The following is a 72,089-nucleotide window of genomic DNA, read 5'->3' on the forward strand; positions in this document are numbered from 1 at the left end:
TGCAATTTACTTACTGACGAGATATATAGCCAGTAGCCCTCAAGGTGTGTGTCGGCCTAAAATTCCGAGATGCACTTTAGAGGAGATAGTGATCGGCGGACGGACCCTTGAGAGAGGGTTTTGAGAAGTCGCCGTAATATACTAGCTTGATGCCGGATAGGTCCATATGGTACCTATTGTTGTCCGAAGACAAGTGTGCGCATAGTTCGGTCAAGCCGAACACTGAGCACTTTGAATTTTCTGCATTGAATAGGCAATGCAGTAGCCCCCGAGACACTGGTCGGGTGGCAACACCAGCTCAGGGGATCGATGTACCCCTTTAATATTTGTAAATAATAAGCACGAAGCCCAGTAGCCCCCGATCCTTAATGTGGGCACGGGTGGCCGAATTAAGGATCGATATCCGAAGTAAAATCACAAATTACGTGTAATGATTCTATGTATCCAAGTACTCTACATCATTAAAGCTCGGATCCGCATTGTACAAAACTTTGTTGACCGACCATCAGCTTCCACCTCCTTAGCCAGCAGCCGAGGAGTGTTTGTCCTACTTTATAAAGTCTTTATGAGGGCAAAGATTTACGACAAACAAGGCAATCCGGCCATACGGTTTTATAAACAAAGGTACGCAGAGAGATATGTTATATTGCGTTTTAACGTAAGAAACATCTTCCAAAGAAAATAGTCCAGCTATCGGTTACTTTCTTTGGGTCGTCATGCTTATCATGATCATGAAACCTCACCTCCGATCGATGTGGGAGGAAAGTATTGAGGATTTAGTTCGGGGAAAGTTCCCGAACTCTATGGTATTAATGAATCAAAATTTTCACTTCCGTCGTTGCCGACCAATGTGATCCTTTAAGATTGCTAGCTTTCGGCTTCACCCAGTCTGAGGTACTTACTCGGATGACCCGGTAGTAACAATCACAGAGGTGCTCCCTTTACCACCTAGCCGAACAATCGGGAACGTAGGGGTAAGCACAGGAGCCAGGCAACCCAGCTTGGCCAAAATCTTAAGTCAAATTGATGCATATTTATGGCTTTAAAACGATGATTGCGGAAGGCAGCCCTCGTATATGAAATACAAACGCCGATGATATGTTTATTTTGATTCTGTTGCGACCGTTTATCAGTTGAAAGTGGCCCATCGTCGGCTTCCACCCCCTTGTAGATGCTACGAAGGGTGTTGTCGCAATAAAAAAACAACCCTTAGCCGACGTCTCGGTGCCCGAAGGCAGTTGTGTTAGCGGAAACGAGGCAATCAGATATGCGGGCTTTATAACTTCCACTTAGTCATAGGAGCTTAAAGTTGGGAGGCCAGTTACTAGCCCACGGTTAGTGTTCGGCGACAGTCGAGGTCAAGCCGTAAACACTTCGGTCAATGTTATGAACGGACCGTCATTTAACACGGGGTGACCTCTATAAATCTTTATAGTTTAATACAGTCATCGGATCGCTGACCAGTTTACGCTTATTGTGACAGTCAGTTTTCGGCTTTCTCCACTGAGGCACTTAACCATGCTAGTTGGAAGCACAATCGCAGTGGTTCTCCTTTTGTGCACCTAGCCGAACAAAAGCGGAACGTAGGCGGCAAGCACAGGAGCCAGGCAACCCAGCTATTGACCGAAGACACAATTCGAAACCAATGCATATATAGCAATATCCGAGCATGTTTTTGCCAAATCTCTAAAGGTGTCTGATGTTGCACTGCGAGACTAATGCTTGAAACACAGAAATAGTTTAAAAGTGCCATGGGCTTGGAAAACCAAAAACTTCAGTAAAAAATGGTCGTCCAAACTAGATCAAGTGTTCGATGCCAAATCGAAAATTGGTCTTAGAGAGAAAAAAAATTGTGCTTCTATCGTGCTTTAACATGACACATCCTATCTCAAGACTTCAAGCGGGTCAGCCTACGGCTTGAACCTCCTATCCCGAAGGCGGAGTACTTCTCATTAGGCCAGTTTAGCGAACTAAACTCTAGCAGCTTTGAGAGAGAAATTAGGCTCTTCAGCTATTGACCACACACTCGCGTCGAAAAAGGGAGTGATAGAAAAAGACTTTGCAACGACTAAGAAGAAAACACTGATTATAAACTGGCTCATGTAAATTTAAGAGCCCCCAAGTGACTTGGGTAGAAGAATTTTATGTATAATGATCATATGTACTGAAGTACTTATATCATATCTATGTTTCCCCGAACTTTAAACGCGTCTTAACCGACCGTCGGCTTCTCCCTCTTCGCTCAAGGGCCGAAATGTGTTATGTACTCCACCTGTCGAGAATATCGACAGTGTTTCCGATAACCAGGCAATCAGGCCATAAGGTTGTAACAGACAAAGCGCACTCAGGGAACTTATGCTATATTATCGACGAAGTGTAAGAAGCATCTTCGAAGAAAATAGTACCCCCACCGATGCCTTTCTTCGGTTGCTCATTGTTACTATGAGACTTGTGCAATAGATTTTTTGTATTCATGAGTTCCGTTGTGTGTCGACCATGATTGAAAACAATAAGAGCGCTAGCTTTCGGCTTCACCCAGTCTGAGGTCCAAGCTCGGATGACCCGATCGTGACAATCATAGAGGTGCTCCCTTTACTCCCTAGCCGAACAATCAAGAACGTAGGGGTAAACACAGGAGCAAGGCAACCCATCTTGCGGAACACCTAAGTCAACATGGTGCATATTGTGGCGTAATACAAGAACAAGGAACGAAGTCATACAAGTATAATCATATGCAAGAGGAAAGGCTTCATAAAGGAAGCCCCCAAGTAAACGGGGTATTTGAATTTGTGTGTCACAAACAAAGTTTTGACAAGGAAGTTTTTCACAAACAACTTTTTGCCAAAAAAGTATAATGCTTGGTCGAACCGAACAAGATTTAAAACTGAAAGTTTTTGAGCATGAAAGCGACTTAGCTGGTTAATGTGCTCGGTGTTGATGACGCGGTCCGAGCTTGATGCGGGACAAGGTCCCAGCCCCTGAGCCGGTCCCGAGGTGGAGGAGGGAAGAGCTCGGCACTCTGAAGTAGCGACGTAGCACGACCAAAGTGGCGAGGTGGAACCCCCAGTCCGACCGAGGCGACGGAGCAGGCCGGCAGTATGACGCCGAAGTCCCCGGCGTGGGCTAATGAAGTGATGACGAAGCCCCGGTCTAGCCGAGGTGACGTGGTACGTCGGTACACCGAGGTGAGGGCGCTGCCGGACCCGGATCATTTATCTGGGCACGGAAAATAGTGCAAGCCGGAGATAATAGTAATAATAATAAATTAAAAAGAATTAGTTGCATAATTAATAATTTATGCAAAGTGAGTAATAAAAGAAATACGGCCCGTGTGCCGAACACTCGATGAGGTAGAGCTCTCTCAACGATGCCGAAGTCTCTGAAGCAACCAAACATGTCGGTATGGCAATTCGACCAACAAGATGATTACGCGAGCCGATTTATGCCGATTGGGACGACGATGTCGGTTTGCCGAAGTGACCGCGTGATGCAGTCGAAGTCGATTACCTACACATGTAAGATAATGTAGTCCAAAAATAAAAAATCTTCTACTTAATTGACATAAGTGAAGTAAAAAAAATTGAATATATATGGCCTGGGCGACAAGGCCAGCCCGGCGGAGTGGCAATGCGGAAAAGTTGACACAGGGACACGCATGATGTGTGTTCGGAGGTCCTCATCTCCATGTGGTCACTCCGGATGTGCTGTCGCCGCACGTATGCGTTGCTGCGCGTGTGCCCCTGAGAAGCCGATCAAGCCAGAGCTAACGCCCAGCACGTGGTGGCAATAATGACCAAAAAAGGTCTTGCTAGTATATTCATGAATAGTTAATGGGCTGCCCGAGGCTGCCACTATTGATTTTCATGCAAACATAAAGCAACGCAGGACGGAAATAAAAAATTCTTTTGTATAATTTATTTATGCAAAATAAATAATTTAAGAAATATAGCCTGGGTGCCGAGGTCTGCTTGTCAGGGTGGTGACGCAACGATGCCAGCGTAGCTCGGTCCGAATTCGCGGGACGACGATATCGAGCTGTCGATGTCGCGAACCAGTTGGCCGCGAAACTCAAAGCCCCTGGTAGACGATGTTTGACACAGGGCGGTAGCGGCGAGGCCAAGCTGTACGCCATATTGACCGATCTATGAAAAAGATAGATGACTGAAGTAATAAATTCTCAAAAAGTAACAGTAAAGAACATACACCATTAGTATTGGAAAAATATCACCTGAATGTTTTGGGGTGATCATAGCAGATTGAAGCAAACACACGAACTGATCTGTGTTTAGATTACTTTGATCTTTCACAGGGATCCACCAGTACGTGAAAGCCATAGTACTAGTACTAGTTGAGCTGCTATACTTTGGAAACCATGCTTGTGCAGAATTAAAAAAGGAAACAACATACAGAAGGAAAAGGACAAAAGGGAAGGGATCTCCCTGGATGGCTCTTGCCGTGCAGGAGCGTCCTCGGCTCTAGCACCTGGTACTGGCCTGTCTTTGGCTTATACTTCTCGGGATCCAGTACCGCATACGCCAAGCAAGGCTGGTTGCTGGTCGATTTTTATGTACACGTCCCATTTGCCTGGTCTCCTGATCTCTAGCGGGGTAGGGCCGGTGCTGCATGACGCATGCATGTCCAGTGGAGGCCTCGGTTTGCCTAGTATATCCGGATCGCCCGACGGCGCTTGAGATCAAATCTAGTCTGCAAACTAAATAGCGCAAGACTACAGACAATAATTGCAAACGAAATCTAATGTAGATGAAATAAATTGAATTGAAATCATAACACCTGATTTATGCCGTCGATCCGTGACGACACCTAGCAGGCTCTCAATGAAAGCACCAATGTCGGTTCAATATCCGGCGTATCTCGTAGTAGGGGTCCTGAGCTAGGCGTCTTGGAGCGATGGTAACATGGACACGGGGTTTTACCCATCTTCGGGCTCTCTTGATGAGATAATACTCTACATGCTGTTTTTGATTTTTTTCATATGGGTGTAGTACAGAGTACACGTATCTACCACGAGATTGTATTAATGAATATCAAAGATCTATTGACTAGCCTGGCCTCGGTTTATATAAGTCACCGGGGGCCTGGGGTTTAGGAGAGTCCTTGTCTTGGGCGCCAAGTCTTGTGGAGTCTTCCTTGTATGCGGCAGGGGCTGTCCGAACTGGTCAATGAGTAAACGTCCTTGGGTCCTCGGCCCAATCCAAGAGATCGGGAGACGACGTGGTGAGTACCCCCTAGTCCAGGACACCGTCAGTCGCCTCTGTCGTATATCCTTTCTCTGCCGGTATAATCTCCCTTCCTCCCTCCCCACACTGAACAACACGCCGGAAGTCCACCCCCAAATTGCCACCGCCCTAGAGGGAGTCTCCTCCTCCATGCCCTGGAGCTTCAACGGCGCCGCTCGTACCGTCTTCCTCACTTTCATGCATTGGCCAGCGAAGTACGAGCAGCTTCCAGTATTTCGGTGGTTGATTGCTTAGTTCCCGACCAACCTCCTCAGATTCCACTCGCCGTCTAGATCCGCCCCCGGCTGCTGCCCTGCCAAATTCTCAATTTTCCACAAACGAAAGCACTTCGTTGTTGCACGACTGAGTACCAGCAGCATCTTGTTTCAGCAATAGCCGGTGGTTCAGTTGAACTGATGCGCGGCTCGGCATGTGTTTTGCTGTCTATTACCCTCAACAAATTTTGCAGAACATCATTTTTGTCAGTTAGACTAAATTCCCCATGCTCTGCATCTGGAGCCCCGCCTTCTGTCGGCGGATACGTCCGTCGCGCGCTAGCTAGGGGAGTGTTTGGATTCGAATCATGCCCATGAATTATGCCTTTTCGCTGGTCGTTCCCGAGGGCTGTGAGTTTTTGTAGCTATGATTCTTGTCCATGCTCAGGGTGGTTGTGTATTTATGCGAGTTTTGTTTTTGTAGCTATGATTCTTGTCGATGCTCATGGTGGTTGTGTATTTATGTGAGTTTCTGCATCTCCAGTATTTCTTTCATTCAAATTTAAGTTGCACGGAAGGTCTACCTAGTATAAATGCAAAGATGAGAACTTGCTTCACATATAAATCCATCAATAATATTCTAGTTTGGAATCTTACATTCTTAAGAAGTTGATCCCCAGTTCCCCACTACTACCAATTTTCTCTACATGCAGACTGTCCACCTCATCATCATGCCACAACAGCTTTCAGTTTCCAAACAACCGATCGGTGTCTCTTTCTAGCCCATCTCGGTCTCTCTCTCCCAGCGCTATTAATTCCCCTTAAAGAAATTCCCATGTGCCTCTATTTACAACGTGCCTTTTCTCCTCCCTTCCATGCACAACGCCACAAACCCTGATGTCTCCGCTCCTTCTCCCATCACTCATCCCTCTCACTTCATCTCCCCGGTGGTCGTCTCTAGATCCAAATCCAAAGATGGTGTCTGCAACCTGCTAGGTGAGCCACATGCACTACCGGACTGCCACGGCCGTCGGCATAGGCACCAATGTCGTCGGCTTAGATCTATGCCGACGGCCCCCGTCGGCATATACCCGTCGGCGTAGATCACGTCAGCGTAGATGTGTCAGACCGTCGGCATAGGAAAGCCGTCGGCATAGGTATATATGCCGACGGCCTCCGTACGGGGACCGTCGGCATTATTGTTTCGGCCGTCGGTGTAGTGCTCTGTTCCGGTAGTGATGCCCATTAGTCCCGAGATCGAGCAGGTCCATGCTGAGATCCAATACATCTTTCGCGAGCGGGAGTCACATTAACTTCTTCACTTCATCTTCCGCAACCAATTCCCTTTCTCTTCATCTTCTCCACTACTATTTTGTAAAAGAAACTGAACAATTTTACTTCTCCTCCTTACCTTCTCTATTGAACAGAAAGGTGAGCAACCGATGGAGTTGGCACCACTACTAGGCGTTCGGGCTTCTGCTCAAGTGGATCCGTCATGCTGCCTCCAGGCCTGGAAGGGAGGATTAGGAGCCTTGCCGTCGGCCGCAACGATTTTTAATCCCCTCACCATACCCGGTTAGTTCTGACATGACAGCCCCCCTGCGTCCCCAATAATGCCGTAATTTAATTCTCTTTTCCTGTTAAGTACCCTGCACTTGCATATGATTTATTTTTGTCATGCCTTCCGTGTGCGAGTGTTCAGAGGTAAGTCAATGTTCGTATTATTTGCCATAGATCATCCTTGCAGGTCGATTTTTCTGCTCATAGATCATCGCTGCTGTGTTGATGAGCCGCCCTGTACGTCGCAGTAGAGGCCTGAGCGCGTGTAGTCGTCCGCCTCTTCTTTTACTCACCACCCTCCACTGCCGCCTCTACCGAAACATCTTCCGCGTGAACGCCAAGCAAGGGGGCACACCCTCCTTTCAACACATTATTTCCACTGTATTCCCGATTCTATTTGGCCCAGCTGCATTGGATAACATTAGATTAGTTTGATCTTTCGGACTTTAAAGTTTGATTGATTGGACTACACCTATGCCAGGATACGTGGATTCACAAGAGATGTGGCTGTACAATTGTTCAGCGGTAACAATGGTGGATTTTGGTATTAATCAAAAGGAAATTAAAAACCATGGCGTATATGATGTGATTAAGCCCCTAAGGTTATCTGGATTTTTTGGTAGTTTGCACGACTAATAAATTACAACAATGCAATGGGTCACTTTTCTGAATTATTCTTTTTTACAGGTGTATATTTAGATTTTGACATTATTCATTTTGTATGACATTTGACTATGTTCAGAAGAGATCATCAAGGTCAAGGCATTTAGGAAGACAGGAGCTACTCCAACTCTTGAGCGTTTTGATTGTTCAAATCATCACGACAACAAAATCCCGCAGCAACGCGCGGGGTGTCATCTAGTATATATAATATTAAGGTTTAGATAACACAAGGGTAAGCAAGTTGTTATGGAATCCACAGTATATATAATTATTAAGGTTTAGATAACACAAGGGTAAGCAAGGTGTCATCTAGTATATATAATCCTGCAGCAGTTCTTGATTGGAAACTTCCTTCATCCATCCAGAATCCCTGGTTCTGAATAATGTCAAGCACTATGAAAGATCTCCCTATCAGAACGTCCGAGTTCCTAAGAGCATCTCTAACAGACCCTACATAAGTGGTCAAACCTGCAAAATAACCGCGTTTTGCAGTTCCAGTCAAAAAAATAGGCCCGAACAGACCCCTTAAAATTGTCTGATCCTTAAAATTTTTTAAGGGGCCCTGCAAATGCGAAGCCGAAATCCTTATATTTGCTGTTTTGAAGGCAATTTTACCAGGGCCCTGCATACCGGTCAACGTTGGCGGTTGAGGAATCGCTGCTCCCGCCAATGCCATGAAGCACGCCCGGCAGCCGCCCGGCCACCGCGCCCGTCCGCCTCCCGTCCGCTCGGCCGCCTGTCCGCCCATCCGCCGCCCGCCCACCGCGCCTGTCCGCGCTAGCTAGCTGTAAATTGATGCGAGCAAGCTAGCTAGCTAGCCCAGGCCGCGTCTCTCGCTGGCGACGGAGGAGCTAGCTAGCTGGCCCCTGATGGATTCGAGCTGAGCTAGTTAGCTAGCTCTCGATCGATTTGAGCCCCGATGGAGGCGATTGGCCGCTTCGTATTTGGTCGTCTGCGGCTTCGTTTTTGACCACTTCGCGTGCTATCTATCGGTTTCGCGGGAGCAAAGCTAACTGGCCATAGACATGGACGAGAGGAAGAAGAAGACATGAGGAAAGAATATACGCGAATATTTTGTTTTACAGTTTAAGTTTGAGGGGTCTGTTCTGCTGCAACTAAAACCAAACCGTAAAAGAGCATATTCCGCGAATATCCTTTTATACGGATCCGTTTTGTGGGGTCTGCCTCTGCGGCCGTCCGTGCCGACCTGCAAAACCGTTTTTCCGCGAACTGCAAACGCGTTTTATGGGTCGGAGAGATGCGGGGTCTGCTAGAGATGCTCTAACAAAGTACTAGATAGGAAGATACTCCGTTGCTAGCCTAAAACATCTTGAGTGCTTTTCATACCACGGTAAGCAGACGCAATAAACTTCAACGGAGTGCGGACTTTTACCAGCTACATGTGGCTGACCAAGATTTTCTATGGGACTTTTCACAAGTAGTTCTGACAAGGTTTCAAATTTCTCGTAATGTTGTGTGCAACAAGTAGATTTTGACCAGGTTACTTATTCTTGCACAGCTCATTAATGTGCTTTGCACACAGTGAGAAGTTACTAATTGGTTCCATCAAGCGTCCTGGAGCAAAAAAACTATAATCGCACAAAACATCAAGGGCTCTAATCTAAGCTTATCGTGTGATGCTGCTTGTCGATGATGTGTTTATCCCATCATAGCACTGCGTCTCCATGTACTCCTCCCCGTCCGCATCCCCTCCTTTCCAGTGCACGAGAACGCAACATGCTTACATCGGTCGGTTCAACAGTCAATCAAACATCAGAAATTCGAACTCCGGGGTAAAGGAGAAGAAGGCGTCAACCTGGGGCTTAGCCTGTAGGTCGCAAAGCCTGCGGAGCTCCGGCGAGTCGCCTCCAGCGGCCACCTCGACACAGCCCACGCCACCGTCGGACGGATTGCTGCACGGCGGCTTGACCAGGCATCTCGGGGCGACGCTATCGAAGTACCCGCATGCCTGGGCCTCCACCAACGCCACCTCCTCCGGTGGCAAGTGTGGTTCGTTCCGCGGCGGCCACATTGTTGCCATGGCGGCGGCTTGGCTTCTCTCCTCTCTTGTTGGCTCGTTCGTTGGTCATCTGGAGTCTCCGGTTCCGGTGGGAGGTGAAGGCTCGAAGCGGAAAATCTACCGTTTCTGTGATGTACCGGCACATCGCTAGCTGCTCGTCCAGTCTAAAAATTAGTGCAACACTGTGCACTATAAAAAGCTAACCATTTTGCTTTGAGAATACACATCTATCAAACATATCAATACGGTATGCGAGGTCCCGTTAGAGTCAGCTTTTAGTCAGATGATATAGGTTTTGCATGCATCTGCTGCCATTCTCTCTTTTCTCTCTTCCAAACTAATTCATCCATTTATTTCACCTTTAGTAACTTAAATCATTCATACTCATAAACCAAAATTTCGATTCCAATTTTTTATATATATTTGAACTCCTGACGCAAAGATCTTTAAAACAAGACAGATTTTAGATACATTTTAAATCGTTTTGAAATTCATGAAACATATTTCACATAAATCATATCTATTTCAATATCGCATTTTTGAAAAAAAATCACTCTTATCAAATAAATTGTTACACATTTCGGTTACATATTATTCTCATTTTCAGAACCCACATTTCACTTTTCACTAGCTTATTTCACAAAAATAACATCTATTTCAATTTAGTATTTTTAAAATAACATGTTTCATTCATTTGAAATAAACAGTTACATATTTCCAACTAACCAGTCTCACAAGTTCACCTTTCAGTTTCATATTATTGTCATTTTCAAAGGCCGCATTTAATAAACATCACATATATTTCAGTCCCATAATTTTTAAATAACATTTTTTTTGACTTTCAGAACCTACATTTCACTTTGCACTAGTTTGTTTCACAGAAATTACACCTATTTCAATTTCACAATACTGAAAAAGCAAATTTCGCTCTTTTGAAGTAAATCGTTATACGTTTCATAACTTTCAATTTCACAAGTTGAGATTTTAGTTTCACATTTTTTTTCACTTTCAATAGGTGCATTTTACTTTTCACTAGCTTCTTTCACAAAAATCACATCTATTTCAATTGCACATTTATGAAATAACTTATTTCACTCTTTTGAAATAAAAATGTTACACACTTCCAAATAATTAGTTTCAGAAGTTGACATTTGAGTTTCATATTTGGGTTTAATATGTTTATGTGAAAAATGTTATTCACATATTTCTATTGAAATATGTTAGTTTCAGATTTTTCTAGTGAAATGGGTTTATTTCACATATGAAATGTGAAACGTTGAAAATTAAATGTGTTTGAAATATATCCCAAATTGGTCTAGTTTTAAATTTCTTGACCCGAGGAGTCCAAATATATAAAAAGTTTCAAAAACGAGTCTATAGTTCAAAAGATATGATTGATTAAAATTGTCTAAGAGAAAATAACGTCTATGGATTTGTTCGGCGGGTAGAGTGAGAAGAGAGTCTTACATGCGTACCGTCCCTGACAAAAGATGTACTTTGGGATCCATTATGCTGCCACTGATTTGACTAAAAATAAAGATATAAGAAATATACTAGTGCTATACATCTAGGTGGGTCATACCGTTTCACGAACCTCAGCAAAAGCGGGCGGCCTCAAATACACCGGTACATCACGGAAACGCTCAAAATGACATTCCCCGCGAAGGCTGGTTTTGTGATGCTGGGCCGTCTGAACGATCCTAGCGAAAATGCCAAACGAAGGCCGAGGTCCACACAAAGGCTTTAATTTTGAAAAATCAAAATTCATACTTTTAAGTTTTAAAAAATACACATAACCAAAGATATAGTGTACATATGTGCAAATTATCATGATGAAATACTTAAAAAAGAGAGCTACACAAAAAAATGGCTTTTCAGCACATGTATTCTTCATCCTCAAAGTTCATAAAAATATTCTAGCTTGCAATTCAAGATATTTCATCATAAGATTTGACACATATATACATGAAATCGTTGTATACTTGTATATTTTTTCAGAATTTTTTGAAACTGAAAATTTTAAAATTTTGAACTTTTCAAAACTACTCTACTTGTGATCGTTATCCTAATCTTCCCCTGTTATGCTGAGATTGTGGCGGCTAGCACGTGGCGAGCTTGGGAGGCAAGTGATTATTCGTGTGGGATCAGTCGGTTGATCCATAGTATTTCCCATTCAATAGTAGCGAAATATAAAAATAAAAGGGTTAAGAAAGAGTAATGTTTGTTTTCCTGCCAAGCAGAGTGCTTCGTCCAACCTTACACGTCCCCCTCCCCCTTTCTCTCTGTTTTCTTCATTTTCCCCTCTCTGGTGTTGACAGAACCCACCGATATAGTGTTAGGACCGTATCTCTCTTATCACGATTCACGATTATGTGGATACATGATACAAATCTCACTAGAGATTGAAGGAAGATATAGTTTAGGATGGGAGGAGCAAAAAAACGCACTCGTTTGGTCATGAGGCGACCGAGGAGAGCCGAGGAAGAAGACCAAGGTGTGCTTCTTCAGAAAGCTGCTCCTTTTTGTCCTGCTTCACCAGCCAAGGCCCATTACCAGTCCGAGCCAATTCATGCGTTCACGGCGCATCGCTTTGCCATGCTACTACTAGGCTACTAACGCGATACCAGCGAAGGCCCATTACCAGGCTACCAGCCGAAGCACCCGCCAATTCGACACTAAGCTGAAGCTATGTTGAGATAAGAGATAAGAGTCCTTGGCCTGCCTACCGTGTCTTGTGAGTTCAACGCCTCAACCTCACGCCAAACCTACACCAAACATGGTTCATTTCCAGTCCACACGGATTCTGCAAAGCTGACCATCCATACGAGACAGGCAGAGCTCTGCCGCTGAGCTCAGAATATGGTCTGCAGTCATGCCCCAGAGTTTTACACTAGTACATACGTACTTACTATACATAGCAGCGGTGCAATCATCACACAGCTTGCCAGTGGCACAAGTGCGGTTACCACTTATGACATCTTGCCAACTCCCAGTTACTTTTTTTTTAAATGGGGGACTCTCCGGCATCAGATGCATACGGCCACAACTCCCACTTACTTGACCGGCCGGACGCTGCGGTCCCTCGGGACTGGGGCCCTGCCGCCTCGTCGTCCACCTGCTGCCTGCGCTATTGCTCTCCTTGATCTTCAGCAGCTCGTCGCAGATGATCCACAGGAAGCTCCAGAACTGCTGCTTTCCTGGCCGGCGGTGGTCCGGGCGATAGGTCACGTGGTACCAAGCCGACGCCCTCCTTGACACCTCCGCTTTTGGTTGGCTCGTGAACAAACCCTGTGCCTCCCTATGCAGGCCCTCGACAGAATCGATGATGCGGTCCTTCATCTCGAAGTACCTCTTGTTTCTCGTCCTCGTGCTCTACGCTGTAGTAGCTGATCAGAGTGGCCAGCTTCTCCGCGTACAGGTTGTAGCAGATTCCAGGAATTCCTCGAAGCCAGGGACCTCCACGTCCCGATCGAATGCGGGGTTCGGTTGAGCAAGGACAAGAGAGCAGGAGATCTCTACATACGACTCGGAGCTGCTCGGTAGATCTTGCCGAGAGCTCCATTGGAAATATACATTGGTTTGTCCCACCGTTCCATAAAATCTGGGTACTCCCTTGGTCACAGTGACCGGAGCATTTTAGCTGGAGCTCCTGACTTGGTGAAGCAGCTAGCTGGAGGCACTCAGGGCTCCGAAGTTTCATTGGATGACGGTACGCGTGGATCAAGTGAGCAGTTGAGATTGCACCGGGCGAGTCATTTATCATGTAATTGACAAAGTACTTCTGAATAGACTGTAGTTCATCAGATGTTTTGGTAAGATTTCAGGTATAAACGTGTCAGGCGAGGAAAATACATATATGCTGAAGAGCCTTTTAAAGCCAAGACCGCTTTGCATAACTGAAATAAGTACCCACATTTCAAGGAAAATTATTGAAAAAAATCTCGAACGAAGGAGAGCCGCATATCATTGCATTAAGAAGAAATGTAGATACGGTAAAAACACACACCCACACACACCACGACAATAGCTATAAACCGACACACCACGAGCAATAAAAGAGACGACCCACACTCAACCCATGACCAAACTAAGACTCACCCATGATCAGTCTGGCCAAGCCTTTGGCCCCAGCCAAGAAAGTTATTAATTGTACATTGTGGGGAAATACCCTTTGGCTCCCGCATGTATATATACCCTATATGGGATATTTTTTTAAATAGTTGAAGATAAAGTCAAAATAGTTCAAAAGTATTTTTAAATTAAACTTGACTTACTTGCGCACTAGTATATAAATTTTCACCAAAGAATACCAAACGTTGACTTCACAGCGAAAAAGACAAAATTTATTTGCTATTATAGGTCACACTATTCACGCTATTTTGACCGAAAATTTGTCTTTTTTTAGAAGAACTCAAAGAGGAATTTTCTTTTTGTGAACTTTTCTCACTAGTACAATGAAAGGTCAAGTTTATTTCAAAAATATTTTCAATTTTTTTGACTTTTTGTTGAATTGCTAAAAAATCATATATGGTACATATGTACCCAGGAACCAAACGTTCCCCTCCGTACATTGCGATCATATATTTGTTTCAAAGCATTCAAAGTTTTATGTTGGCTGTTATGCCATCCTGGCTGACTTCGACACTGGTAGCCAGTTCTCTCTGGTCATGTTGCTATATCGCATGTTTCATGAAGTGCGTGCACTTATCACCTAAGGCATTTTCTCAGTTTTTGCTCTGCGAAGGTTTTAGAAAGATTTGAGGGGCCTCAAGATAATAAATACTATTGAAATGCTACAGTTGTAAAAACTGATACTTCGATTATATTTGCAAGTATAAAGATTGATATTAGTCAAATAAAACAATCTTCAGTAAAAATTAGCAGCAAAAACCTAGGAAGAGAAATTAAAACGAATAAACTGTCAAGAATATACCTCGAGTGTAACAACGTGATCCATTATGGGTGGCCTTGCTGCAGTGTATTCCATAGGTGTATCAACCTTCTCTGGAATCAGTTTCTCATCCCAAGTGATAAAATAGAGATCCCCGTCCAAATCGCCTCCGGAGCATTCATTTGGATGAGGCCTGATTGTCAAAGATTAAAGTCTATATGGACAAGGCCTTTTAAGCAACAAAGATTAATTTAATGAGAAAGCAAGAATTAGCAACATCCATCTATTAGACTTGTATAAGTATGTAACATGGCTGGATATCAATCTAACATGGAAACGAAGCTGAGAATATGAACTCTAGATGGCCGCCTTTCAGTTTCAGTATAACTTACGGTATTACCTTTCTCCTCGTTGAGGGAAGACAACACAATCAACCAGGTTCTTAGCTCCATGCTCATATACAGCTTCAAGTACTCTGATGTCACCAGGATGGAGACAAGGATTTCTTTTTATATTGCAACTTTTTCAACAACAATTGTTGTTTTCTCTTTCCCATTAAGTACGCCTGACCATTATCCTTCTGCTCTTTGCAGTTTTTTGTAATTTTGATGTACACTTGAATATATTTTAAATTCGCCTATTTCATCCAGACAACCAATAAGAACACGGCCTTTTCGGAACATGAATCTTACATCTACTTCTTATGTCGGTCAGCCTATTATCTTGACGGGCCTTAAAAATCATCAACGGGTATTCATAACCTTGCAGTAACATTTTAGATGATGTCTTCGTTTCGACACTACCAATTTTCGCCAGAATAGAGAGAGCAGAGAGAGTAGCTTCGCTGTTCGTCCGCATTTCAGCTAATTCATGCATGTCATCTTGTTGCAACTACTCAAATATCTCATCTCTTATTCCCAAAGTTGAAAGGAGAGAGATAATTTCACAATTCATATAGCATGGTTGGCTTTGCTCCAAGTTGCAATGTTAAACATTGTGCTCTTAGATTCGAATTTCTTCATGCTAGGCCGCAGAGAAAGATTACGAAAGGAATCGGAGTCGACAACAACTACTCCTTTGTAGCCACCATACCTTATTTGAAAAGCTGAAGGAGGGTTAGTACTGTCTACTCCAATTCAGTGAGCCATTTCTTTGGCAAATCTATCAGACATCTTCCTAATTCCATCAGAAAATATGTGTTTAGTGCCATCAGTTGTGACTTAAATATTTGGAATCTCTTCCACATCCCGTGGTAGGATTTCAATCGTTTGTCTGGAAGAGCTGAACAACTGGCCCATTCTAGCCGCACACTTAGATATTGAACGAATTTCTTCAAAATGGTCCATCCACTTTCTTATATCCTCGGCCTTCAGGGAATCATTAGAAGCAAGCATACAAACAGAACTTCCACGAAGTTGACTTGCTGAGAAGGCCAGGAATTCATACTTCTTTGGAACAATGGAAGATCCCACTTCCAGGATTGATAAAATGCGATAATACATGCCAGTTTTCAAGGGTTGGGAAAAGAACCCTCATCCAGTTCTAGCAGAGGTAGCATCTAGAAAAAGCTTACTCCAGTCTTCGTCAACAAAAGTAACTCTAGCAAAGTTAGAAGCATACATTGCATGATGCTTAACCACATAATTTGAAACTTCTTTCTCAGGTCCCAAGTAGTATATTTTGGAAGGCGTAACGTGAATTCTGTAACACATCATTAATTTTCGTTCAACTTCAGTCCTACTGGACAACAAAGTATTTGGTGGCTCCTTTTCCTGCTATGAGCCTCCTACTGGATGAAGTGCAAATGTTCATAGCATGTAAACTCTAACTTGCTCATTTTCTCGAAAATCCTCCTTGAAATATGAACTGGTATTTCTTCAAGAGCTTCAAACAGATGAGCGTTAACATGTTTGGCAACTGTCTTCACCATGTGAACAAGAGAATTGAGACGAAAAATAACTTCAAAAGGCACTGAGTAGCCACCCAGGCAGTCAGCAAGAGGAACCAACGATGGGCCAACAGATTTCATTAATGATATGGAAAATTCCCCAATTCTCCTGACAAAGATAAGTTGTCGACAATAAATGAAACTGGTATCGACTATGAGGGTGAGAGTTGAACACTTCCTGAAAGTGTGGTTAGGTGTAAACTCTAGTGCTCTGACCTAGGTAAACTTCGCATCCTCCGTGCATACATGAAAGCAGTCATCTGGGAACCTTGAATGAATTGCAGGTCCAGAAATTGTAGTGCCTGTTCTTGGTGTATAGATGAGCTGAAACAAACATTAAATTGACATTGCTCAAGATGATATAGATTTTTACCAGCTTCAGAATTATAGAATGAATTATAAGAGTGTTGTGCCTGACCAACTAATAGTTTAAGAAGTATGACAATCGGTAAATTTAGAAAAGGTGATGTGTATTCATCAGATAAGTTTCAAATTCGTATCTCTACTTACTTATAAAAGAGAAAACATAATTTTTTTAAACGCACCCCACAAGACCTTTCTTGCACATAATGGTTTGGCATCAACTTAAATTTGAACAAAAAATACTGTAACATGTTAAATTCCAAACTTTTCTGGTCTATATTGCTGATGCAAAACGCCTAATCTCAAGATCATGATGAGTTTGATTATGCATGCTGTTGTGAAGTTACAATAGTAAATATGAACTTTCACAATAGCACTAACAGGTGCTACAAAGTGCCATACCCATACCATCTTCAGCTTATAGTTGTCAGTGAATTGACCGAATTTGAAAAGAAAGTCCTTCCAAGGTCAAAGCCAAAAAGTGCAGTTGGGAACAAACTTCAAATAACCAAAAGGCGCTATAAGTTGGAACTATTACTATCAGCCAAAGTAGTAAAATTAGCGGGCTTTGCTTCTATAATTAGAATATCAGCTAACGTCATCATCACATGTGTGTGGTATGTTCATAAGTAAATACCATGTACTAATTTGCATCCATCTCCATCATTAATTGATATGGAAGGCAATAAATAACAAAAACTACCAAGGATCATACACTGTAGGCGATTATTTAGTTATACACATATGACAAACCCTAGCAACAATTTACTACTTCCATGTAGCAAAGCCGCGGCTATTACTAAGCTAACTAATGTGATTAACTGTGCGCAGTTTGCAAAAAAGTAAGACATACTGGTAGCTTCATCTCAACACAAATTAAGCATAGTTAGACAAATGCAGCTTCATCTCAACACAAATTAAGCATATAGTTATACGAATGCAATATACTTATGGCTACTAAGCTACTCCCATGGATTGCCGAAAATAAACATTGTATGAATGCATTGTCCATAGCCAAACCCAAGAGGATAATAAGTGCACTGCTTGTGCATGTTCAATTGGTCTGCATTCGGAAAAGGAAGTTCCTCCTTGTATATCCCTCACCAGGTCAAGGAACTTGAGCCTAGAAATGCACATAGGGGAGAACCCAGAAATGGGCATAAGGGCCAAGCTGGAACAAGGCATATCTTAATTAAATCAGTGTTGGTGATTTCAAGATCTTTTCTTGAGGAGCTGCCTATTTGTCTCCATTCCATTTGAAGGCTAACTTTGTTACCACGAAATGCCCCAAAGCCCAAGACAAAACAGATCATCAAGTGTTAGTGATTTGTGTTGTTAGGCTCATTTACACAACGTTATATGCGACCTTTTTGGGTATCAAATGGTAAGAGGTACTTGAGGAAATCCAATAAATGGGTTTTAATAAAATAATAAAAATATCATTGACATCAGTATCCAGTCAAACAGTAATGCTACGAAATGTGTGTAATGTGACATGGTCGTATGAGCCATGAAGCAACAAGTTATTTAATGTACAACACATTTATAACATAAATCTGAATTGGGAATTGTAGCCCATGAAAACTCACTGTTTTATTCCTTTCTTTTTTTTTGAAACGAGGCAAAAGACTTGCCATTTTCATTGATTAAGAAGGAGTGAGAATTGCCCGGTTAATTGACGGAAAACCGAGCTAAAACCGATACAATCCAACCCATATAACATGGGTACCACCGGCCAACCTGGCCACCGACATGGGATCACAGAGCTACAACAGCTGCACCAAAACCATGACGGCACATGCCAACAGAAGGCCACACGCGCGAACAACTGACAGCTCCGACTCTGACGACGATCATCACAATGGAATATGCAGGACTTGCGCCGACCGTGCCCGAACGGGCACCTCGGACACGCCGGGAAGATCCGACTACCGAAGCCCGAGCCGCGACCAAAGCTCCTCTCGACGCCATCATCGTTGCCAAACAGAAATCAGCGCCCCGAAATGGCCGCCTCAGCAAACTACACGGCGAAGATGCCGCAAACCACGCGGCAAAGATGCCGCAACCCACGCGGCGAAGATGCCGCCATCCACTGGTCTCCAGGTTGTGGCCGGCTCCGAGACGATGCCCCCAAGGAGGAAGAAGACGTGAAGGCGTCTTCATCGCCCGATCTCGAAGATCTGAGGTTTCCCTCCGGAGCCAAGGCCGCGGGAAGGGGGGAGGAGCACCACACAACAACAACGCTTCCAAGAAAGAGCACGACGCCCACGGGCGTCGCCGTCGCCAGATCCGGCAGAGGCCGGACATAGGATTTCTCCCGGAGATGCTCAACCACCACCTGCCCGCATCAACGCAGCCAACGAACCCCATCCTGCCGAGGCCGACCTCGAACTGGCCGTGGGATCCCGAGACCCACCACGCCCAGATGCGCGCACCACCCCCCAGCCGAAGCCGCTTCCACCAAATCCGGGGCCGCCGCCCCGGCAGCCGCCACCACGCCGGGCTAGCAAACTGGCCAGCTCCTTAGCACCAAGCCGGGAGGGGGGGCCGCCACCCCGCCCCAACCCGCCGAGCAGGGCTGCTGGGCCGAAGCCGGAGCAACCCACTGCAGCCGCAGCACCGCCGGGAGGAGCCTCGTCCAGCAGCCAGGAGCCGCCGTCCGCATCCCCACTCGCCGGATCCACGCGCCAGGAGCCGCCGGAGCGCCGCCAATCGCCATGCCGTCCCCGCCAGATCCCGTCGAGGGGCATCAAGGCCGCACCCGAAGCACGCGCCACCACGCCCCTCGCCACGCCAGCACCACCTGGCCGCGCCCGCCTGCGCACCGCTCGCCGCCACCCCGCGCTGCCTCGCCGCGCCGCCCCGAGCGCCAGCGCGCCCGAGCTCCCTCTGGAGCGGCCGACCCGCGCCGCACCATCTCGAGCGGGAGGAGGAAAAAGGAACCCCGCCGCCGCCGAGCCGCGCGGGCTTCGCCCGGCGACTCCTGCCGGCGGCGGCGAGGGGAGGGGGGGCGGCGGGGTGTGGCTAGTGGCGGCGGTGGCTAGGGTTCGCTCCTGGCCGCCCGCGGGAGCGACCGAGGAGCGACCGAGTCGGTTCTTGTTTTATTCCTTTCAGATGCGAAGGATACAGAAGTCGTACTACGTACACATAGAACCCAAGTATGTACTCAACCTTGTTCGATAAATTAATAATACATAACTTAGTCGTTCTATGTGTTCAACCTTTGGTCTGTGTTGCGCGTTTTCCATGCGTGCATCTCACCGGAATCAATTAAGCAGTCGGCTTGTGTATGTGCGTACGTATATGGCGGCAAGAATACATCCAGCTGCTTGCTTCTGACTTGCCAGTTTTGTCGAAGATCAATCAACCTTCTACATAGCATGCACTTGTGCGTCGATTCCCATGCGCTCGAAAGGCCACCGTCGGCACCTCTACAGTGATATCCAAACAGTCACTATGTGTAGCTTGGTAGGCACATACTGTACAATAATCACTTGATCTTGCACATGGGACCGCATGAAGAAAGCATCGACACCAATATGCTTGGTGAGCTCATGCTTCACAAGGTCACACGCAATACTGATAGCACCTGCACTAGCTAACAAAAGAAGTCGGTGTAGTGACCAAAACACCAAAATCCTCAAGAAACTACCATGGCCAAGTCACCTATATTGTCAAAAGAGCCATAGCTCACAACTCAACCTCTGCCGCAACTTGTTTCATAATCTTCTAGGCAATCAGAACCAGCAAAAAAAACACAGTAAGAAGAAATCGATTGTCTATGTAAAGGATCACTGTCCAAATAGCTTTCGAATATGCCTGAAGCTGTAACAAACTGGAGTGTGGAAACAACTGGGTGTGGCGGCACGGCTGCAGGGTGTGGCAAGTGGTGTAAGTGGGTTGTCAGGTGGGCGCCACATGGAACCCACATCCTCTTCCTCTATACGGTTGTTCCCTAAAGGAAAACTCTCCTAGTTGTTCGGATGATGCAGCGAGGGTTAGGGCATGGTGCGGTCCACCTCCATGGCCAGCGACGGCAGGCACGCACACGGTGGTGAGGCCATGGCTGCTCGCGCAGCGGCGGGCTCTTCACGCGGTAGTGCGGCTCGAAGCCTTGCCAGTCGGGCGTGGTAGTATTGTAGCAACGTGTGGAACTGGTCATGTGCGGGGTGCAAGCAGTTGTGCGACATGTGGCGCGCGCAACGGCGAGGCCAGCGGTGGCGTGACAATCGTTGGGGCTCACGTGACGATGCTCGTGGTGTCTGCATGATAGTAATTTTGCAACATCCAACTAAACTGGTAGTAATTTTGTAGATAGTGCAATGAGTGTTGATCACAATATTGCTACCCCCTCCATTCCTGCTCTACAATTCGTGTGATTTCCTCTTAATCTCTCCTCGACTCGCTTGTGTGTAAAACACACAAATTTGACTATCATGTAGTTTTATAGAGGACGAAAGCGTGGAAGAATCACCAGGACAAGAGGCGCTAGGCTTGCATGAGGGTGGATTTGGGAGGAGAATTATTGGGATTGGAGAAATGCATTTAATACTTTAATTTGGGAAAAGTGTTGTCACCAATATGCTTTCTTGGCATACGACACCCACTTTGGCTGCAATTGTGTTTTCTGAGTGATGTGCTCTTAGTGGAGGTAGTGCTGGACGTGGTGGAGGTATTACATTCATCTATTTCCCATCCTAGGCTTCTACAAGATACCATTAACCCTTTGATCTTAGCCTCACTCTCCTGTATTGCGGCTCCTTTTCCTGCTAAGAGCCTCCTGCTGAATGAAGTGCAAAGGTTCATAGCATGTCAACTCTAACTTGCTCATTTTCTCGAAAATCCTCCTTGAATATGAACTGGTATATTCCATCAATAGCTTTAAAACAGATCAACATTAACATGTTTGGCAACTATCTTCCCAGTGTGAACAAGAGAATTGAGACGAAAAATAACTTTAAAAGGCATTGATCAGCCACTCAGGTAGTCAACAAGGGGAACCGACGATGGGCCAACAGATTCCATTAATGATCCGACCAATTCGCCTAATTCTTCTGATGAAGGGTAAGCTGTTGACAATAAATGACACCGTAACTCCTACATCAAGTATGAGGGTGAGAGTTTAACACTTCCCAAAAAATTGGTTAGGTGTAAAATCTAGTGCTCTGACCTAGGTAAACTTCACATCCTCCGTGCATGCATGAAAGCAGTCATCTCAGAACCTTGAATAAACTGCAGGCCCAGAAATTGTAGTGCATATTCTTGGTGCATACATGAGCTGAAACAAATACTAAATTGACATTATGAAGCTGAAAATATGAACTCTAGATGGTCGCCTTTCAGTTTCAATATAACATACAACATTGCCTTTCTCCATGTTGAGGGAAGACAAGTGCTCTGACCCAGGTAAACTTCACATCCTCCATGCATGCATGAAAGCGGTCATCTCAGAACCTTGAATAAACTACAGGCCCAGAAATTGTAGTGCATATTCTTGGTGCATAAATGAGCTGAAACAAACATTAAACTGACGTTATGAAGCTAACAATATGAACTCTAGATGGTCGCATTTCAGTTTCAATATAACATACAACATTACCTTTCTCCACGTTGAGGGAAGACAGCACAATCAACCAGGGTCTTAGCATACCACCATTATCATATACAGCTTCAAGTACTCCGATGTCACCAGGATGGAGACAAGGTTTTTTTGATATTGCAACTTTTCCAACAAAAATTGTTGTTTTCTCTTTCCCATTATCTTTAAAAAATACGACTGACCATTATCCTTCTGCTCTTTGCTATTTTTTGTAATTCTGATGTATAGTTGACCATATTTTAATTCGCATGTTTTGTCCAAACAACCAATAAGTACACTGTCTTTCGGAACATGAATTTTACACCTAGTTCTTATGTCAGTCAGACATTATCTTGACGGGCCTTAAGAATCATCAAAAGATAAGGCTCTAAACTTGGTTCATAACCTCGCAGTAACATTTTTAGATGTTGTCTTCGTTTCGGCACTACCAGTTTTCCCCATAATATAGAGAGCAGCTTCTCTTGTCGTCAGCATTTCAGCTAATTCATGCTTGTCATCTTGTTGCATCAACACAAATATCCCATCTCTTATTCCCAAAGTCGAAACAAGAGAGATAATTTCATGATTCATATAGCATGGCTGGGCTTTGCTCCAACTTGTAATGTTAAACATCGTGCTCTTAGATTCGAATTTCTTTACGCTAGGCCGTAGAGAAATACTACGAAAGGAACCATGGTCGACAACAACTCCTTTGTAGCTACCACTACCATACCTTATTCGAAAAGCTGAAGGAGGGTTAGTACGGTCTTGTCCAATTCGGTGATCAATTTCTTTGGCAAATCTCTCATCTTCTTCCCAATACCATCATAAAATATGTATTTAGTGCCATTAATTGTGACTTGAATGTCTGGAATATCTTCCACATCGCGTGGTAGGATTTCAACTATTTGTCTGGAGGAGCTAAACAGGTGGCCCATTCTAGCGAATTTCTTCAAAGTGGCCCATCCACTTCCTTATATCCTCGGTTAAGGGAATCATTAGAAGCAAACATCCAAACAAAACTTCCACGAAGTTGATCTGCTGAGAAGGCCAGGAATTCATACTTCTTTGGACCAATGGAAAGTCCTTCTTTCACGATAGATAAAATGTGGTAATACAACCAGTTCTCAGGGTCGGGAAAAAATCCTCATCAAGTTCTAGCACGGATAAGGTCTGGAAAAGCTTACTGCATTCTTGATCAACAAAACTAACTCTATCATAATCAGAAGCATACTTTGTATGAGGGTTAGCCACATAATTTGAAACTTCTTCCTCAGGTCCCAAGCAGTATATTTTTGGATGGAGTAATGTGAATTCTGTAACACATCATTAATTTTCCTTCAGCTTCGGTCCTACTGGACATCAAAGTATCATGGCTCATTTTCCTGCTATGAGCTTCCCGCTAGACGAAGTGCAAAGGTGCATAACATGTAAACTCTAGCTTGCTCATTTTCTCAAAAATCCTCCTTGAAATATGAAATGGTATTTCTTAAAGAGCTTTAAACAGATCAGGATTAACATGTTTGGCAACTACCTTCCCTATGTGAACAAGAGAATTGAGACGAAAATAACCTCAAAAAGCACTGAGCAGCCACTTGGGAAGTCAAAAAGGGGAACCAACGATGAGCCAATAGATCCCATTAATGATACGACCAATTCCCACAATTCTCCTGACAAAGGTTAGCTGTCGACAATAAGTGACATTGTTGCACCTGCATCAAGTATGAGGGTGAGAGTTGGACACTTCCCGAAAGATTGGTTTGGTGTAAAATCTAGTGCTCTGACCCAGGTAAACTTTGCATCCTCCGTGCATGCATGAAAGCGGCCATCTGAGAACCTTGAATAAACTGCAGGCCCAGAAATCACAGTGCATATTCTTGGTGCATACATGAGCTTAAACAAACATTAAATTGACATTATGAAGCTGATAATATGAACTCTAGATGGTCCCCTTTCAGTTTCAATATAACATACAATGTTACCTTTCTCCTCGGTGAGGGAAGACAACACAATCAACCACGTTCTTAGCATACAATCCATTGTCATATACAGCTTAAAGTACTCCAATGTCACTAGGATGGAGACAAGGATATTTTTATATTGCAACACTTTCCAACAACAATTGTTGTTTTCTCTTTTCCATTATCTTTAGTAAAATATGGCTGACCATTATCCTTATGCTCCTTGCTATTTTTTGTAATCTTGATGTACACTGACCATATTTTAATTCGCCTGTTTCGTCCAGACAACCAATATTTACACGGCCTTTAGGAACATCAATATTACATATAGTTCTTATGTGAATCAGGCATTGTATTGATGGACCTTTAGAATAATCAACTAGTAAGGCTCTAAAATTGGTTCATAACCTTGGAGTAATATTTTCGATGTTGTCATCACTTCGGCACTACCAATTCTCCCCATAACAGAGAGAGCAACTTCTCTGTTCGTCAGCACTTTAGCTAATTCATGCATGTCATCTTGTTGCATCAACTCAAATATCTCATCGCTTATTCCCAAAGCCACAGGAGAGAGATAACTTCAAGATTCATATAGAATGGTTGGGCTTTGCTCCAACTTGTAATGTTAAACAATGTGCTCTTAGATTCGAACTTCATCATGCAAGGCCGAAAGGAATCAAGGTCGACAACAACAACTCCTTTGTAGCTACCACTACCATACCTTATTTGAAAAGCTAAAGGACGGTTAGTACGGTCTAATCCAATTTGGTGAGGTTTCTTTGGCAAATCTCTTAGTATCTTCCCAATACCATCAGAAACTATGTTTATAGTGCCATTAGTTGTGACTTCAATATCTGGAATCTCTTCCACATCCCATGGTAGGTTCAACTGTTTGTCTGGAGGAGCAAGCTGAACAGGTGGCCCATTCTAGCGAATTTCTTCAAAGTGGCCCATCCACTTTCTTATATCCTCGAAATTAAGGGAATCATTAGAAGCAAACATCCAAACAGAACTTCCACGAAGTTGACCTGCCGAGAAGGCCAGGAATTCATACTTGTTTGGACAAATGGAAAGTCCTTCTTTCAGGATAGATAAAATGCAATAATACATCCATTTTTCAAGGGTTGGTAAAAGAACTCTCATCCAGTCCTAGCAGAGATAACATCTGGAAAAAGCTTACTGAAGTCTTCGTCAACAAAAGTAACTCTAGCCAAGTCAGAAGCATACTTTCTATGAGCCTTAACCACATAACTCAAAACCTCTTCCTCGGGTCCCAAGCAGTATATTTTGGATGGGGTAATGTGAATTCTGTAACACATATTAATTTTCCTTCAACTTTGGTCCTACTGGACATCAAAGTATTGCGGCTCCTTTTCCTGCTATGAGCCTCCTACTGGATGAAGTGCAAAGGTTCATAGCATGTAAACTCTAACTTGCTCATTTTCTCAAAAATCCTCCTTGAAATATGAACTGGTATTTCTTAAAGAGCTTTCAAAAGATCGGCATTAACATGTTTGGCAACTATCTTCCCCATGTCAACAAGAGAATTGAGACGAAAATAACTTCAAAAGGCAATGAGCAGCCACTAGGGCAGTCAACAAGGGGAACCAACGATGGGCCAACAGATTCCATTAATGATATGACCAATTCCCCCAATTCTCCTGACAAAGGGAAGCTGCTGACAATAAGTGATAAATGTGTTTAGGCTCTAAGTATACCATAACAAAAATTCTCTACTTTTACTAAAGTTTGAGAACAAATGCAAATTTAGTTACCACTCTACTCACATTTCATGAATACAGTAGTGAACCATAACATTGAGTTATATCAGGATATGCACACAATGCATATCAAACTTTTTATCCGCCTCACCTCACTTGCATGAATCTCATGTGTGAGATGTATATGCATCTAACATTTGGGGCTTTCTACCTCGCCATGTGATCGTAACGTCTAACTAATATTATGTAAAAAGGAAAGAAATAGAAGTATTAGAGCAATACGGTGAGAAGCTCACCTACAGCAAGATGCCGCTAGGCTCAACACGGTCGCACTTGTAGCAGTTCCGGATGTGCTCAAAGAACACCTCAAACTTGCACCTCTGGGAATCATGATTCAGGTACAAGTCTATGTGCCGCTTCCCTGGGATGACTTTTACGCGGACCCTATCCCAAGAATTAGCCGCCTCAAATTTGTGCTCGGCGACGTGGTTGCCTAGCCCAATGCATCTGAAACTGAATTAGTTCATCATCATGGAGACAAGTGGCGACTAGACAATATAGGTAGTTATCACTTGAGTCATTCCAATTTGCAGCCTTCCATACTGTCTTTATGTAAGTCCTTACCCTGCCCGAATGATCAAAGCAAGGGCACTGATCAATTCTACTAAATGTTGCTTTTGCAAATATTTCACTCCTCACAACTTTGCGAGCCCTCTCTTATACATTTTCTCCGAAAACATGCATTTCAAATCCAAGACAGAACCACCACGACCCCTCATTTCCTTTGGTGGGCAAGGTATGCTATCATCACTATTTTATCTCCATAGTTGCAGAAGGCAAGGTTTGCTAAAATCTGTAGGGGAGTCCATCTTCCTCCTCAAAGGGACACTATGATTCTCACCCTTTGAATGAAAATTCTTGCCGAAAATATAGTTCTTTCCTCTATTCTCATACTACATGCTCTCCACCTCTTCTCCTCCAGGCATCTAATCTTTATGAAGCTCCCGGCAGTAGATGTCGCACGACTCTAGGGCTTGCAAGGGAGGCAAAGTGTGTCTCGTGATCTGACCCTAGTGCGACAAGGATTTCCTGTCGAATATGGGCAAATGAGGTGCCACCCCAAGAGGTAATACAAGGGGGAAATCACATGGCGACGCGAGTCACCTCCACTTTTTTGGCCATGCATGGGGTGGGAGCAGTTGTGCGACATGTGGCGCTGCGCGCTGCGCCGAGGCCAGCGGTAGCATGACAGTCGTCAGGGCTGGCGTGGCGATGCTCGAGGCATCTGCATGATAATATTTGCAACATCCAACTGAACTGGTAGTAATATGCAGACAGTGCAATGAGTATTGACCACAATATTGCTACCCCCCACCATTCCTCCCCTGACAATTTGTGTGACTTCCACTTGATCTCTCCTTGACCCGCTTGTGTGTAAAACACACAAATCTGTCTATGATGTAGTTTTATAGAGGATGGTAACATGGAAGAATCACCATGACAAGTCGACAAGATGCGCTAGGCTTGCATGATGGTGGATTTGGGAGAGGTGAATTATTGGGATTGGAGAAGTTCATTTAGTACTTTGATCCCAGCCCCACTCTGGTATTCTGGCTCCTTTTCCTGCTATGAGCCTCCTACTGGATGAAATGCAAAGGTTCATAGCATGTAAACTCTAACTTGCTTATTTTCTCGGAAAACCTCCTTGAAATATGAAGTGGTATTTCTTCAAGAGCTTTGAGAATATCAACAATAACATCTTTGGTGGCTATCTTCCCCGCGGAACAAGAGAGTTGAGACGAAAAATAACTTCAAAAGGCACTGAGCAGCCACTCGGCAGTCAACAAGGGGATCCAACGACGGGCCAACAGATTCCATTAATGATATGGCCAATTCCCTAAATTCTCGTGACAAAGGTACGCTATTGACAATAAGTGACACGGGTGCACCTTCATCAAGTATGAGGGTGAGAGTTGAACACTTACCAAAAGAGTGGTTAGGTGTAAAATCTAGTGCCCTCACCCAGGTAAACTTCGCATGCTCCATGCATGCATGAAAGCGGTCATCTAAGAACCTTGAATAAACTGCAGGCCCAGAAATTGTAGTTCATATTCTTGGTGCATACATGAGCTGAAACAAACATCAAATTGACATTCCTTAAGATGATATATATTTTAACCATCTTCAGAATTGTAGAATGAATTATAAGAGGCGCCTGACCAACTAATAGTCTAGGAAGCATTACATTTAGTAATTTAGAAAAATATCGGTGATGTGTATTCATGAGATGAGCTTCAAATCCGTATCACTCTAATTAGAAACCACCAACTGAGATACATAGAGGAGTGTTAATAAAAATATCTGAGCTACCCATCTTACTTTACGGGCTCTGGCGCATAATTGCAAACCAGGCCACTGTGATAGTTCACTCTAGTTTCCTGACTTGGGAATTTGCCAAATTTTTAGCCGACGCAAGTATTAAGGGAGGAAGTACATATAGAGCATCATGTTTCAAAGTTCAACCAAGATGTTCCACATTTGACATACTGGACACCACTAGATCCATATAACATCTTGATGTAACATTTGCCCATATATAAATAGTTAACAAACTGCTACCACTGGTCGACATCATCTATTTTTGCAATAGATGCCCCGGTCCCAAAAAATTGTCCAGCACATGCATTGGAAAGAAAAGGAAGGCACATCCAATCCGTTAACACAACAAGACATAATTTCATGATTCATATAGCATGGCCGGGTTTGCTCATCCTTGTAATGTTAAACATTGTGCTCTTAGATTCGAATTTCTTCATGTTAGGCAATGGAGAAATATTACGAAAGGAATCATGGTCGACAACAACAACTCCTTTGTAGCTACCACTACCATACCTTATTTGAAAAACTGAAGGAGGGTTACTACGGTCTAATCCAGTTCGATGATCAATTTCTTTGGCAAATCTCTCAGTATCTTCCCAATTACATCAGAAAATATGTATTTAGTGCCATCAATTGTGACTTCAATATCTGGAATCTCTTCCTTGTCCCGTGGCAGGATTTCAACTATTTAACTGGAGGAGCTGAACAGCTGGCCCATTCTATCGAATTTCTTCAAAGTGGCACATCCACATTCTTATATCCTCGGCCTTAAGGGAATCATTAGAAGCAAACATCCAAATAGGACTCCCACGAAGTTGACCTGCTGAGAAGGCCAGGAATTCATACTTCTTTGGATCAATGGAAAGTCCTTTCATGATAGATAAAATGTGGTAATATAACCAGTTTTCAAGGGTTGGGAAAAGAACACTCATCGAGTTCTAGCAGAGATAACATATGAAAAAAGCTTACTGCAGTCTTCGTCAACAAAAGTAACTCCAGCAAAGTCAGAAGCATACTTTCTATGAGGGTTAACCACATAATTCGAAACCTCTTCCTCAGGTCCCAAGCAGTATATATTTGGATGGAGTAATGTGAATTATGTAACACATCATTAATTTTCCTTCAACTTCGGTCCTACTGGACATCAAAGTACTGCAGCTCCGTTTCCTAGTATGAGCCTCTTGCTGGATGAAGTGCAAACATTCATAGCATGTAAACTCTAACTTGCTCATTTTCTCAAAAATCCTGCTTGAAATATGAACTGACATTTCTTAAAGAGCTTTAAATAGATCAACATTGACATGTTTGGCAACTATCTTCCCCATGTGAACAAGATAATTGAGACGAAAATAACTTAAAAAGGCAATAAGCAGCCACTCGGGCAGTCAACAAGGGGAACCAACGATGGGACAACATATTCCATTAATGATAAGACCAATTCCCCCAAATCTCCTGACAAAGGTAAGCTGTTGACAATAAGTGACAAATCTGTTTAGGCTCTAAATATCCCATAACAAAAAATACTCTAGTTTTTCTATAGTTTGAGAACAAATGCAAATTCAGTTACCACTCTACTCACATTTCACGAATACAGTAGTGAACCATGCCACCAAGTTATACCAAGGTATGCACACAATGCATATCAAACTTTTTATCCGCCTCACCTCAGTTGCATGAATCTCTTGTATGAGATGTAAATGCATCTAACATTTTGGGCTTTCTACCTCGCCATGTGATCGTAATGTCTAACTAATATTATGTAAAAAGGAAATAAATGGAAGTATTAGAGAAACACGGGTGAGCAGCTCACCTGCAGCAAGATGCCACTAAGCCCAACAAAGCCGCACTTGTAGCAGTTCCGGATGTGCTCAAAGAACACCTCAAGCTTACACCTCTGGGAATCATGATTCAGGTACAGTTCTATGTGCCGCTTCCCTGAGATGACTTTTAGGCGGACGCTATCCCAAGAATTAGTCGTCTCAAATTTGCGCTCGACAACGCAGTTGCCTAGCCCAATGTATGTGAAAGTGAATTAGGTCATCATCATGGAGACAAGTGGCGACTGGACAATATAGGTAGTTATCACTTAAGTCGTTCCTAGTTGCAGCCTTCCATACTGTCTTTACGTCAGTTCTTACCCTGCCCGAATGATCAAAGCAAGGGCACTGATCACTTCTACTAAATGTTGCTTTTGCAAATATTTCACTCCTCACAACTTTCTCAGCCCTCTCTTATGCATTTTCTCCGAAAACATGCATTTGAGATCCAAGACAGAACCACCACGACCCCTCATTTCCTTTGGCGGGCAAGGTATGCCATTATCACTATTTTCTCTACATAGTTGTAGAGGGCAAGGATTGCGAACATCACTAGGGGAATCCATCTTCCTCTTCAAAGGGACACTATGATTCTCACCCTTTGAATGAAAATTCTTGCCGAAAATATGGTCCTTTCCTCTATTCTCATACTGCATGCTCTCCATCTCTTCTCCTCCAGGGATCTAATATTTATGAAGCTCCCGGCAATAGATGCGGCACGACTCTGGGCCTTGCAAGGGATGCAAAGTGTGTCTCGTGATCTAACCCTAGTGCGACAAGGTTTTCCTGTCGGATATGGGCACATGAGGTGCCACCCCAAGAAGTAATACAATGGGGCAACCGCGTGGCGACGCGAGTGACCTCCACTTTTTTGGCCATGCGCGGGGTGCGAGCAGTTGTGCGACATGTGGGGCTGCACACTGCACCGAGGCCAGAGGTAGCATGACAGCCGTCGCAGCTCGAGTGGCGATGCTTGAGGCGTCTGCACGATAGTAATTTGCAACCTCCGACGAAACTGGTAGTAACTTTGAAGATAGTGCAATGAGTATTGATCACAATATTGCTATCCCCCACCATTCCTCCCCTGACAATTTGTGTGATTTCCACTTGATCTCTCCTTGACCCGCTTGTGTGTAAAACACACAAATCCGTCTATTATGTAGTTTTATAGATGATGGAAACATAGAAGAATCACCACGACAAGTCGACAAGAGGTGCTAGGCTTGCATGACAAGTGAGTTTTACTAAAGTTTGAGAACAAATGCAAATTCAGTTACGACTCTACTCACATTTCATGAATACAGTAGTGAACCATGCCACCAAGTTGTACCAAGGTATGCACACAATGCATATCAAACTTTTTATCCGCCTCACCTCACTTGCATGAATCTCATGTGTGAGATGTAAATGCATCTAACATTTGGGGCTTTCTACCTCGCCATGTGCTCGTAACGTCTAACTAATATTATGTAAAAAAGAAAAGAAATGGAAGTATTAGAGCAACACGGGTGAGCAGCTCACCTGCAGCAAGATGCTAGTAGGCCCAACAAAACCGCACTTGTAGCAGTTCCGGATGTGCTCAAAGAACACCTCAAGCTTGCACCTCTGGGAATCATGATTCAGGTACAAGTCTATGTGCCGCTTCCCTAGGATGACTTTTACGCGGATGCTATCCCAAGAATTAGTCGCCTCAAATTTGCGCTCAGCGACGCGGTTGCCTAGCGCGATGCATCTGAAAGTGAATTAGGTCATCATCATGGAGACAAGCGGCGACTGGACAATATAGGTAGTTATCACTTAATTCATTCCTATTTGCAGCCTTCCGTACTATCTTTACGTTAGTTCCTACCCTTCCCAAATGATCAAAGCATGGGCGTTGATCACTTCTACTAAATGTTGCTTTTGCAAATATTTCACTTCTCACAACTTTGTCAACCCTCTCTTATGTAGTTTCTCCGAAAACATGCATTGGAGATCCAAGACAGAACCACCACGACCCCCCATTTCCTTTGGAGGGCAAGGTTTGCCATCATCACTATTCTCTCTCCATGGTTGCAGAGGGCAAGGTTTGCTAACATCACTAGGGGAGTCCATCTTCCTCCTCAAAGGGACACTATGATTCTCACCCTTTGAATGAAAATTCTTGCCAAAAATATAGTCCTTTCCTCTATTCTCATACTGCATGCTCTCCACCTCTTCTCCTCCGGGGATCTAATCTTTATGAAGCTCCCGGCAGTAGATGCGGCACGACTCTGGGCCTTGCAAGGGATGCAAAGTGTGTCTCATGATCTGACCCTAGTGCGACAAGGTTTTCCTGTGGGATATGGGCACATGAGGTGCCACTCCAAGAGGTAATACAATGGGGCAAACGCATGGCGACGCGAGTCACCTCCACTTTTGTGACCATGTGTGGGGTGCGAGCAGTTGTGCGACATGTGGGGCTGCGCGCTACGCCGAGGCCAGCGGTAGCATGACAGCCATCGCAGCTCGCGTGGCGATGCTCGAGGCGTCTGCACGATAGTAATTTGCAACCTCCGACGAAACTGGTAGCAACTTTGCAGATAGTGCAATGAGTATTGATCACAATATTGCTATCCCCCACCATTCCACCCCTGACAATTTGTGTGACTTCCACTTGATCTCTCCTTGACCCGCTTGTGTGTAAAACACACAAATCTGTCTATTATGTAGTTTTATAGATGATGGAAACATAGAAGAATCACCACGACAAGCCGACAAGAGGTGCTAGGCTTGCATGACAAGTGAGTTTTACTAAAGTTTGAGAACCAATGTAAATTCAGTTACCACTCTACTCACATTTCATGAATACAGTAGTGAACCATGCCACCAAGTTGTACCAAGGTATGCACACAATGCATATCAAACTTTTTATCCGCCTCACCTCACTTGCATGAATCTCATGTGTGAGATGTAAATGCATCTAACATTTGGGGCTTTCTACCTCGCCATGTGATCGTAATGTCTAACTAATATTATGTAAAAAGGAAAGAAATGGAAGTATTAGAGCAACATGGGTGAGCAGCTCACCTACAGCAAGATGCCGGTAGGCCCAACAAAACCGCACTTGTAGTAGTTCCAGATGTGCTCAAAGAACACCTCAAGCTTGCACCTCTGGGAATCATGATTCAGGGACAAGTCTATGTGCCGCTTCCCTGGGATGACTTTTACGCGGATGCTATCCCAAGAATTAGTCGCCTCAAATTTGCGCTCAGCGACGCGGTTGCCTAGCCCAATGCATCTGAAAGTGAAATAGGTCATCATCATGGAGACGAGTGGTGACTGGACAATATATGTAGTTATTACTTAAGTCATTCCTATTTGTAGCCTTCCATATTGTCTTTACGTCAGTTCCTACCCTTCCCGAATGATCAAAGCATGGGCACTGATCACTTCTACTAAATGTTGCTTTTGCAAATATTTCACTCCTCACAACTTTGTCAGCCCTCTCTTATGTATTTTCTCCGAGAACAAGCATTTGAGATCCAAGACAGAACCACCACGACCCCCCCATTTCCTTTGGAGGGCAAGGTTTGCCATCATCACTATTCTCTCTCCATGGTTGCAGAGGGAAAGGTTTGCTAACATCACTAGGGGAGTCCATCTTCCTCCTCAAAGGGACACTATGATTCTCACCCTTTGAATGAAAATTCTTGCTGAAAATATAGTCATTTCCTCTATTCTCATACTGCATGCTCTCCACCTCTTCTCCTCCGGGGATCTAATCTTTATGAAGCTCCCGGAAGTAGATGCGGCACGACTCTGGGCCTTGCAAGGGATGCAAAGTGTGTCCCGTTATCCGACCCTAGGGCGACATGGTTTTCCTGTCGGATATGGGCACATGAGGTGCCATCCCAAGAGGTAATACAACGGGGCAACCGCATGGTGACGCGAGTCACCTCCACTTTTGTGGCCATGTGCGGGGTGCGAGCAGTTGTGCGACATGTGGGGTTGCGCGCTATGCCAAGGCCAGCGGTAGCATGACAGCCGTTGCAGCTTGCGTGGCGATGCTCGAGGCGTCTGCACGATAGTAATTTGCAACCTCCGACGAAACTCGTAGTAACTTTGTAGATAGTGCAATGAGTGTTGATCGCAATATTGCTATCCCCCACCATTCCACCCCTGACAATTTGTGTGACTTCCATTTGGTCTCTCCTTGACCTGCATGTGTGTAAAACACACAAATCCGTCTATTATATAGTTTTATAGAGGATGGAAACATAGAAGAGTCACCATGACAAGTCGACAAGAGGTGCTAGGCTTGCATGACAAGTGAGTTTTACTAAAGTTTGAGAACAAATGCAAATTCAATTACCACTCTACTCATATTTCATTAATACAGTAGTGAACCATGTCACAAAGTTGTACCATGGTATGCACACAATGCATATCAAACTTTTTATCCTTCTCACCTCACTTGCATGAATCTCATGTGTGATATGTAAATGCATCTAACATTTGGGCCTTTCTACCTCGCCATGTGATCGTAACGTCTAACTAATATTATGTAAAAAGGAAAGAAATGGAAGTATTAGAGCAACACGGGTGAGCATCTCACCTGCAGCAAGATGTCTGTAGGCCCAACAAAACCACACTTGTAGCAGTTCCGGATGTGCTCAAAGAACACCTCAAGCTTGCACCTCTGGGAATCATGATTCAGGTACAAGTCTATGTGCCGCTTCCTTGGGATGACTTTTACGCGGATGCCATCCCAATAATTAGTCGCCTCAAATTTGCCCTCAGCGACGCGGTTGCCTAGCCCAATGCATCTGAAAGTGAATTAGGTCATCATCATGGAGACAAGTGGCGACTGGACAATATATGTAGTTATCACTTAAGTCATTCCTATTTGCAGCCTTCCATACTGTCTTTATGTCAGTTCTTACCCTGCCCGAATGATCAAAGCATGGGCACTGATCACTTCTACTAAATGTTGCTTTTGCAAATATTGCACTCCTCACAACTTTCTCAGCCCTCTCTTATGTATTTTCTCCAAAAACATGCATTTGAGATCCAAGACAGAACCACCACGACCCCCCATTTCCTTTGGAGGGCAAGGTATGCCATCATCACTATTTTCTCTCCATAGTTGCAGAGGGCAAGGTTTGCTAACATCACTAGGGGAGTCCATCTTCCTCCTCAAAGGGACACTATGATTCTCACCCTTTGAATGAAAATTCTTGCCGAAAATATAGTCCTTTCCTCTATTCTCATACTACATGCTCTCCACCTCTTCTCCTCCGGGGATCTAATCTTTATGAAGCTCCCGGCAGTAGATGCGGCACGACTCTGGGCCTTGCAAGGGATGCAAAGTGTGTCTCGTGATCTGACCCTAGTGCGACAAGGTTTTCCTGTCGGATATGGGCACATGAGGTGCCACCCCAAGAGGTAATACAATGGGGCAACCGCCGGGCGACGCGAGTCACCTCCACTTTTGTGGCCATGCGCGGGGTGCGAGCAGTTGTGCGACATGTGGGGCTGCGCACTACGCCGAGGCCAGGGGTAGCATGACAGCCATCGCAGCTCGCGTGGCGATGCTCGAGGCGTCTGCACGATAGTAATTTGCAACCTCCGACGAAACTGGTAGTAACTTTGAAGATAGTGCAATGAGTATTGATCACAATATTGCTATCCCCCCATTCCTCCCCTGACAATTTGTGTGACTTCCACTTGATCTCTCCTTGACCCGCTTGTGTGTAAAACACACAAATCCGTCTATTATGTAGTTTTATAGATGATGGAAACATAGAAGAATCACCACGACAAGTCGACAAGAGGTGCTAGGCTTGCATGACAAGTGAGTTTTACTAAAGTTTGAGAACAAATGCAAATTTAGTTACCACTCTACTCACATTTCATGAATATAGTAGTGAACCATGCCACCAAGTTGTACCAAGGTATGCACAGAATGCATATCAAACTTTTTATCCGCCTCACCTCACTTGCATGAATCTCATGTGTGAGATGTAAATGCATCTAACATTTGGGGCTTTCTACCTCGCCATGTGATCGTAACATCTAACTAATATTATGTAAAAAGGGAAGAAATGGAAGTATTTGAGCAACACGGGTGAGCAGTTCACTTGCAGCAAGATGCCGGTAGGCCCAATAAAACCGCATTTGTAGTAGTTCCGGATGTGCTCAAAGAACACCTCAAGCTTGCACCTCTGGGAATCATGATTCAAGTACAAGTCTATGTGCCGCTTCGCTGGGATGACTTTTACGCGGATGCTATCCCAAGAATTAGTCGCCTCAAATTTGCGCTCAGCGACGCGGTTTTCCTGTCGGATATGGGCACATGAGGTGCCACCCCAAGAGGTAATACAACGGGGCAACCGCATGGCGACGCGAGCACCTCCACTTTTGTGGCCATGCGCTGGGTGCGAGCAGTTGTGCGACATGTGGCGCTGCACGCCGTGGCGAGGCCAGCGGTAGCATGAGAACCATCATAGCTCGCGTGGCGATGCTCGAGGCATCTGCACGATAGTAATTTGCAACCTCCGACTGAACTGGTAGTAACTTTGTAGATAGTGTAATGAGTATTGATCACAATATTTCTATCCCCACCGTTCCTCCCCTGACAATTGATGTGACTTCCACTTGATCCCTCCTTGACCCACTTGTGTGTAAAACACACAAATCCGTCTATCATGTAGTTTTATAGAGGATGGAAACATAGAAGAATCACGACGAGAAGTCGACAAGAGGCGCTAGGCTTGCATGACAAGTGAGTTTTACTAAAGTTTGAAACAAATACAAATTCAGTTACCACTCTACTCACATTTCACGAGTACAGTAGTGAACCATGCCACCAAGTTGTACCAAGGTACGCACACAATGCATATCAATCTTTATATCCGCCTCACCTCACTTGCATGAATCTCAGGTGTGAGATGTAAATGCTTCTAACATTTGGGGCTTTCTACCTCGCCATGTGATCGTGACGTCTAACTAATATTATGTAAAAAGGAAGGTAATGGAAGTATTAGAGCAACATGGGTGAGCAGCTAATCTGCAACAAGATGCCACTAGGCCCAACAAAACCGCACTTGTAGGAGTTCCGAATGTGCTCAAACAACACCTCAAGCTTACACCTCTGGGAATCATGATTCAGGTACAGGTATGTGTGCCGCTTCACTAGGATGACTTTTACGCGGATGCTATCCCAACAATTAGTCGCCTCTATTTTGCGCTCAGCGACGCCGTTGCCTAGCCCAATGCATCTGAAAGTGAATTAGGTCATCATCAAGGAGACAAGTGGCGACTAGACAATATAGGCAGTTATCACTTAAGTCACTCCTATTTGCAGCCTTCAATACTTTCTTTACGTCAGTTCTTACCCTGCCCGAATGATCAAAGCAAGGGCACTGATCACTACTACTAAATGTTGCTTTGGCAAATATTTCACTCCTCACAACTTTGTCATCCCTCTCTTGTGCATTTGCTCCGAAAACATGCATTTGAGATCCAAGACAGAACCACCACGACCCCTCATTTCCTTTGGTGGGCAAGGTATGCCATCATCACTATTTTCTCTCCATAGTTGCAGAGGGCAAGGTTTACTAACATCACTAGGGGAGTCCATCTTCCTCCTCAAAGGGACACTATGATTCTCACCCTTTGAATGAAAATTCTTGCCAAAAATATAGTCCTTTTTCTCTATTCTCACACTACACGCTCTCCAACTCTTCTCCTCCAGGGATCTAATCTTTATGAAGCTCCCAGCAATAGATGAGGCACGACCCTAGGGCTTGCAAGAGTGGCAAAGTTTGTCTCGTGATCTGACCCTAGTACGACAAGGTTTTCCTGTCGGATATGGGCATATGAGGTGCCGCCCCAAGAGGTAATACAAGGGGGCAACCGCATGGCGACGCAAGTCACCTCCACTTTTGTGTCCATGCGCGGGGTACGAGCAGTTGTGCGACATGTGGTGCTGTGCGCTGCACCGAGGCCAGCGGTAGCATGACAGCCGCCGGGGCTCGCGTGGCGATGCTCGAGGCGTCTGCACGATAGTAATTTGCAACATCCGACTGAACTGGTAGTAACTATGCAGACAATGCAATGAGTATTGATCACAATATTGCTATCTGTTGGGGAACGTAGTAATTTCAAAAAAATTCTTACGCACACGCAAGATCATGGTGATGCATAGCAACGAGAGGGGAGAGTGTTGTCCATGTACCCTCGTAGACCGAAAGCGAAAGCGTTAGCACAAAGCGGTTGATGTAGTCGTACGTCTTCACGATCCAACCGATCCAAGTACCGAACGTACGGCACCTCCGAGTTCAGCACACGTTCAACTCGTTGACGTCCCGCGAACTCCGATCCAGCAGAGCTTCACGGGAGAGTTCCGTCAGCACGACGGCATGGTGACGGTGATGATGTTGCTACCGACGCAGGGCTTCGCCTAAGCACCGCTACGATATGACCGAGGTGGAATATGGTGGAGGGGGCACCGCACACGGCTGGAATAGATCAACAGATCAACTTGTGTGTCTAGAGGTGCCCCCCTGCCCCCGTATATAAAGGATCAGGGGGAGGAGGCCGGCGGCCAGGAGGAGGGCGCACCAGGGAGGAGTCCTACTCCCACCGGGAGTAGGACTCCCTCTTTTCCTAGTTGGAGTAGGAGGGGGAAAGGAAGGGAAGGAGAGAGGGGGAAGGAAAGGGGGCGCCGCCCCCCCTTCCTTGTCCAATTCGGACTAGAGGGGGAGGGGGGCGCGGCCAGCCCTAGCCGCCCCTCCTCTTCTCCACTAGGGCCCATCTTGTCCCATTAAACTCCCCGGGGGGTTCCGGTAACCCCCCGGTACTCCGGTATATGTCCGAAACTCCCCGAAACCATTCCGGTGTCCGAACATAGTCATCCAATATATCGATCTTTACGTCTCGACCATTTCGAGACTCCTCGTTATGTCCGTGATCACATCCGGGGGTCCAAACTACCTTCGTTACATCAAAACACAAAAACTCATAATACAATCGTCATCGAACTTTAAGCGTGCGGACCCTACGGGTTCAAGAACTATGTAGACATGACCGAGACACATCTCCGGTCAACAACCAATAGCGGAACCTGGATGCTCATATTGGCTCCCACATATATTCTACGAAGATCTTTATCGGTCAAACCGCATAACAACATACGTTGTTCCCTTTGTCATCGGTATGTTACTTGCCCGAGATTCGATCGTCGGTATCTCAATACCTAGTTCAATATCGTTACCGGAAAGTCTCTTTACTCGTTCCGTAAGTCTCTTTACTCGTTCCGTAATACATCATCCTGCAACTAACTCATTAGTTACAATGCTTGCAAGGCTTATAGTGATGTGCATTACTGAGTGGGCCCAGAGATACCTCTCCGACAATCGGAGTGACAAATCCTATTCTCGAAATACGCCAACCCAACAAGTACCTTCGGAGACACCTGTAGAGCACCTTTATAATCACCCAGTTATGTTGTGATGTTTGGTAGCACACAAAGTGTTCCTCTGGTAAACGGGAGTTGCATAATCTCATAGTCATATGAACATGTATAAGTCATGAAGAAAGCAATAGCAGAATACTAAACGATCAAGTGCTAAGCTAACGGAATGGGTCAAGTCAATCACATCATTCTACTAATGATGTGATCCCGTTAATCAAATGACAACTCATGTCTATGGCTAGGAAACATAACCATCTTTGATCAACGAGCTAGTCTAGTAGAGGCATACTAGTGACACTCTGTTTGTCTATGTATTCACACAAGTATTATGTTTCCAGTTAATACAATTCTAGCATGAATAATAAACATTTATAATGATATAAGGAAATAAATAATAACTTTATTATTGCCTCTAGGGAATATTTCCTTCAGTCTCCAACTTGCACAAGAGTCAATATTCTAGATTACACAGTAATGATTCTAACACCCATGGAGCCTTGGTGTTGATCATGTTTTGCTCATGGAAGAGGCTTAGTCAACGGGTCTGCAACATTCAGATCCATATGTATCTTGCAAATCTCTATGTCTCCCACCTGGACTTGATCCCGGATGGAGTTGAAGCGTCTCTTGATGTGCTTGGTTCTCTTGTGAAATCTGGATTCCTTTGCCAAATCAATTGCACCAGTATTGTCACAAAAGATTTTCATTGGACCCGATGCACTAGGTATGACACCTAGATCGGATATGAACTCCTTCATCCAGACTCCTTCATTTGCTGATTCCGAAGCAGCTATGTACTCCGCTTCACATGTCGATCCCGCCACAACGCTTTCTTTAGAACTGCACCAACTGACAGCTCCACCGTCCAATATAAACACGTATCCGGTTTGCGATTTAGAATCGTCCGGATCAGTGTCAAAGCTTGCATCAACGTAATCATTTATGATGAGCTCTTTGTCACCTCCATAAACGAGAAACATATCCTTAGTCCTTTTCAGGTATTTCAGGATGTTCTTGACCGCTGTCCAGTGATCCACTCCTGGATTACTTTGGTACCTCCATGCTAAACTAATAGCAAGGCACACATCAGGTCTGGTACACAGCATTGCATACATGATAGAGCCTATGGCTGAAGCATAGGGAACATCTTTCATTTTCTCTCTATCTTCTGCAGTGGTCGGGCATTGAGTCTTACTCAACTTCACACCTTGTAACACAGGCAAGAACCCTTTCTTTGCTTGATCCATTTTGAACTTCTTCAAAGCTTTGTCAAGGTATGTGCTTTGTGAAAGTCCAATTAAGCGTCTTGATCTATCTCTATAGATCTTGATGCCCAATATATAAGCAGCTTCACCAAGGTCTTTCATTGAAAAACTCTTATTAAAATATCCCTTTATGCTATCCAGAAATTCTATATCATTTCCAATCAATAATATGTCATCCACATATAATATCAGAAATGCTACAGAGCTCCCACTCACTTTCTTGGAAATACAGGCTTCTCCAAAAGTCTGTATAAATCCATATGCTTTGATCACACTATCAAAACGTTTATTCCAACTCCGAGAGGCTTGCACCAGTCCATAAATGGATCGCTGGAGCTTGCACACTTTGTTAGCTCCCTTTGGATCGACAAAACCTTCCGGTTGCATCATATACAACTCTTCTTCCAGAAATCAATTCAGGAATGCAGTTTTGACATCCATTTGCCAAATTTCATAATCATAAAATGCGGCAATTGCTAACATGATTCGGACAGACTTAAGCATCGCTATGGGTGAGAAGGTCTCATCATAGACAATCCCTTGAACTAGTCGAAAACCTTTTGCAACAAGTCGAGCTTTATAGACAGTAACATTACCGTCAGCGTCAGTCTTCTTCTTGAAGATCCATTTATTCTCAATGGCTTGCTGATCATTGGGCAAGTCAACCAAAGTCCACACTTTGTTCTCATACATGGATCCCATCTCAGATTTCATGGCCTCAAGCCATTTCGCGGAATCTGGGCTCACCATCGCTTCTTCATAGTTCGTAGGTTCGTCATGGTCTAGTAACATAACCTCCAGAACAGGATTACCGTACCACTCTGGTGCGGATCTTACTCTAGTTGATCTACGAGGTTCAGTAGCAACTTGATCTGAAGTTTCATGATCATCATCATTAACTTCCTCACTAATTGGTATAGACATCACAGGAACCGGTTTCTGTGATGAACTACTTTCCAATAAGGGAGCAGGTACAGTTACCTCATCAAGTTCTACTTTCCTCCCACTCACTTCTTTCGAGAGAAACTCCTTCTCTAGAAAGGATCGAAATTTAGCAACAAAAGTCTTACCTTCGGATCTGTGATAGAAGGTGTACCCAACAGTCTCTTTTGGGTGTCCTATAAAGACACATTTCTCCGATTTGGGTTCGAGCTTATCAGGTTGAAGCTTTTTCACATAAGCATCGCAGCCCCAAACTTTAAGAAACGACAACTTTGGTTTCTTGCCAAACCATAGTTCATAAGGCGTCGTCTCAACAGATTTAGATTGTGCCCTATTTAACGTGAATGCAGCTGTCTCTAGAGCATAACCCCAAAATGATAGCGGTAAATCAGTAAGAGACATCATAGATCGCACCATATCTAGTAAAGTATGATTACAACGTTCGGACACACCATTACACTGTGGTGTTCCGGGTGGCGTGAGTTGCGAAACTATTCCGCATTGATTCAAATGAACACCAAACTTGTAACTCAAATATTCTCCTCCATGATCAGATCGTAGAAACTTTATTTTCTTGTTACGATGATTTTCAACTTCACTCTGAAATTCTTTGAACTTTTCAAATGTTTCAGACTTATGTTTCATTAAGTAGATATACCCATATCTGCTTAAATCATCTGTGAAGGTGAGAAAATAACGATACCCGCCGCGAGTCTCAACATTCATCGGACCACATACATCTGTATGTATGATTTCCAACAAATCTGTTGCTCGCTCCATAGTTCCGGAGAACGGCGTTTTAGTCATCTTGCCCATGAGGCATCGTTCGCAAGTACCAAGTGATTCCAAAAGTCCATCGAAATGGAGTTTCTTCATGCGCTTTACACCAATATGACCTAAACGGCAGTGCCACAAATAAGTTGCACTATCATTATCAACTCTGCATCTTTTGGCCTCAATATTATGAATATGTGTATCACTACTATTGAGATTTAATATAAATAGACCACTCCTCAAGGGTGCATGACCATAAAAGATATTACTCATATAAATAGAACAACCATTATTCTCTGATTTAAATGAATAACCGTCTTGCATCAAACAAGATCCAGAAATAATGTTCATGCTCAACGCTGGCACCAAATAACAATTATTCAGGTCTAAAACTAATCCCGAAGGTAGATGTAGAGGTCGCGTGCCGACCGCGATCACATCGACTTGGAACCATTTCCCACGCGCATCGTCACCTCGTCCTTAGCCAATCTTCGCTTAATCCATAGTCCCTGTTTCGAGTTGCAAATATTAGCAACAGAACTAGTCTCAAATACCCAGGTGCTACTGCGAGCATTAGTAAGGTACACATCAATAACATGTATATCACATATACCTTTGTTCACCTTGCCATCCTTCTTATCCGGCAAATACTTGGGGCAGTTCCGCTTCCAGTGACCAGTCTGCTTGCAGTAGAAGCACTCAGTCTCAGGCTAGGTCCAGACTTGGGTTTCTTCTCTTGAGCAACAACTTGTTTGTTGTTCTTCTTGAAGTTCCCCTTCTTCTTCCCTTTGCCCTTTTTCTTGAAATTGGTGGTCTTGTTGACCATCAACACTTGATGCTCTTTCTTGATTTCTACCTCCGCAGCCTTTAGCATTGCGAAGAGCTCGGGAATTGTCTTATTCATCCCTTGCATGTTATAGTTCATCACGAAGCTCTTGTAGCTTGGTGGCAGTGACTGAAGAATTCTGTCAATAACACTATCATCCGGAAGATTAACTCCTAGTTGAATCAAGTGATTGTTATACCCAGACATTCTGATTATATGCTCACTGACAGAACTATTCTCCTCCATCTTCCAGCTGTAGAACTTATTGGAGACTTCATATCTCTCAATCCGGGCATTTGCTTGAAATATTAACTTCAACTCCTGGAACATCTCATATGCTCCATGACGTTCAAAACGTCGTTGAAGTCCCGGTTCTAAGCCGTAAAGCATGGCACACTGAACTATCGAGTAGTCATCAGCTTTGCTCTGCCAGACGTTCATAACATCTAGTGTTACTCCTGCAGCAGGTGTGGCACCTAGCAGTGCTTCCAGAACGTAATTCTTCTGTGCAGCAATGAGGATAATCCTCAAGTTACGGACCGAGTCTGTGTAATTTCAACCATCATCTTTCAACTTTGCTTTCTCAAGGAACACATTAAAATTCAACGGAACAACAGCACGGGCCATCTATCTACAACAGCATAGACAAGCAAGATACTATCAGGTACTAAGTTCATGATAAATTTAAGTTCAATTTAATCATATTACTTAAGAACTCCCACTTAGATAGACATCCCTATAATCATCTAAGTGATCACGTGATCCAAATCAACTAAACCATGTCCGATCATCACGTGAGATGGAGTATTTTTCAATGGTGAACATCACTATGTTGATCATATCTACTATATGATTCACGTTCGACCTTTCGGTCTCAGTGTTCCGACGCCATATCTACATATGCTAGGCTCGTCAAGTTTAACCTTAGTATTCTGCGTGTGCAACTGTTTTGCACCCGTTGTATTTGAACGTAGAGCCTATCACACCCGATCATCACGTGGTGTCTCAGCACGAAGAAATTTCGCAACGGTGCATACTCAGGGAGAACACTTATACCTTGAAATTTAGTGAGAGATCATCTTATAAAATCGTCGATCTAAGAAAAATGAGATGCATAAAAGATAAACATCACATGCAATCAATATAAGTGATATGATATGGCCATCATCATCTTGTGCTTGTGATATCCATCTCCGAAGCACCGTCATGATCACCATCGTCACCGGTGCGACACCTTGATCTCCATCGTAGCATCGTTGTCGTCTCGCCAACTATTGCTTCTACGACTATCGCTACCGCTTAGTGATAAAGTAAAGCAATTACAGGGCGATTGCATTGCATACAATAAAGCGACAACCATATGGCTCCTGCCAGTTGCCGATAACTCGGTTACAAAACATGATCATCTCATACAATAAAATATAGCATCATGCCTTGACCATATCACATCACAACATGCCCTGCAAAAACAAGTTAGATGTCCTATACTTTGTTGTTGCAAGTTTTACGTGGCTGCTACGGGCTGAGCAAGAACCGTTCTTACCTACGCATCAAAACCACAACGATATTTCGTCAAGTTAGTGTTGTTTTAACCTTCACAAGGACCGGGCGTAGCCACACTTAGTTCAACTAAAGTTGGAGAAACTGACACCCGCCAGCCACCTGTGTGCAAAGCACGTCGGTAGAACCAGTCTCACGTAAGCGTACGCGTAATGTCGGTCCGGGCCGCTTCATCCAACAATACCGCCGAACCAAAGTATGACATGTTGGTAAGCAGTATGACTTGTATCGCCCACAACTCACTTGTGTTCTACTCGTGCATATAACATCTACGCATAAAACCTGGCTCGGATGCCACTGTTGGGGAACGTAGTAATTTCAAAAAAAAATCCTACACGCAAGATCATGGTGATGCATAGCAACGAGAGGGGAGAGTGTTGTCCACGTACCCTCGTAGACCGAAAGCGGAAGCGTTAGCACAACGCGGTTGATGTAGTCGTACGTCTTCATGATCTGACCGATCCAATTACCGAACGTACGGCACCTCCGAGTTCAGCACACGTTCAGCTCGATGACGTCCCGCGAACTCCGATCCAGTAGAGCGGGAGAGTTCCGTCAGCACGACGGCGTGGTGACGGTGATGATGTTGCCACCGACGCGGGGCTTCGCCTAAGCACCGCTACGATATGACCATGGTGGAATATGGTGGAGGGGGCACCGCACACGGCTGGAATAGATCAATAGATCAACTTGTGTGTCTAGAGGTGCCCCCTGCCCCCATATATAAAGGATCAGGGGGAGGAGGCCGGCGGCCAGGAGGAGGGCGTGCCAGGGAGGAGTCCTACTCCCACCGGGAGTAGGACTCCCTCTTTTCCTAGTTGGAGTAGGAGGGGGAAAGGAAGGGAAGGAGAGAGGGGGAAGGAAAGGGGGCGCCGTCCCCCCCCTTCCTTGTCCAATTCGGACTAGAGGGGGAGGGGGCGCGCGGCCAGCCCTAGCCGCCCCTCCTCTTCTCCACTAAGGCCCATCTTGTCCCATTAAACTCCCCGGGGGGTTCCGGTAACCCCCCGGTACTCCGGTATATGTCCGAAACTCCCCGAAACCATTCCGGTGTCCGAACATAGTCATCCAATATATCGATCTTTACGTCTCGACCATTTCGAGACTCCTCGTTATGTCCGTGATCACATCCGGGGGTCCGAACTACCTTCGTTACATCAAAACACAAAAACTCATAATACAATCGTCATCGAACTTTAAGCGTGCGGACCCTACGGGTTCAAGAACTATGTAGACATGACCGAGACACATCTCCGGTCAACAACCAATAGCGGAACCTGGATGCTCATATTGGCTCCCACATATATTCTACGAAGATCTTTATCGGTCAAACCGCATAACAACATACGTTGTTCCCTTTGTCATCGGTATGTTACTTGCCCGAGATTCGATCGCCGGTATCTCAATACCTAGTTCAGTCTCGTTACCGGCAAGTCTCTTTACTCGTTCCGTAATACATCATCCCGCAACTAACTCATTAGTTACAGTGCTTACAAGGCTTATAGTGATGTGCATTACTGAGTGGGCCCAGAGATACCTCTCCGGCAATCGGAGTGACAAATCCTAATCTTGAAATACGCCAACCCAACAAGTACCTTCGGAGACACCTGTAGAGCACCTTTATAATCACCCAGTTACGTTGTGACGTTTGGTAGCACACAAAGTGTTCCTCCGGTAAACGGGAGTTGCGTAATCTCATAGTCATAGGAACATGTATAAGTCATGAAGAAAGCAATAGCAGAATACTATACGATCAAGTGCTAAGCTAACAGAATGGGTCAAGTCAATCACATCTTTATAATCACCCAGTTACGTTGTGACGTTTGATATCACACAAGGTGTTCCTCCGGTATTCAGGAGTTACATAATCTCATAGTCAGAGGAACATGTATAAGTCATGATGAAAGCAATAGCAATAAAACTAAACGATCATTTATGCTAAGCTAACGGATGTGTCTTGTCCATCACATCATTCTCTAATGATGTGATCCCGTTAATCAAATGACAACTCATGTCTATGGCTAGGAAACATAACCATCTTTGATCAACGAGCTAGGCTAGTAGAGGCATACTAGTGACACTCTGTTTGTCTATGTATTCACACAAGTATTATGTTTCCGGTTAATACAATTCTAGCATGAATAATAAACATTTATCATGATATAAGGAAATAAATAATAACTTTATTATTGCCTCTAGGGCATATTTCGTTCACTATCCCCGACCATTCCTCCCCTGACAATTTGTGTGACTTCCACTTGATCTCTCCTTGACCCGCTTGTGTGTAAAACACACAAATCCGTCTATCATGTAGTTTTATAGAGGATGGAAGCATAGAAGAATCACCACGACAAGTCGACAAGAGGCGCTTGGCTTGCATGATGGTGGATGTGGGAGAGGAGAATTACTGGCATTGGGGAAGTTCATTTAATACTTTGATCCTAGCCCCACTCTGGTATTGTGGCTCCTTTTCCTGCTATGAGCCTCCTACTGGATGAAATGCAAAGGTTCATAGCATGTAAACTCTAACTTGCTCATTTTCTCGGAAATCCTCCTTCAAATATGAAGTGGTATTTCTTCAACAGCTTTGAGCATATGATCAATAACATGTTTGGCTGCTATCTTCCTTGCAGAACAAGAGAGTTGAGACGAAAAATAACTTCAAAAGGCACTGAGTAGCCACTCGGCAGTCAACAAGGGGAACCAACGACGGGCCAACAAATTCCATTAATGATAAGGCCAATTCCCTAAATTCTCCTAACAAAGGTATGTTGTTGACAATAAGTGACACGGTGCACGTTCATCCAGTATGAGGGTGAGAGTTGAACACTTACTAAAAGAGTGGCCAGGTGTAAAATCTAGTGCCCTCACCCAGGTAAACTTCGCATCCTCCATGCATGCATGAAAGCGGTCATCTGAGAACCTTGAATAAACTGCAGACCCAGAAATTGTAGTGCATATTCTTGGTGCATACATGAGTTGAAACAAACATCAAATTGACATTACTCAAGATGATATATATTTTAACCAGCTTCAGAATTGTAGAATGAATTGTAAGAGGCGCCTGACCAGCTAATAGTCTAGGAACCATTACATTTAGTCATTTAGAAAAGTATCGGTGATGTGTATTCATCGGATGAGCTTCAAATCTGTATCACTCTAATTAGAAACGACCAACTGAGATACGTATAGGAGTGTAAAGAAAATATCTAAGCTATCCATCTTACTTTATGGGCTCTAGTGCATAATTGCAAACCAGACCACTGTGATAGTTCACTCTAGTTTCCTGACTTGGGAATTTGTAAAAAAAAATTAGCCCACACAAGTATTAAGGGAGGACATACATATAGAGCATCATGTTTCAAAGTTCAAGCAAGTTGTTCCCTCATTTGACATACTGGATACCACTAGATCCATATAACATCTTGCTATAACATTTTCCCATATATAAATAGTTAACAAACTGCTAGCACTGGTCCACATCATCTATTTTTGCAATAGATGCCCCGGCCCCAAAAATTTGACCAGCACATGCATTGGAAAGAAAAAGAAGACACATCCAATCCATTAACCCAACATGACAAAATTTCACGATTCATATAGCATGGCTGGGCTTTGCTCCAACTTGTAATGTTAAACATTGTGCTCTTAGATTCAGATTTCTTCATGTTAGGCAACCGAGAAATATTACGAAAGGAATCATGGTCGACAACAACAACTCCTTTGTAGCTACCACTACCATACCTTATTTGAAAAGCTGAAGGAGGGTTACTATGGTATAATCCAATTCGGTGATCAATTTCTTTGGAAAATCTCTCAGTATCTTCCCAATACCATCAAAAAATATGTATTTAGTGCCATCAATTGTGACTTCAATATCTGGAATCTCTTCCTCATCCCATGGCAGGATTTCAACTGTTTGACTGGAGGAGATGAATAGCTGGCCCATTCTAGCGAATTTCTTCGAAGTGGCACATCCACATTCTTATTTCCTCGGCCTTAAGGGAATCATTAGAAGCAAACATCCAAACAGGACTTCCACAAAGTTGACCTGCCGAGAACGCCAGGAAATCATACTTCTTTGGACCAATGGAAAGTCCTTCTTTCAGGATAGATAAAATGCGATAATACAGCCAGTTTTCAAGGGTCGAGAAAAGAACCCTCATCGAGTTCTAGCAGAGATAACATATGGAAAAAGCTTACTGCAGTCTTCCTCAACAAAAGTAACTCTAGCAAAGTCAGAAGCATACTTTCTATCAGGGTTAACCACATAATTTGGAACTTCTTCCTCGGGTCCCAAGCAGTATATATTATGGAGTAATGTGAATTCTGTAACACATCATTAATTTTCCTTCAAGTTTAGTCCTACTAGACATCAAAGTACTGCAGCTCATTTTCCTAGTATGAGCCTCATGCTGGATGAAGTGCAAAGATTCATAGCATGTCAACTCTAACTTGCTCATTTTCTCAAAAATCCTCCTTGAAATATGAACGGACATTTCTTATAGAGCTTTAAATATATCAGCATTGACATGTTTGGCAACTATCTTCCCCATGTGAACAAGAGAATTGAGATGAAAATAACTTCAAAAGGGAATGAGCAGCCACACGGGCAGTCAACAAGGGGAACCAACGATGGGACAACAGCTTCCATTAATGATACGACCAATTCCCCCAAGTCTCGTGACAAAGGTAAGCTGTTGACAATAAGTGACAAATCTGTTTAGGCTCTAAACATACCATAACAAAAGATACTCTAGTTTTACTAAAGTTTGAGAACAAATGCAAATTCAGTTACCACTCTACTCACATTTCACGAATACAGTAGTGAACCATGCCACCAAGTTATACCAAGCTTTGCACACAATGCACATCAAAAAATTTATCCGCCTCACCTCACTTGCATGATTCTCATGTGTGAGATGTAATGCATCTAACATTTGGGGCTTTCTACCTCGCCATGTGATCGTAACTTCTGACTAATATTATGTAAAAAGAAAAGAAATGGAAGTATTAGGGCAACACGGGTGAGCAGCTCACCTGCAGCAACATGCCGCTAGGCAAAACAAAGTCGCACTTTTAGCAGTTCCGGATGTGCTTAAAGAACACCTCAAGCTTGGACCTCTGGGAATCATGATTCAGGTACAGGTCTATGTGCCGCTTCCCTGGGATAACTTTTACGCGGAAGCTATCCCAAGAATTAGTCGCCTCAAATTTGCGCTCGGCGACGCGGTTGCCTAGCCCAATGAATCTGAAAGTGAATTAGGTTATCATCATGGGGACAAGTGGTGACTTGACAATGTAGGTAGTTATCACTTAAGTCATTCCTATTTGCAGCCTTCCATACCGTCTTTACGTTAGTTCTTACCCTGACCAAATGATCAAAGCAAGGGCACTGATCACTTCTACTAAATGTTGCTTTTGCAAATATTTCACTCCTCACAACTGTGTCAGCCCTCTCTTATGCATTTTCTCCAAAAACATGCATTTGAGATCCAAGATAGAACCACCACGACCCTTCATTTCGTTTGGTGGGCAAGGTATGCCATCATCACTATTTTCTCTCCATAGTTGCAGAGGGCAAGGTTTGCTAACATCACTAGGGGAGTCCATCTTCCTCCTCAAAGGGACACTATGATTCTCACCCTTTGAATGAAAATTCTTGCCGAAAATATAGTCCTTTCCTCTATTCTAATACTGCATGCTCTCCACCTCTTCTCCTCCGGGGATCTAATCTTTATGAAGCTCCCGGGAATAGATGAGGCATGGCTCTAGGGCTTGCAAGGGAGGCAAAGTGCGTCTCGTGATCTGACCGAAGTGCGACAAGGTTTTCCTGTCGGATATGGGCACATGAGGTGCCAGCCCAAGAGGTAAAAGATGGGGCAACCGCATGGCGACATGAGTCACCTCCACTTTTGTGGCCATGCGTGTGATGCGAGCAGTTGTGCGACATGTGACGCTGCGCGCTGCGCCGAGGCCAGCGGTAGCATGACAGTCGTCGGGGCTCGTGTGGCGATGCGCGAGGTGTCTGCACGATAGTAATTTTGCAACATCTGATTGAACTGGTAGTAACTTTGTAGATAGTGCAATAAGTATTGATCACAATATTGCTATCCCCCTCCATTCCTCCCCTGACAATTTGTGTGACTTCCACTTGATCTCTCCTCGACCCGCTTGTGTAAAGCACACAAATCTATCTATCATGTAGTTTTATAGAGGAAGAAAACGTGGAAGAATCACCACGACAAGAGGCGGTGCACTTGCATGATTGTGTATTTGGGAGAGGGAAATTATCCGGATTGGAGAAGTTCATTTAATCTTTGATCACAGCCCGACTCTCTGGTATTGTGCTCCTTTTCCTGCTATGAGCCTCCTACTGGATGAAATGCAAAGGTTCATAGCATGTAAACTCTAACTTGCTCATTTTCTCGAAACTCCTCCTTGAAATATGAAGTGGTATTTCTGCAAGAGCTTTAAACATATCAGCATTAACATGTTTGGCGACTATCTTCCCCATGGAACAAGAGAGTTGAGACAAAAAATAAATTGAAAAGGCACTGCACAGCCACTCGGCAGTCAACAAGGGGAACCAACGATGGGCCAATAGATTCCATTAATGATATGGCAAATTCCCTCAATTCTCCTGACAAAGGTACATTGTTGACAATAAGTGACACGGGTGCACCTTCATCAAGTATGAGGGTGAGAGTTGAACACTTTCTGAAAGAGTGGTTAGGTGTAAAATCTAGTGCTCTGACCCAGGTAAACTTTACATCCTCCGTGCATGTGAAAGCAGTCATTTGAGAACCTTGAATAAACTGCAGGCCCAGAAATTGTATTGCATATTCCTGGTGCATACATGAGCTAAAACAAATATTAAATTGACATAACTCAAGATGATATATGTTTTTACCATCTTCAAAATTATAGATTGTATAGATTGAATTATAAGAGGCGCCTAACCAATAATAGTCTAAGAAGCATTACAATCAGTAATTTAGAAAAGTATCGGTGCTGTGTATTCATCAGATAAGCTTCCAATCCGTATCACTCTAATTAGAAACCATCAACTGAGATATGTATCGGAGTGTAAAGAAAAATAGCATAGCTATCCATCTTACTTTATGGGCTCTAGTGCATAATTGCAAACCAAACCACTCTAGTTCCCTAACTTGGGAATTTGCCCAAGTTTTAGCTCACGCAAGTATTATTAAGGAAGGAAGTACATCTAGAGCTTCATGTTTCAAAGTTCAAGCAAGATGTTCCCACGTTTCACATACTGCATACCACTAGATCCATATAACATCTTGCTGTGACATTTGCTCATATATAGATAGTTAACAAACTGCTAGCACTGGTGCACATCATCTATTTTTCAAATAGATGCCCCTGCCCCAAAAATTTGTCCAACACATGCATTGGAAAGAAAAAGAAGGCACATCCAATCCATTAACGCAACATGATATAATTTAGTAAACTGTTGTTAACAAAAGCAAGAGTCTTATTTGTATGAGTCAAGATTCTGAAAAGCCATTAACTAAATCAAATTATGTAAAAGCAAGCGAACATTTGTATAGTTAGGATAGCACTTAGTGAAACAAGCTTTATGTGTTTAGGCCACTTACGATCACATGGCGAGGTAGAAAGCCATAACAAAAAATACTCTAGTTTTACTAAAGTTTGAGAGCAAAAAAATGCAAATTCAGTTACCACTCCTCTCACATTTCACGAATACAATAGCGAATCATACCACCGAGTTATACCAAGGTATGCACACAATGCATATCAAACTTTTCATCTGCCTCACCTCACTTGCATGAATCTCATATGTGAGATGTAAATGCATCTAACATTTGGGGTTTTCTACCTCGCCATGTGATCGTAACATCTACCTAATATTATGTTAAAAGGAAAGAAATGGAAGTATCAGACCAACATGGTGAGCTGCTCACCTACAACAAGATGCCGCTAGGCCCAACAAAGTTGCACTTGTAGCAGTTCCGGATGTCTTCAAGGAACTCGTCAAGCTTGTACCTCTAGGAATCATGATTCAGGTACAGGTCTATGCGCCGCTTCCTTGGGATGACTTCTACGCGAATGCTATCCCAAGATTAGCCGCCTCAAATTTGCGCTCGACGACGCGATTGCCTAGCCCAATGCATCTGAAAGTGAATTAGGTCATCATCTTGGACACAAGTTGCGACTGTACAATATAGGTAGTTATCACTTGAGTCTTTCCTATTTGCAGCCTTCCATACTATCTTTATGTCGGTTCTTTCCCTGCCCGAATGATCAAAGCAAGGGCACTCATCACTTCTTCTAAATGTTGCTTTTGCAAATATTTCACTCACAACTTTGTCAGCCCTCTCTTATGCATTTTCTCCGAAAACATGCATTTGAGATCCAAGACAGAACCACCACAGCCCCCATTTCCTTTGGTGGGCAAGGTATGCCATCATCACTATTTGCTCTCCACAGTTGCAGAGGCCAACAGTTGCTAACATCGGTAGGGGAGTCCATCTTCCTCCTCAAAGGGACACCATGATTCTCACCCTTTGAATGGAAATTCTTGCCGAAAATATAGTCCTTTCCTCTATTCTCATACTGCACGCTCTCCACCTCTTCTCCTCCAGAGATCTAACCTTTATGAAGCCCCCGACAGTAGATGAGGCACGGCACTAGGGTTTGCGAGGGAGGCAAAGTGAGTCTCCTGATCTGACCCTAGTGCGACAAGGTTTTACTGTCGGATATGGGCACCATAGGTGCCACCCTAAGATGTAATACAAGGGGGCAACCACACGGCGACCCGAGTCACCTCCACTTCTCTGGCCATGTGCTGGGTGCGACCAGTTGTGCGACATGTGGTGATGCGCGCTGCGGCTAGGCCAGCGGTGGCATGACAGCCGTCGAGGCTCGCGGCTTCTGCACCATAGTAATTTTGCAACGTCTGACTGAACTGGTAGTAATTTTGCAGATAGTGCAATGAGTATTGATCATAAGATTTCTATCCCCCTCCATTCCTCCCCTGACAATTCTCTTCGACTCGCTTGTGTGTAAAACACACAAATCGAACTATCATGGAGTTTTATAGAGGATGGAAACGTGGAAGAATCACCACGACAAGAGGTGCTAGGCTTCCATGATGATGGATTTTGGAGAGGAGAATTATTGGGATTGGAGAAGTTCATTTTATACTTTCATCCCAGCTTCACTCTCCTGTATTGTGACTCATTTTCCTGCTATGAGCCTCCTGCTGGATGAAGTGCAAAGGTCCATAGCATGTAAGCTCTAACTTGCTCATTTTCTTGGAAATCCTCTTTTAAATATGAACTGGTATTTATTCAAGAGCTTTAAACAGATCAGCATTAACATGTTTGGTAACTATCTTCCCCATGTGAACAAGAGAATTGAGACGAAAAATAACTTCAAAACGCACTGAGCAGCCACTCGGGCAGTCAACAAGGGGAACCAACGTGGGCCAACATATTCCATTAACGATATGGCCAATTCCGTCAATTCTCCTAACAAAGGTAAACAACGTGGACCAACAGTTTCCTGATCACGCAAGTATTGAGGGAGGAAGTACGTCTAGAGCTTCCTGTTTCAAAGTTCAACCAAGATGTTCCCACATTTGATACTGGATACCACTAGATCCATATAACATCTTGCTGTAACATTTGCCGATATATAAATAGTTAACAAACTCCTAGCATTGGCGCACAACATCTATTTTTGCACTAAATGCCCCTGCCCCAAAAAATTGTCCAGCACATGCATTTGGAAAGAAAAAGAAGGCACATCCAATCCATTAACCCAACACGACATAATGTCGTAAACTATTGTTAACAAACGCAAGAGTCTTATTCATATGAGTCAAGATTCTGAAAACCCGTTAACTGAATCTAATTATGTCTAAAAACAAGCTACCTTTAGGATAGTTAAGATAGCACTTAGTGAAACAAGCTTTATGTGTTTAGGCTCTCAATATACCATAACAAAAGATAATCTACTTTTACTAAAGTTTTGAGAACAAACAAATGTAAATTCAGTTACCACTCTATTCACATTTCACGAAGTCCAGTAGTGAACCATACCACCGACTTAAATCAAGGTATGCACACAATGCATATCAGACCTATTGTCTGCCTCACTTCACTTTCATGAATCTCATATGTGACATGTAAATGCATCTAACATTTGGGGCTTTCGAACTCGCAATGTAACCGCAACGTCTGACTAATATTACGTAAAAAAGGGGAAAATAGAAGTACCAGAGCAACAGGGTGAGCAACTCACCTGCAGCAAGACTCCGCTGGCCCTATCAAACTGCACTTGTAGCAGCTCATGTTGTCCTCAAAGAAGACCTCAAGCTTGTACCTCCGGGAATCATGATTCAGGTACAGTTCTATGAGCCGCTTCCACGGGATGATCTCTACGCGGACGTTGTCACAAGAATTAGCCACCTCGAATTTGCGCTCAGCGTCGCAGTTGCCTACAAGGAGGTGTGCATTGGCTGCACAGTGAGATACGTCGGGCGCGCGGGGAAGACGGTTCTCCGGGGCAGGGGAGACGGAGAGGAGGGAGCCAAGGAAACGGGGTATGCGAGTTCGGCAGCGAGGGTTGCAGTGGCATTGGAATCGAACTGAACGGCACCATTGCCTCGACTTAGCTAGCCGCGTTGGGCCGCGCCGACCTCGCAGGCGTACGCTTTGCCAGCAGCGGCAACGGTGGAATTGAAGGCTAGAAGCTCCCTAGTGACGGCGGAGGGTGGGATATTACAGACTTACACCATGGCCGTGTGGAGGCGGGTGCCAACAATGCTGGCGCCATTGCTAAGGAACTGTGAGAAGCTGAGTAAAGCTCTCAATGGCCATGCACTTTTCATTCACCACATTTGCGCTTCTCTTGCTGCCATCATTCTCCACTTAAAACTTGGGGCTGTACATGATCATTTTTCCTTTTTCATTGGCAATGAAAGTTCAACTAATTAGTGTATTAATAACTGGCATCATTTTTTGGTTATTATCTCCAGATTAGAATATATACCTTTGCTCCGTTCCTGGAGATGTGACCAACTCTGTATTGTACTGTACTTAAATTACAAAGTGCCTCATCCCTACTTCTGAACATTTAGGCGCAGTTGCTCGCGCAGGGGTGTGTGTGCTGAATACATGAGCATGTTTTTTTTTCTTTTTGTTTATATTTTGAAAACAGATACAGATACATATATTATGAAAAAACAGTTCATATTTTGAGAAGTCTGCGCCCGAGTGGCAGGGGCGTGCCGTCTATCGCCTGCAGGAAGCAAGTACTGGGTCCGGCACAGTAGCCATGTGATCTCGTCATTCTGACATCACACAAGTTTTTTTTATATTTTGAAAACAAATACAATTAGTTAATAAGAAGTGTTAATGGCACATTTCAATGCAGTGTAACAAAATGTTCGCTCAACTTTTAAAAAAATGTTTTTACCATTCAAAAAAATATGTATATTGGACGCATTTTAAAAAAGTGTACATGACATTTCTTTAAAATGTGATAGAATTTTAAAAAATGACCGTTTCAAATAAAATGTCTGTTATTTAAGAAAATATTTAGCCAATGTGTAAAATGTTCTAATAGTTCAAAAATAATGATTTGTATCATAAAAAAAATGTTTCAACGTGTATCAAAAAATGGTCTAAACAAGTATCTAAAAAATAATCATGTATTTCAAAATTTTAAATGTATACAAGAAAAGGTTTAGATCTATACAAAAATGTACAATATGAATAAAGTAGACATTAAAACATATATTTGAAGGAATGTTAATCATGTATTAAAAATGTTAAACATGTATAAAAAAATTCTAATATATACGAAAAATGTACAATGTTCATGAAAAATATGTATATGTTGAAAAAAGGGAAAAGAAAGATAAATGGAAACCATTGAAAGATGGACTCACGCTTGGCTACATTGTTACCCAAGAGCCGCCGTGCTGTTGGTGGTTGCTAATAGGAATCCCATTGTTAGAACCACACAAGAAATGAGGCCTTCTTAGGGCACTTTGCTCTCTGGACCGTCTAATTGCGTGTTCAAAGTACTTTCAGCCGTTCGATTTCTTGATGAAATGATCCTGGCCGTTTGATCGAGAGTGATGTGACAATCAATGAATAATGCTGCTCATTTCTTACTTTGGGATATTGGTCTCCCTGACTGGTGGGTCGCGCGGTAGGCGGGCCGTTACTGTCACTGACTGCGGGGGGTGCGACCGACGCTGGTTCTTATGGGCGCGGGGGTCGTGGCCCCGCCTGTAAATTTGGCTGCCCGCCGAAGGTATTTGCGGATTTCATGTGGGCTGACGCCACGTGGCCTTTTCCAATTCGTTGGTACCTTCCCAATCAATGAGACGGCCGCAGTTGCGTCGTCCTCCACTCCTCTCCTCACGCTTCCCCTCCACTCCCCACTCTCCACTCCCCTAACCCTGGCCCTTCCTCTACGACGTTGTCGCCGCCATCCATCTTTCCCGTCCCCTCGAGCCGCTGATTCTCTCCTCAGATCATGGCCAACTCCGGCCGCCTCCCCCTGTGCCACCTATTTGTGCGAGCTCGCCTTGGTCTTGATCCCCACCTCCTCCACGCTCGGCAGAGTGCGGGTTGCCGGCACACTGCACATGGTGGGGCTGCTCCCACGCCCCCGCTTTCTCCTTTGCCCGAATGACCAAGCCCTTCGCCACCGAGCTCCTCTATGCCACCATCGCTGCCCGTCCTATTCCCTTCCTGTTCTTCCCCTCCCTAACCCTAGAAACGGGTGAGGAGGCCGATTCACCGCCAGCCATCGACCATCGGAGCCTCTTGCTTGACCACGTTGAGGGAGTGCCTCCGGCCGTCGAGCCCTCCTGCTTGACCCTGAAGAGGTTGTGAAACGGCCAGAGGCCTCATCCCATCTTGCAATCCGCCACCAAATCACATTGTTTCGTGCCGTTGTCGCACCATGGGCGAGGTTCTTGATTCTTTGGTCACTCTTCTGTTTCTACTAGATTTGTGATGTTCTACCCTGATCTAGGTCACGTGTTATTGTTTTGGCCTTGTCTAGACTTATTGTCCTTTTGCTCATCTAGGTTTAGTTCTTTGTGCTGTGTAGGATGTGGTTAGGGCTGGTAGTTATTCGTTAGTTTTGTCGTTGCTGGTTGCCCTTTGTTGCTGCTCTTGACCGTTGGATTGCTAGGATGTTCCAGTTGTTGGAAGAAGATTGGCCGGTTCTCCTTTTGGTCTACATTCACATTGCAGGTGATATTTTTTATCTGTTTCTTTGTTTAATGTCCTTTTATTGCATTATTTAACTTATAAACTGCTTCTCATGTATTGATTGTGACTTATTAAATCGTGAGCTTACATTTATTTCAGGTGATATTGCTAGGAACATGAGGAGCCTCCATTCCAGAGGTGCTGTTGTTGCTGCGCGTTGGTGCTTTGGGGTTCGCATCAGTTTCTCGGCGCACAGATTCATCTCTTAATCATACTAGCTTAGTTGTAGTGTTAAATCGTGAGCATTTTTAGGTTGTTGTGTTCCTATGAATAGTTCATTGGTGCCTAGGTTCTATGGTTCATATCTACTATCTGTAGGAAGGAGATTATTTTTATTAGATGAGGTTTTTTTACTAGAATAGCAAGGTACTTTAACTTGTAGTTGTAGGTTATTTGATTAGATCAAGGTTCTGGTTGCATTTTTTATTTTTTATGCTCAGATGAAAGAAATAATTGTTTGACACCAGATGTATGTAGGCATCGTCATGGCATCGATGCAGAGAAGATCAACGACAATGGCATACCACTCTCCATTTTGACATCGGACAGGGTAGTATCGATCTTTATGCGTAAGTATACACTGCACATACTCGTCTTAACTAAGTGTTCTTCTTTTCCATGTGTACTGCCTCACCCATATCTCCAGGCTCAGGTAGTATATCTTTCCGTGACTAAAAAATAATATCTTCACACTGACTGCTCTCCCTCTTAATTATGTGTGTTACTGATTACCATGATAGGAGCCCTCCTTCCATCAGGGCCAGGCAAGATATTCAGAAAAAAATTAGGTAGTTGCTCTTTTTACAAAATTAACTTACTCCCTATTTCATGTTGTTTATGCACCTCTTTCCTATTTCTCTGTCTCAGATAATGGTCGTGAATTCATATGTTTGCACTCTAGAGTGTGTAATTTGTGGAGGGAGGTGTAGTTTATGTGAATAATCAATTCGTGCTTTTATCATGAGTATACTACATTCAAAATTAGCAAAAGCAAGAATGCATAGCAGCGATGTTGATCGTGTAGGCTATGAAATTGCATGTTTGGTGTTCAGTATGCAAATTTACCATGATGTGGCAAGTGGTGCTGACATTTGTGATGATTAGTTTTCGCAAGAGGATTTCAGTGATGGTTCTATGCAGTGTCACAATGTTTGATCTGATCTTGGAGAATCCACTGCTCAGATCTTCACTGTGGTACTTCTGTTTCTTGGTAGTTAAAGATACCTATTTGTTTGCAGCTTCTTGGAATTTCTAGAGAAATAATTGGTATAGATTAACAACGCATGGTGCCATGCTTGCAAATGATTTGGATGGTAAGTAGTCCAGCAAACTAAAAAAATGGAGTAGAGTCTTGGCAAATAAAAATTATTGAATAAGGCATAAGGGTCACCCTAAACTTCTCGATGATTGCATGAACAACTCTAAAAAGATATTAGCATACAATTTTACCCTTGCATGTCTTTTTAACTTCTTTCCTTTGCTATTTTTTATTATGTAGCAATATTTGTGACTTATTACATGAACGTCTATGAAACATCAAGCTTTCAGTATCCCAGGATTTTGCTACCAATCATTGTTTTTTGGGTGACAAACCAATCATTGGTTCTTAAATTCTTGCATGATATTATTCATTCACCATATTGCACTTGGTGAGACCTATTATCATGAATGAGGAAGAGGAGATCCCGGCCACTGCACTGCATGTTCCATAGGCTTGTGGCGAGGATTATATCCCCAACATCCTCCTACAAGCGTGCAGCTACTGCCTCCCCAAGTAACGTCAATCTACATCAGAAAGGTGAGCCTCACGATCTTTTTCCTAGGCTTTTACTTCATCATGTGTGTACAATTGTTGCATGTTTGTAATTTTTTTATGTTGCTAAAAGCATATATAGTTATGTATATGTTCCAAGAAATAAAGCACAACGACTGAAACTATGGTGTTGAGAGCTAGAAGATTTTAGAAGTGCGTTGATTCAGAATTAGCAAATTAGGTCTCTGATATGGAAGTATATATTGCATTGTTGCTACTGAGATCTAGTGTTCTATACTTTTTTAGAAATAAGGTCCATGGTTATTGGTGTTTTCAATTCCCATGCCAAAAGAATTATGTGTGGTTGGCTACATTTTACTCTGCTTTTTTCTGGATATATAGATTAGGTGCTTTCTACGTGGTGGTTTCCACTGCCTCTTGCTATTCATAGTTCATATATAATTTATTTGTGAGGCCTGCCACTTTATCTTGTTTTCAATTAACAACCTGGGTCCTGCAAAATGCAACTACATGAATTTGGATTTGTTCATCAATCTTAAGAAGGTTATGTTGAGCATGGTTATTAATTTTATGCAAAGTTTTTCTCTCTTTTGTGCACTAATTAACTTTGTGTTAGCATTTGGTTTTGTAATTTTCATTATATAGGCTGACCCGTTCTTGGTGCTAATATTCTCACACTTTTCCTGTTTTATGTTTGGAAATTTAAGGCTCTACCATCACACAAAGCAAACAATCATGTGGATTTGTGCAGTTCTCCCTCTGGATGCGCTCGATGTTGGAGACACCTTCTTGGGCTACAGGTTCCTCTCTCTCTCTCTCTCTCTCTCTCTCTCTCTCTCTCTCTCTCTCTACTGCTCATATATCTTGGACTGGATCTTGAATCTTGAATCTGCAGTGCTTTAGGTGTGTAGGTCAACTTCTTTTTGGATTTTCATGACTCAAAGCTTGAATAGAAATCTCAGGTGTCTCAGGCTGTTGATTTTTCAAGCTTATTCTGGTGATTAATGCTTATAGTTTACTGTCAACCACTTCTACTGATGGCTTATATATTTATATAGATTGTGACCGTAATTGTGAGCTTTATGGGAGGCAACTCACTGAATAAATATAATGGACTCGAGTGGTGGATTTAGTAGCTTTTGAAATGGGCCTTACTCTCCGGTTTCTCCTTCCATCACAACATGGTGTAGGAGTCGGCATGACGCTGTGCAAAGTACTGATGGTCTCTGAGGTGAGATATTTATGTGATTCTAATGGCGCTCTGTCTCCCTTCGCAAGCATAACAATATGCGCTGATTGATTGGAAGTCAAGGTTCTGGTCAATTGATTTATATGTCTTTGAATTTTCTTTTTTTCCCTGTGTGCTCATCTATCCTACAAGTTGTTGTACATGCACCTCCATTCTTATGCTGAAGAAAAAAATATGTGACTGATTTTGTAGGGTTTTGGAGTACTATGAGCATTGCCCAAGGTTCACACGACAGTGACTGCTGGAGAAGGCATTCACCTCAATGCAGGGGACATATGGTCAGTAACAATCACCTCCCGTTTAATTAGCCTTTGTTGATCCATTTTAAATCCCCTCCCATTTGGAAGAGTTTCGTTCCTCTCTCTCTCTTACTGAGTACTTCATGGCTTGGGTATGTTTGACCCCTTTGTGGTGCTGACTGTGGTGCGTGCTGCCCCGGTGAGCCAACATGAATAGGAAGTAGAGAGGGAGGTGGGGAGGACTTGTGTGCACATGATTAGGGGGTCATGGATCTGTGTAGCTAGCTACCACGGCTAATCTTGTGTCTGCTGCACAAATAGATTGAGTGGTAGTTTAATTTTCTCCACCTAATGATTCTTTTTGTTATTTCATTTTGAATACCTAGCCAAGCGAAGTTTCATACATGTGAAACTCAACATTTGATAGTGACCTCAAAGAGATAGCGGTGCGTGTACATAACTCAGAATTTGACAAATAGTTAAATGCCCTATATTTTAATATTTCTTTCTTATTCCTATTTTTGGTTCCTTTACCAAACTTCTATCATTTTTTTACAAAATAAGAAAGCAAAGTATGGTGATATAGGCCTAACATATTAAGTTCAACAGCCATTGCTATAATCCATCATTTTTTACATCGAGTGATATATTTATCAGGTCTGCTTTATGTTATTTCTGTTCCAGTATAAATATTCATTTTTAAGGTTTGCTTCCTGGTGTTCTAATTATAGATTTCTTTCTCTACTTTTGGCAGTACCTCCATCAAAACTAGGAAGATGTTTTAGTAATGTTGTGTTTTTTGAGGCACACTTGTAATATACTCCCTGCGTCCCATAATACAAGACCATATTTTACACTATCATGGTGTCAAAAAAATCTTATATTATGGGACGGAGGGAGTACTTTGTTGGGTTGCAAGATTTATATGTTCTCACTCTAGGTTCACTTCCATCTCTTTAGAATTCTATGAACAGGTCTTTTGGACTACACCTCTTTTTTCGGACAACACCTCGACCAGCAAGATCTTCAGACAGAGCTATCCAATACACTACTATCACCATATGCCATAGAGCTATATATATCGGTTCTCTTAGGCTTTTGTTAAGACTTGCGTTTGGTATATCATGTGTCCTTTTCTATGATATGCTCAAAGTGATGTAATGAACCAAACCATTATACTGTTATAAGTGCTTAGTTCCTCCTATTTCTTTGAGAAATCTGAATGCTGGAATCAATGATCTCTATGTTTCCTTCAACCTGTGGAATGTCCGAATATATAGTGTACCCAGTAGTGGACCGGGTGGATGCTGCCATCGTGTTTTGCTTTTGGCGTAACACCCTGAACCGAATATGAATCATCTCCTACCAAGTTGGATATAATTGTCACTGCATTGTAAATAAGTTATTGTGTGCTGCGATTCTGCTTTGCTTTTCGTATAATGTTCTAAACCTGTGCACTTTTCCCTTTCATCATATGAAGGCTGACCTACCGGGTTAGATATGGCTGTGGCAGGAGGGTGACCTACTGGGTCGGATATAGCTATGGCAGGCACTACCAGAAAAACTTCGTTTGCCGACGGCACCCGTCGGCATAAATGCGGCTATGCCGACGGCCAAGGGCAGGCCGTAGGCGTAGAAAAGCCGTCGGCATAAATACATATATGCCGACGGGGCCGTCGGCATATACGAGGCCGTCGGGACCGCTCGAGGTACGCCTACGGGGCCCGTCGGCATAGCCCTTGCCGTCAGCGCTGACCGTTTGACGACGTTGAGCCTACGCCGACGGTGGTAACGGCGGCCGTCGGCATACCCGTGCCAGCCCTATGCCGACGGCCACGCCGTCGGCATAGACCTGGCCCATACCCCTCTGCCACGTCATCGATCCGTGTGCTATAGGGCTATGTATGAGCGACACATAACTAGTAGTATGAGCGACACATAAATGTCACGCAGCGATAGGGCTATGTATCGCATGTACCGAGATATAATACATTTCGCCTACACTGTGGTGCGTTCTGCCTACTGGGCCGGCCCAATACAATAGGTGCACATGATTTTTTTCCTCTGGTTTTTTATTTGTTTTTGCACAAGTTTGCATTGGTTTCTTAGGTTTTTCTATGGTTTGGATTTTTATTTTTTAGTTTTCTTTTGTTTCTTCCTTCGGTTTTAACAGGTTTTCTTTGGTGGGTGGGGGTCCATTTCTTTTCTTTTTTTTCTTTTTTTTTCATCCACATTTCTCTTTCTTGCTATACATCAAGAACATTTATTTATACATGGTTAAAAAATGAAAGACATAATTAACATTTTTTTTGAATATGTTTTGCTGTCTAATTTTTTTCCCACATTTGAACATTTTACATATACATCTAATATTTTTTTATATATGTTTAACATTATCAAATATATGATTAACATTTTTCAAATATATGTTTTCAACACTTTTTTTTTGAATATGTGTTAAACATTTTTCAAATACACGTTGGAACATTTTTTCTGAATGCTACAAAACTTTTTTTTTAATCTATGCAAAACTTTTTTTAAGTTGTACAATTTTTTTAAAAATGTCACAATCTTATTTTTGAAATGCGTCAACATTTTTCTAGAATGTAACGTGCATTTTTTAATGGCACAAAACATTTAATTTTAGATTACACAAACATTTTTACATTGCAATAAAAAATGTGACATACATCTTTTTGAAAAACGTGTGAACATTTTTGAAATGTCATATACATTTTCTTAGTGGTACATTTATATTTTCGAAAAGTTGAGAGATTTTTTTATAGCACTAGTAGATGCATTGACCATCATATGCTACCCAGAACAGCCAAGCCTCCCCTCGACTTTTGAATATCATGCCATCGTCAGGCATCCCCTTATCAGATTGTGCCACTGCACAACACCCAATTTATCTACCATTACCAAGACATATAATCAGTTGCTTAAATTGGATAACACTAACTAATATTGTAGATGCAAGTTTGAAAGAATTACTACCAGTGACAAAATTGCTACAACTTGCACAGCCATGTGATGTACTAAAAATTACAAAGTACCTCATCCCTACTTCGGAATATTTAGGTGCAGTTGCTCGCGAATGTGTGTGTGTGGGTACACGCGCTTGATCCGAATGCATAAAGCTGCAATGAAATCATGGGCCTTTGAGCTTGGCTGGTGCTAGGAGGAAGGGACAAGGTTGCAAACCTTTAACAGGAAAAATACTCTCTTTGTTCGGAATTACTTGTCGTAGAAATGGATATATCTAAAAAATACATCTAGATACATCTATTTTTCCGACAAGTATTTCGAGATGGAGGGAGTACTAAATAAACTTTGTAAATTACATAATAACTGCACAATAAGAAAACTAAGGGACAATAACATGGAAATCCGAAAGCATTTAGATCAAGAAACTAGCAACGAAATTGGATTATGAAGAGCCTAGGGGGGGGGGGGGGAATACCAGTGCGAGGAGTGGAGGGTGGAGGCGGAGCGCCGGAAGGGGGACGAGGTCGTCCGGCTGCCCCGCTCCTGGATGATGGCGGTGATCGATTGTTATCGCCTTGTCAAGGAAGAGGGCCAGCCGGGCAGCCATACAGTGCCACAACTCGGAGGGGAAGCAGGAAAAGTCGAAGCAGATGGCACTGCCTGCAGCACACAACACATCAATGAAAAGGTAGGGTTTGTCTGGCATTTAGCCTGTCCAGTCGATTTGCTGAAGCCCACGACGAGGCCTAGCACTAGTGGGTTGCGCCCCAGTGCCAGGGTATGTGTGTGAAGTACCTACTGGGCGCATAGGGAATTTCCCTTTATTTTCCAAAAATGCGGCGATTCACATAGAGATGAGTATCGAGCGACATATTGGAACGGTCCATTAGATAGCTTTTAGCGTAGGTTTTCTTGTACGATTTTCTACCAGCTTTGGGAAACCTTCTAGAAGGTTCCTAGAACCAGCTTTTTCTATTTGTTTATTTTACTAGTTCTTTCGTTTTTTATTTTTCTTTTTTCTTTTTTGCTTCTTTTTATTTATTTTTTATATTGTTTTAAATTTTCAAAAATGTTCATGAATTCATAAAAATGTCCATAATTTCAAAAATTGTTTCCATTTCCAAAAATTCATTCATAAACTTAAAAAAATCAAATTTTCAAATTTTTTCAGGACTTTTGGAAAATGTTCACATTTTTAAAAACAAATTGTGTTTTCAATGTTTGTTTAAAAAAATGTTACAAAATTTTAAAAATGTTTCACTTATTAAAAAATTTCAGAATTTCAAAAAATGTTCCTATTTTAAGAAAAAAATCACAGATTTGTAAAATGTTTGGGGTTTAAAAAAATGTTTAATTTAAAATGTAAAAAAATTCAAAAAATATTCATTTTCTCAACAAAAAAAATCTGCATTTGGAATATAAAATGTTCGGATGTGTCGCTGCCATTTTAGTTCTTAATGGTGTGCGTTGCTGTGTAGTCATGAATGTTGATTAGGTCAATTGGCTGGCAACGGGCTCTCATGAGTTGAGGTTTTTTCTTCAATCCCTCTAGAAGTGCATAACTTTTTTTCAATATTTTTCACTGTTTTGCGTTACTTTTTTAGGAACAATGGCTAGGTTTTATTGGTCAGTACAAATGTTTATAGGAATGGCCATTGGGTCATGTGGAATGCTCAACCAAAGATGCCTCCCCTCAGGCAAGGAAACACCATACCTAGCTATCTTATGAGCTTCAAAGTTGAAAGCTCTAGGTTCAAACGAGAAAAATACAAGAATTGAATGATACAACTGTTTCTAAAATCTCTTTAATAATTACATCACAGTCTCCTTCAGCATGTTAATGGATGTGATTTGCCACTTGTTTGCAGTATGAAGCTACCTGAAGGTGTTGCATACCCAGGTCCTACGCCAACGAAAGTCCTTCCTTGCACGCAATTGCCTCAAACGTGGTGGGGTCGATTAGCCCTTGCATAACCAAATAACCAGCAAAGAAGAACCGAAATAGGCACTGTCTCGATCACGACAAATTGTAGTTGCGGTGCCTATGTTATGCTCAGCCAAAACTCCTTCATCGACATTGATTTTGATAGCTCCTTTAGTCGGGGGTAACCATTGTCTCCTCGGTTGGCCTTGCATCGGCGCTATTACCGCATGTGGTTCAGCTTGGGTCCCGATTTGATCTAGCTCTAGAATAAAGTTTGTAACAAACGCGTGAGTAGCATATGGGCTCAGGTTTATTCCTTCATGAATGAGTTTTCCGCGTGCATACCAGATGGAATGTTATTGTCATATGGGTCAGCTCGTCATTGGTTAGCACTTCCATCATCTTAAACTACCAGCTACGCGCCGAAGGTTCCGTCGTGGCTATCATGTGTTCCAAGAGGTCCTGGTCTACCAACGCCCAGACATATCGCGCCATATTACACTCTATAAGGCTATGTCTCCATGAATTCGGGCATCCACACACGTAACATTCATAATGGTGAGACATATGCCTGCGCTTCCGGACATCTTCAATAGGGATAGAATTCTTTGCCAACCGCCATAAAAAAGACATCCAGTTTTGTAGGCACAGCCACTGTCCACAAAGTATCCCTAGATTTTTCATCACCTTATTATTAGATAAACCTGCTCGTTCCTCTAACAAATCTTCTCTCCTTTTACTTATAGATACCATCATCCTACAAGCGGAGCGAAAAAAAGACTCCATTATTTTCAAAACCTCGGGACCTTATAGGTGCCATCACCAATTCATGTTCCAAATATTAGTAGAGGTGCCATCTCCAATCTGTCTAATAAGTCTGAACTTTATAGTATCCCGGCCTTCCAAGACCGCTCTCCAAATTTGAGCAGGATGAATACCAATTTTGGCCTAAAGAAATTCATTCTCAGGGAAGAATAGAACCTTTGAAATTCTAGCACTTAGATAGCCTAGATTTTCAAGGATCATCCATGCCTGCCTAGACAAAAGAGCCAAATTGGAAATTTCAAAATCCCGAAAGCCTAATCCTCCCATATATCTCGGCATGCTCATGGAGTCCCAAGAAACCCAATATGGTTTTCTCTAACCCTGCTTGCCCCCACCAAAAATCTTTAATCATAGAGTTTAATTGCTGACACAGTCCTCGAGGTAGCTTAAAATAGGACATAGAATAAACCGGGATTGCCTAGGATACTGATTTAATTAAGACTTCTTTACCAGCTATAGACAAGAGCCTCTCCATGCATCCCCCGATTTTACTCCACAATTGACCTTTGAGATATTTGAAGGCCCCATTTTTTGAAACATACACATCAGATGGCATGCCAAGATATGCCACATTCAACAGCTCATTTGGGACATTCAAGATACTCTTGATAACCTCTCTCTATGAATCCCAGCTTTAACATAACTGCTCGTGGAAAAATCCATTCAACCCTGTCATAAGCCTTCACTACTGCAGGATGCTGCTAACGCGATACTATGATCAGAGACCCTTCGACAAAACTATGTGCAATGCAATAATTGCAAACGCTGGTGTAAAAAATCCGTCAAAAAGGTGCAAAATATTTGCGATGACGGATGCATCAAACACGGTTCAGATTTTAGTTGCGTGTGCGATGCAGGGCATAGGGTTCAGTTCAATTAACTGTTTGTGATGAGGAGGAACAAAAGAAACGGGCAACCAGATGAAGGTGTGTGCGATATACAGCATACGGTTCACTCGGATGAACTGTTTGTGATTAGGAAACACAAAAGAAACGGTCAGCCAGATCAAGGTGTGTGCGATATATGGCATGCGGTTCACTCGGGTGAACTGTTTGTGTTGAGACAAGAGAACGAAAACGGTTCAATATAACAAGATGTGTGTGATACGCGGCAAACAGGTCTGTAATCAGAAATGTGTGCGAAGACCGATAATAACACAGACGGTTGCTGCTAATAAGACATATCTGATATGCTCTGTCTACACAACATCTATTGGCCATAAGGATGCAAAGAGGCATCCAATATCAGCAAGGACTAGCTGTTCCACCAATAGCTCATCTAAGAGAACTCTCAAAGTTAACTGTGCTAAGGCTGGAGCAACCATCAGATGGTTGACTGGATGGGAAGTTGTCTTGATGTTAAATTAACTGATAAGATGGGTCATAAAGGTCAAATTAAAAGACCTCTATGATCCATCCCATTGAAGGAAATATGCCCCAGAGGCAATAATAAAGTTGTTATTTATATTTCCTTATATCATGATAAATGTTTATTATTCATGCTAGAATTGTATTAACCGGAAACTTAGTACATGTGTGAATACATAGACAAACAGAGTGTCACTAGTATGCCTCTACTTGACTAGCTCGTTGAATCAAAGATGGTTAAGTTTCCTAGCCATAGACATGAGTTGTCATTTGATTAATGGGATCACATCATTATAGAAGCACCGCTAGGTGCCAAACCCACTACAGGAGCAATGCCAGATGTTATGAACGTCTGGCAGAGCAAAGATGATGACTACTCGATAGTTCAGTGTGCCATGCTTTACGGCTTAGAACCAAGACTTCAACGACGTTTTGAACGTCTTGGAGCATATGAGATGTTCCAGGAGTTGAAGTTAATATTTAAAGCAAATGCCCGGATTGAGAGATATGAAGTCTACAATAAGTTCTACAGCTGCAAAATGGAGGAGAATAGTTCTGTCAGTGAACATATACTCAAAATGTCTAGGTATAACAATCACTTGATTCAACTAGGAGTTAATCTTCCTGATGATAGTGTCATTGACAGAATTCTTCAATCACTGCCACCAAGCTACAAGAGCTTTGTGATGAACTATAATATGCAAGGGATGGATATGACAATTCCCGAGCTCTTCGCAATGCTAAAGGCTGCGGTGGTAGAAATCAAGAAAGAGCATCAAGTGTTGATGGTTAACAAGACTACCAATTTCAAGAAAAAGGGTAAAGGGAAGAAGGGGAACTTCAAGAAGAACAGCAAGCAAGTTGCTGCTCAAGTGAAGAAACCAAAGTCTGGACCTAAGCCTGAGACTGAGTGCTTCTACTGCAAAGGGACTGGTCACTGGAAGCGGAACTGTCCCAAGTATTTGTCGGATAAGAAGGATGGCAAGGTGAACAAAGGTATATGTGATATACATGTTATTGATGTGTACCTTACTAATGCTCGCAGTAGTGCCTGGGTATTTGATACTGGTTCTGTTGCTAATATTTGCAACTCGAAACAAGTAGTACGGATTAAGAGAAGATTGGCTAAGGACGAGGTGATGATGCGCGTGGGAAATGGTTCCAAAGTCGATGTGATCACAGTCGGCACGCTACCTCTACATCTACCTTTGGGATTAGTTTTAGACTTGAATAATTGTTATTTGGTGCCAGCGTTAAGCATGAACATTATATCTGGATCTTGTTTGATGCGAGACGGTTATTCATTTAAATCAGAGAATAATGGTTGTTCTATTTATATGAGTAATATCTTTTATGGTCATGCACCCTTGAAGAGTGGTCTATTTTTGTTGAATCTCGATAGTAGTGACACACATATTCATAATATTGAAGCCAAAAGATGCAGAGTTGATAATGATAGTCCAACATATTTGTGGCACTGCCGTTTAGCTCATATTGGTGTAAAGCGCATGAAGAAACTCCATTCTGATGGACTTTTGGAATCACTTGATTATGAATCACTTGGTACTTGCGAACCATGCCTCATGGGAAAGATGACTAAAATGCCTCACTTGATTATGAGTCCCGGATATGATCACGGACATGAAGAGGAGTCTCGAAATGGTCGAGACGTAAAGATCGATATATTGGAAGCCTATGTTTGGACATCGGAATGGTTCCGGATGAGTTCGGGCATTTACCGGAGTACCGGGAGGTTACCGGAACCCCCCGGGGAGTATATGGGCCTTATTGGGCCTTGGTGGAATAGAGGAGAGGAAGGGAAAAGGTGGAAGGCGCGCCCCCCTGGCCCAATCTGGATTGGGTGGGCCACTCTTCCTTCCCTCCCTCCTCCCCTTCCTTCTCTCCTACTCCTACTACTTGGAAAGGGGGGAATCCTACTCCTGGTGGGAGTAGCACTCCCCAGGGCGCGCCATAGTAGAGGGCCAGACCTCCCCCTCCTCCACTCCTTTATATACGGGGGAAGGGGGCACCCCATAGACATAAAAGTTGATCATTGATCTCTTAGCCATGTGCGGTGCTCCCCTCCACCATAATCCACCTCGGTCATATCGTTGCAGTGCTTAGGCGAAGCCCTGTGCCGGTAGCTTCATCATCACCGTCATCACGCCATCGTGCTGACGAAGCTCTCCCTCGACACTCAGCTGGATCGAGAGTTCGTGGGACGTCACCGAGCTGAACGTGTGCAGATCGTGGAGGTGCCGTACTTTCGGTACTAGGATCGGTCGGATCGTGAAGACGTACGACTACATCAACCGCACTGTCATAACGCTTCCACTTACGGTCTACGAGGGTACGTGGACTACACTCTTCCCTCTCGTTGCTATGCATCACCATGATCTTGCGTGTGCGTAGGAAAATTTTGAAATTGCTGCGTTCCCCAACACCCATCAGTTAAATTAACCGCGAGGTCCTTGTTTTTTAACACATGTTAAAGAAGGTCTATGGCATTACTTTTTGACAATGTGCGATATGTGGCATACAGTTGATCCATCCGACCTGTTTGTGATGGAATAAGCCGTGTGTGTTGTGGGAAAACGCTTGCTAGTATACAACCGTTTGCGATTGATGAATTCATCACCGACGGGTTCCCTAGTGTGGCCCGTGTTCATCTGATCATCATCAAGTTCTTGTGCTAGCTCGATGTTCATTATATGATAAGTTTCCATTAATTGATGGCATTTTATGAACACGTCACCTTTTCCCGCCATTTCCTCACCCGTTTCCCGCCACCCAGCGATATGCGCATAAATCTAGGCGGCGCGCGATGCACGGAGGCGACAAGCGCAGCCTGTAGCACATCCACCTTTTCCAAGTATGCCAACCCACCAAAGCGCCGCCTCTGCCATCAACCACATCGACGAGGAAAACGAGCAGGCGCCATGGCCCGTCGAGGCCGAGGCGCTCCCGGGCAACGCGATGGACAATGCCGTGATGCGCGTCATTACCAGGGTAGAGCAGACCCTTTGGCGCATTGCGCGTGAGCGCCAAGGATCAAGATAGGCATGTCAGCGCCAACAAGCTGAAGCTCGCCGCACAACATGATCGATGGCGCGCCGCAGAGCAAGCTAGGCGCGTTCGCGCTGATAGGCTACGGCTCGCCGCACAGCTGTAACATCCCAAATTTTCAATTTGGATGTTATACATAGGTCATCATATGCATATCATATTTTATTTGCTTTTCGTTTGCGATCCTAGAAATCTTAAGCAACTCAAGGACC

General features: G+C 43.4%; 4 pseudogenes; all 4 read right to left on the bottom strand.

Annotated features, from left to right (window-relative positions):
- Nucleotides 1-9,291: 9,291 nt before the first annotated feature.
- Nucleotides 9,292-9,716, bottom strand: LOC123159370 (uncharacterized; annotated as a pseudogene).
- A 2,831-nt stretch (nucleotides 9,717-12,547) lies between these two features.
- LOC123159379 (probable RNA-dependent RNA polymerase 2) lies at nucleotides 12,548-23,413 on the bottom strand (annotated as a pseudogene).
- Nucleotides 23,414-24,453: 1,040 nt separating this feature from the next.
- Nucleotides 24,454-31,018, bottom strand: LOC123159390 (probable RNA-dependent RNA polymerase 2; annotated as a pseudogene).
- An 829-nt stretch (nucleotides 31,019-31,847) lies between these two features.
- On the bottom strand, nucleotides 31,848-56,041 carry LOC123159400 (probable RNA-dependent RNA polymerase 2; annotated as a pseudogene).
- Between the last annotated feature and the right edge of the window lie 16,048 nt (nucleotides 56,042-72,089).

The sequence above is a fragment of the Triticum aestivum genome, chromosome 1D (genome assembly GCF_018294505.1).
Source record: "Triticum aestivum cultivar Chinese Spring chromosome 1D, IWGSC CS RefSeq v2.1, whole genome shotgun sequence".
NCBI lineage: Eukaryota > Viridiplantae > Streptophyta > Magnoliopsida > Poales > Poaceae > Triticum > Triticum aestivum.